Source organism: Nicotiana tomentosiformis, chromosome 7 (genome assembly GCF_000390325.3).
Source record: "Nicotiana tomentosiformis chromosome 7, ASM39032v3, whole genome shotgun sequence".
Classification (NCBI taxonomy): domain Eukaryota; kingdom Viridiplantae; phylum Streptophyta; class Magnoliopsida; order Solanales; family Solanaceae; genus Nicotiana; species Nicotiana tomentosiformis.
Genome location: NC_090818.1, coordinates 105,830,979 through 105,903,067, shown reverse-complemented (window position 1 = coordinate 105,903,067; position 72,089 = coordinate 105,830,979). Strand labels below are relative to the sequence as shown.

General features: G+C 37.6%; 4 protein-coding genes and 1 long non-coding RNA gene across 12 annotated transcripts; 3 read left to right on the top strand and 2 right to left on the bottom strand.

The window, feature by feature from the left end:
- Positions 1-873: 873 nt before the first annotated feature.
- On the top strand, positions 874-6,565 carry LOC104113168 (uncharacterized). The gene is made up of 5 exons (XM_009623273.4): positions 874-1,335; positions 3,134-3,312; positions 3,759-4,119; positions 4,449-4,566; positions 5,930-6,565. The coding sequence occupies exons 1-4, from the start codon at positions 874-876 to the stop codon at positions 4,527-4,529; spliced, it is 1,083 nt and encodes a 360-aa protein (XP_009621568.2). The 3' UTR covers positions 4,530-4,566; positions 5,930-6,565.
- A 10,990-nt stretch (positions 6,566-17,555) lies between these two features.
- On the top strand, positions 17,556-19,174 carry LOC104113167 (lectin-like protein At3g16530). Its single transcript, XM_009623271.4, has one exon. It carries the CDS (start codon positions 17,911-17,913, stop codon positions 19,000-19,002), a length of 1,092 nt encoding a protein of 363 aa, XP_009621566.1. The 5' UTR covers positions 17,556-17,910; the 3' UTR covers positions 19,003-19,174.
- A 7,277-nt stretch (positions 19,175-26,451) lies between these two features.
- LOC138896146 (uncharacterized) lies at positions 26,452-26,838 on the bottom strand. Its single transcript, XM_070180930.1, has one exon. The coding sequence runs from the start codon at positions 26,836-26,838 to the stop codon at positions 26,452-26,454; it is 387 nt and encodes a 128-aa protein (XP_070037031.1).
- Positions 26,839-47,778: 20,940 nt separating this feature from the next.
- Positions 47,779-56,492, bottom strand: LOC108948047 (uncharacterized). 8 transcript variants are annotated; one of them, XM_070181802.1, is made up of 6 exons: positions 51,975-52,942; positions 51,797-51,944; positions 50,949-51,057; positions 50,532-50,744; positions 49,697-50,017; positions 47,779-48,016 (listed from the first exon to the last, which is right to left on the bottom strand). In XM_070181802.1, exons 4-6 carry the CDS (start codon positions 50,727-50,729, stop codon positions 47,933-47,935), a joined length of 603 nt encoding a protein of 200 aa, XP_070037903.1. In that variant the 5' UTR covers positions 50,730-50,744; positions 50,949-51,057; positions 51,797-51,944; positions 51,975-52,942; the 3' UTR covers positions 47,779-47,932. The 8 variants fall into 8 exon arrangements, 5 of the variants coding, with proteins under 5 accessions (XP_070037903.1, XP_070037904.1, XP_070037907.1 ...); XM_070181803.1 differs by having other exon boundaries at positions 51,797-51,914; XM_070181806.1 differs by lacking the exons at positions 50,949-51,057; positions 51,797-51,944; positions 51,975-52,942 and adding exons at positions 52,958-53,141; positions 56,156-56,492 and having other exon boundaries at positions 50,532-50,590.
- On the top strand, positions 50,605-53,952 carry LOC138896553 (uncharacterized). The gene is made up of 2 exons (XR_011409906.1): positions 50,605-50,724; positions 53,755-53,952. It is a non-coding gene; the product is annotated as an uncharacterized lncRNA (long non-coding RNA).
- Positions 56,493-72,089: the final 15,597 nt, after the last annotated feature.

Here is a 72,089-nt window from a genome sequence, read left to right as displayed (position 1 = left end):
TATTTTGATTATAGGTAAAAATGTTAAATGCGAAAAAACTAATTAAAATTTCACGATAGATCTAAAAAAATGTATAAATAATGAGATAGATATAATATGAGGACATTTATACTTTGAATTAATTAAAAAATGAAGTAAGTAGATAATACACGAAAATATTAATGGTTAATTTAGAAAATAAAAAACTAGAATAATAGAAAAAGCTACCAAGAATAAGATATATATCTGTATCTATATATATATAGAGAGAGAGAGCCAAGTAACAAACCAAAGAAAGTCATATATTATAATATAATAATACAAAATAGTGAATAATATCATAAAGAAAAATAAGAATAAAATATTACTTGATTATGATTTGCTTCCTTTAATTTCATATAGATTTTTTTATTAGATATATTATGTTGAAAATAAAAAAGGAGGTTGAATTTTTATTTTTCAAAGCAATGTGATCAATGCTTAAATAAATGATTAGTATTTGCGCATCGCATGAGTTTTAATACAGTTATATTTTAATACAGTATTCTTTAGGGTTTTTTGTGAGATGAAGGAAGTATTTAATTGACAGTTCGGGCAGGCCATACCCATTGATAGACCAACTATTTGTGGTAGAATTATATCAGTAGTCGATTTTATATGTACCGTTTAAAATATATTCAGCTATTTAGAATGTGGCCAGATTTAAAAATTTTGAATTCGATCCTCCTCCTTTTTCTTTAGGCCTTCGAGTTTGAAGACTTGAATTGCTAGAGATTAACTTGAGACCTTCGTTTAAATAACGGTCCTAAAAGCGGCTATTTGTGCACTTCCCCCCTAATTTAAGAACAAAATGGGCCAGACTAGCCCCTTAACGTGCAAAGAAGAAAACTGGATATGTCATCATATAACCACCACAAGAAGTATCAGACGTTTTTTTTTTTGAAGAAGAAGATGAAGCAAGCTATTCTCTCATGGAGTCATCCCCCTCTATTTCTTCCCAAATTATCATCAACCTCCACTTTCCCCAAACCCCAGAAAACCATATCATTAAGGGTATATGCAACTGTAGAGTCATCACCTAAAGAGAATCTACTAACTTCTAAAGAAAGAAGGCAAATGAGGAACGAGAGAAGAGAGAGCAAAACAGGTTATAATTGGAAAGAAGAAGTAGAAGAAAGGCTAATTAAGAAACCCAAGAAGCAATATAAGTCTTGGACTGAAGAGCTTAATCTTGATAACCTTGCTAAATTGGGTCCTCAATGGTGGGTTGTTAGAGTCTCAAGAGTTGCTGGTCATGAAACTGCTGAACGAATGGCCCGCGCTCTTGCTAGGAACTTCCCAAATATTGATTTCCAGGTAGATAATGATTAGTGCTTTCTTGTTTGTTTTGATGGTGAAGTTCATAATTTGGTGGTTTTGGTCATTACTTTTGTTCTATCTGTGTGTTGTGTATATGCAATGATAAGTGTGAAATTTAGAGAACCTTGTTTAAAAACTACTGATTAGAAAAGTAGCATATGAATAATTTGGACTCAGATAGAGTGGAACTGTTATAGACAAATCATATAGTGGACTCCAACTTTATTTTGGATTAAAGCGTTGATTGATTGTGTATGCTTATTGGAAGCTTTGGCATTTCTTCTCAAAACCCACACTAAGGATTTGTGCTTTAGATTTTCAGTTAAAAAGTAGGCTGCATGTTACCATTATTAATGGATTTGCTAACACGTTCAAGGTAAAGAGTCTAATTAAAGAGAGGATGCATCTGCACCCTATGATCGTTCTGTATAGTCTTTATCTTGTATGATTATAGTAGTATTTTCATCATATAAAAAAAAAAAGAGATTAAAGTAGAGTATTTGATGGAGTAATAGGCTTGTTAAGCAACAAATTATTGATGTTGGTTAATTGATCAAATGATTCTTGCTGAAGTTTCTTAATTTATCCTGGTCTAATATCTTAAAAATTGCAAGACAGGTTCTTTTTTCACCCGAATTGCAACACTCCTGAAGTTAGAAAATGATCTAAGTGGATCCCTCTGTCTTAAAGGTCTAGTTGATGTCAAAATTCAAGGTGAAAATCTTAAAGGTCTAGCTGCCTATCTAGTTTCCAACAATTAATAGGGACCATTAGACTATAGTTTCCCGGAAACAGCCTCTCTACCCCTCCGGGGTAGGGGTAAGGTCTGCGTACACTCTACCCTCCCCATACTCCACTAGTGGGATTATTACTGGGCTGTTGTTATTGTTGTTGTTGTTGTTGTTGTTGCATTAGACTATAGTTTGTACATAATTTAGCTCCAACAAGCACAATTGGCTCAATTCAGTCGTGAAATACATTCCCTTCATTAACAGGAACATAAAGAACGTGAAAAGTTGTCCAAGCATTAAGAATTATGGAGGTTCATGAAATTAGGATGTTATAGGTTTCTGCAAGAATGCGTTTAAGTATAACTAGAGAAAAATATAGTTGAGGAAAAGAAAGTAACAAGGCAACTGAACTGTGTGCCTTTGTAGTATTCATTTTTTCTTCGGATAATGGTGGTGCCCGGGTCAGCTTGTACGCATCTCGGTTAATCCACCAATACCTACTACTTTCCACCAACACAGATAACTCTATCCACCAAGGCTTGGACAGATGAGAAGAATCATCTTACCAATTTTTTTGCCTTTATAAAAGTATTCATTTTTTATCAAAAGGTGAGGGCTTGAGAGAAGCTTGCTTGTGAAGCCTTTATAGCAATATTCATAATTCTAAAGCTTGCATAATTTCCTGTTTACATGGAACTACAAAGAATTTTTCTCGTGTATCAGAATGTAAGCTATGGACCTGTAGATAACCATATCATAAAGAATAAACATGTGTCTATCAGCTTTTCTATTGCTGTAGAAATTTTCCTCTAAAGAAAACTAGCCCCAACTTTCATCTCAGTTTCCACCACTGATTTTCTTTGTTTGAAATCATAGTTCTTTTATTGTGGGTCAGTTTGCTTGAAATCAGAGTTGATTCTGCTCCAACCAATGAGCTTCCCTATAAGTTGATTTTCAGGGAAGCTCGAGGTTGGATTACCTCGAACTGGAAGGGGATAAAGTGTTTTTACTGATGAAGGAATTTATTTTTCAATATGTTTTGACTAACTGTAAAATTTCTGCAGGTATACATTCCATCTGTACAGGTCAAAAGGAAATTAAAGAACGGATCACTTTCAGTTAAACCGAAACCTCTTTTTCCGGGGTGTGTGTTTTTGAGGTGTGTACTGAACAGAGAAATACATGATTTCATTCGAGAATGTGATGGAATTGGAGGCTTTGTTGGATCCAAGGTTGGAAATACGTAAGCATTCATTGTTGTCCCTATCACAATTTACAAGTTTACAAAAATTACTTGGTCAAGAAAGAGGACCTGTCTTCGATTTGTTTGATATATTGGTGCAATTTTCTTTGGCAACATGGAACTGTCTTTTTTACAAATAAGGAACCACAGTGTATGCGTCTGACCCAATTAGCCCTATGTTAATGGAAATTTACATGAATGAGTGGAAAATATCCTAAGTAACTTGGCCTATGATCAGAATTTTTTTCTTAAAAATCACCCCTAATCTAATTTTGTATAGCTTGTAAACTAGTTGGCTGCCTTTGGTTGACATCTACATTTTGGCCTCCCTTTATATGACTTTTATGTTAACGTGTGCCTACGTACCTATTTCATTATTTAAAGGGCTAACTTACAAAGTATCGTAGGTCATTTTCTCAGTACCTTAATGTTTAAAACATTTGCAGAAAACGGCAGATCAATAAACCCAGACCTGTAGATGAGGATGACTTGGAAGCCATATTCAAACAAGCGAAGGAAGAACAAGAGAAAGCTGATCAAGCTTTTGAAGAAGAGGAACAAGGAGAAGTAGGTTTAGATTTCAAGCTGACAAAAGACTCTAGTAAAGCTCCCGCTGACGGCAAATTTGTGCCTAAAAAACAAGGAAGGAAATCCAAAAAAACTTCAGACCTGCTTGCAGTTGCAGGTGATGACTTAAGAGGCTCGGATGATAAGTCTTTAGTGCCAGGGTCAACTGTTCAAGTTGTCTCTGGAGCCTTTGCAGGATTTTCAGGGATCCTTAAGAAGGTTGATAGTAATGCAAGATTGGTATGTACTTTTCCTTCCAATTGAAACTTATGAGCATATCCTTATGTTATTTTGGGGTGAGGGGAGAGCGGGGAATGGAAATCATTGTTATAAAAATCCTGGAGCTCAGCGCACAAAAAAAGAGAGAATTGAGTTATTCACACAATGTCTTCACTCTTCCCTAACACCACACTCCCCCCAACTTCCTCGGGCCTCTTCCACCGTGATAATGCAAAAAGATAAAAGATCTGATAGAAAAAGTTCCCCAAATTGGTTATGTCCTGTACAAGTTGAAAACTTATTGGGGAAAAAAAAAGTTCTTGAGATTGAATGTGGTGTTCTTCTTGTAGGCAACTGTTGGATTTTTGCTGTTTGGCAAGGAGACTCTAGCTGATATAGATGTCAAAGAAATTGTAGCAGAGGTTGGCTGACCTGTTTAGGCTGCTTATACTTATTTTGTCTGAGATGGTAAGTCTTGTACTGATTGCTCATTATTCAAAATATATTGGTATCCTGACCCAAAGATTCACAGTAGATAGCAGATGCATCTACTCACTGAAACAAATATGATGTCTTACTAAAGATATTACCAGGACAATGCTGTACCAGGGAATACCAAACTAGGCTTAAATAAGTAGTTGATTATCCAAGTGGTCGCGTATTTTCTTCTTTTTTAACTCTTCTCCAAACATCTTTTTGGCCCATGCTTATCTATTTTTTTCTGTCTGAGCATGGAAGAGGATTATGTTATATGTGATTTAATACGTCATACGGGATAAACAAGGGTGATTGTTCAAAGATACACTCTTCCAAGCGACTGAAATATCATGAAATCTTGTTAAAATTGGATCAATTAAATCACATCATTTCATACCGTTCAATTATGTCACATCACTTCATACACATGCCATGTTCTATCTTATCTCAGAAAATTTTGTATATATAGACAATGAAACCATGCACTAGGTAAAGAAAGTTCTTTAAGCTGCTTATTTGCAAGAGAGGGTTACATGCTTCTAAATAGAAACTAACCTCCAACTCCATTGAGGTTTGAGAGGAAGGATCCTGTGAGGAGTAAGAATGATGTATAAACTAGGATGCAATGAAAATGAGTTACTAGTATAGGGTGTTGTTTCTTGGAATTTTGGACTACTTCTCCAGGAAATCTGCTCTGTCGTTTTGGCTTGAACTATTTATTTCCAAGGGCTAATTCTTTGAGTAAGAAAGACAGAAATGTGTAGCTGTTTATCATCGGCTTCATATATTAATCATCTTTGAGGATCAGTGGTACAACGTTGCATATATTTGGATAATCTGTTCAATTGCTTTTCTGGGCCTGAAAGCAGTGGCGGAGCCACTCATTGGCAAGGGGAGTCAATTGATACCCCTTCGTCGGAAAATTACACTGTGTAAATATGTTAAATTCTTAATTTTATGTGTATATACTATACGTTGACTCCTCTTGATTTCTTTGTGTGCTTATTTATATTTTGACTCCTCTTAATTAAAATCCTGGCTCCACCGCTGCCTGAAAGAACTGACTATAACTTCGATTAATTGAACAAGAATGTATAACATGCATTATCTGAATAGTGGTAGCGTCAAAGTAATAAGTATAATAGTCCTCAGATTTTGTTCTAGAGCTCTCTTAACTTTCAAAGATGTCTCCTTATTGCCATGCAACATTATACAAAGAAATATATATCTCTTTCAACTCCAGTTTCCTCTATTACTTTTCTTTTGTCCAGTGCATTTTACTTTTCTTCTATCACATATATTATGTTGTTTCAAGATGAATTCTACTGCTTACTACGTTTGAATCTGACTTCAGGGGCGAATAAACTTCTATTGTATGATGAATCGACTGTATGCAATTGGATGTTAAGAGCAAAGGTCTGCAAGGGATTTCAGCTGAGGCAAAGGTCAGATTAAGCTGGTCTGCCTAGGGAATTCCAGATAACTTTGGTATCGAACTGCTGCAAGTTTGACTTGGATGTAACTAAATTGAGATGCTAATTAATCTCTCTAACGGTAAAATTTTTATGAACGTGTTGTTGCTGTGCAGCCTGCAGAATGAATATTAGGGTGCAGATCAAATATCTGTATGAAGCTATTGGAAGTTAACGCATGAGCGTGTCAAAAGAATACGAGGAAAAGAGAAAATGAGAATTCTTCTTTGCAGCTTCTTAGAAATAGGAGCCGTCTTGTAATATTTTTCCTTGTGGATGAATAAACCTTGTCTTTTCAATGGAAAATTCTGGGTATCCCAAGCGTCTCTTTCATCAAAGGAGTTGTATTATTATTGTGTTTATTATTTTGCTGTCAATGATGCAAACATTAACCCAAAATTGTTTAGATTTAAGATGCAGAAGATCTTTGTTAAGTTTAGACGTGTTTGTTCAGACGCGTCTGAAGCTTGTTATTTTGTTATGATATTAAATGCTAGTTATGAGAATTTGATCTGAAATACGGGATTACCGTGTAAGTTTTATATAACTTTTGCTATCTTACCTAAATACTAAGGTTTTTGGTGTGATTCTCTTAAATATCAATTGGTATCAGAGCTATCTACAATTATGATCCTAATTGGAATGCATGTTTGGATCTCACAATTGAAGCATGGGGCTTAATGCAACTGACATCTATTGCTAGCTTTTAATGTGTATGGTTATTCTAAGCTCTAAGGTTCACATCAGAATCGCCAAAATTGTAGGTCAATTATTAATTGTCTGAAAAAAGATGGTTCACTTATATATTTTAAAGATGTTTTTGGTAACGATTGATCTTTATTTCATTTAATTTATGTTCAAGTTGTATTACAGTCGATTCTTGTTTAACTATGTTGTAATTAAGATCACAGGAACACATCAAATTTGACAATGAGGGATTTTAAAAAAAAATAAGTAAAATCAAAATGAAAGACAATACTATATTTACAAGGACGAGCTTTTTAACGGAGAAAACTTAATTAGCCCAACAGTTTGTATATTGATCGGAAAGAAGCAACTTACGAAGGTACACATTCTTATTTGCTAAGAAAAAGTGAAGTCCAGAAGATAAAAATAAATATTGGACTTTAAATCAGAAAATAGTCTTTCACCTAAGTGTTTAGGTCAAATTATACGCATTGGATTTATCATGGTTAGTAAAAAAGAGAATGTGATTTCATTAACTACGAATAAATAGACAATAGTACCAATGTATATAAAAGTACATTATTTAATATTTGTTGACACTGAATGTGATTAAAACTTTCCTCATTAAATAGAAGGAAATCTGATTCAAATTTGCAAAAAGTAAAAAACATTTATCTCGAAGATAGTGTAATTGCCATGTTGGTGGGGTTGTGTTATATAATTTAAGAAAAGAATAAGGAAAGCAAAAGAAAGGATAAGAAGTGGCACCACTCTTTTGCTTGTATCATTTTAGGCCACAGTCTTGATATTTTAAGTAGAACAAAGGGGCACTGCATCTGCTGGTCCACTCTTTCTTTAAATACGAATAACAGGCCGCTACGTTTTGTCCATATCATGAATAATCTAAAAGTTCACGGAAAAGCTTTTGCTTTTCTACATTTTTTTCCTTTTTCATCCACTAATCTATTTATCTTTTTATTATTCTATTTTGCTTTAAGCAGATATATTTGTCGAGCAATTAGTGCTTATTACTCTGTTAAGGAACAAGAGAAGGATTATCAAGTCTAATCAGAGAAGATGGCTGATATGTTCAATGCCTTTAATATCTCACAAAGTTCCAAGCTTTATAGCCTAATCTTAGGACGAATCCCATCTGATGAGCAAACCAGAATATCAATTGGTTGGGATAATTTTTTTAATAATATTAGTACTTTAGATCTATTAATGTTTACTATTAGGAGTCTTTTAGTTTTCTCAAAGGCTTTTAGACCATGTAATTTCGAATGGGAGCTTGAGAATGGTAGTATGTACGCAGACTTTACATCTACCTTAAAAAAGTTTAAAAGCTATTTCCGCTAGACCCTCGGCTCATGAAAGATAAAAATATAAAAAGGATAAAAGATCAGGAAAGATAAAAAGAAAGGAGTAACAATAAGCTGCAACACCAACAAAGCATTCAGAAAAACGAAGCGAAAGAAACAATATGTACTAACAGGAATCTAAGAATAAGAAATACAAGACTAACAGTAAGTAGTGCACTAAACCTAGCTACTAGTATGAACAAGAAAAACACTCGGCTACTTAACATTCTACCCTATTTCTCGACCTCCACATCTTCCTATCAAAGGTCATGTCCTTGGTAAGCTGGAGCATCACCATGTCTTGCCTAATGATCACCTCTCCCTAATGCTTCTTCGGTCTACCTCTACCTCTCCTGCAAGACCAACCTTTCACACCGCCTTACTGAGATATTTGTGTTTCTCCTCTTCACATGTCCGAACCAACTAAATCTCATTTTTCGCATCTTGTCCTTCACGAGGGTCACGCTCACCGTAAAAACTAATATTACAATATTGGATTAAGGCGAGTTCAAGTACATAGAGCGACAATGATAGTGGAGATCCATACACGTTGTTTTATATTTGTTTGTTGTATTGCCGAGAGAAAAAAAGGAAAAAAGAAATAGAATGTAGTAGAACTTTAATTAGGAGTAGTTGGTCCTAATCATTTTAATAAAGAAGCAAGAGAAAGAGACAAGTAACTGGGTGCTAAGTCAAGCTCGTGGATTAACCACCGCTAGCCTAAAAGTAGGTTAATTAGCCCATTTGGCACATAGATTATATTCCTCTTCCCATCCCCATTTTTGTTTACTTTGTAATGGTAAATTATACAAAAGTTTTTTGGCTGCTATGAAATCATTTGTGCAAAACTAGCTGTATATTTTACTTACATGATGAAGAGCTCACCTTGTATTAAGATTGTAGAAAATACATAACACCTACTATAACTTTCATGTGAATAAAGTAGTTTTCTAAGAAGATCTTGGAAGTATACATTATTCTTTTGATATGGATCATGTAAACTCTTAGTTTTTTTTAAGTTTTTGGATTATTTCATCAGTGGTATAAGAAAAGCCTTTATCATGCAATTCGTTTATATATAGTCAAAGAGTATTTTGGTCCAACTATCTCACTATTCCGAGAAGTTTGGTGCGTAACGCAATACGCAGTGGTAATAATATGGTTTTCACAGAGCTCAAAAAGTTAAATGAGTTAGTTTTGTTCAAAGAATGGGTGCAAATCTTACGCTGAAAATAATGCTACCTCTAGTAACTTATAGGGACCTAATATTTCAATTCGAGAAAGAAATTAGATTCATTACATTAATAGACTTTTAATTAATATAGAAAGCTCTAGCAATCCTACTACAATTGTCGGATTCAGCCGTCTGCTACTTGACTTTAAATTCCTGTAGTTGGACGAATAGGCGTAATCATCAAGTTCTATCCAAATAACTTGTATTCAAGTTCTATACACGGACTACATAATCACCGAAAATTATACTTTCATCCTTAATTAGAGGTTTCGATTTCGAGCATTAAAAATTAAAAAAAATCTTAGTAAAGAGTGTTTTCCCTTATAATGAGCTTTATTTAACATGAATTCGAATTGATTGAAGCCTCAATGTAAGAAAACCAGCATAATTCTTTTCCTAGTTTGCTATAAAAAGTTACATGTATGTTAGTTTAATATGATGATTCAAACATTTCATATATTGTCAGTGAACGAAACTTAAAACTTCATAATATTTTAAGTACTATGCAATGACTAAAAGATATTTATACAATCATACAATTTATAAGGTAATTATAAATAAATTTTTATAAAATATATTAATTCATAACCTAGTAGAAATAGTAATTAGCATGTTATCACATATAAAAAGTACATATAGCAGAAAGATCTATCCGTGTATATAACTCAATTCCAAGATAATTTTTTTTAAAAAAAACATTGTGACAAGTAATTCACATTCTTTTTGGTGATTTGTTAATCCATAACTTATACTCCATTAGCTATGCTCGTATGTGTGTGTCCAATGTCCATATATATGACCTCTAATATTGTTAAACAAGAAGTCAAGAACCTCAAAGAGTTGAAACAGGACGAGTTTTACTTTGGTTCACAATAATTTACAAATGATTGAGAATTTGGCCATATTGAAGAAGTTACGATTTTTTTTTTTACAACGATATATCCAGATTAGTTTGTGATCATCCCATCGAGCTATTAAAATTTTTGGCATGACTTCTCCATTTTAATTAAGGTGGCCATGCAATGCCAACAGTAGACATTAACACGTCCTTGGATTAATCGACAAGGAGGAGAGTGACGTTACGTCATGGATCATGTGAACCTAGTTAATGTTAGATTGAAATCATTTAATGCCAATGGAAGTTATTAGAAGACAACAAAAGGAATTTGTTTTAGATGCTTTCTGGACAGGAGAAATTCACACAATATATGGAGAATGGAACAACCAGAACTTACAAAATTGAAGTAAATACTACTCCGTATTAATATCACTCCAGTGAAAACGAAGTAACGCGAATTTTTCCGATAGTCAGTCTATTTTCATCAGCCGGTCGGTGGGGTGAGAAGTTTGAAATATGCTTGGTGTTTCTTCCATCAATCATCCGGATCTACGCTTCGAGAATCATCCATTACGAAAACACCAATTACACTCACTACCAAAGCGTTGTCGCGCCTCTACTAATTTCGGCATGACAATATTTTAGTCTTTATGAGAGTATCCCCTAGCCAAATCCAATTTCAAGAGTCAACCAAGCCTTTAAAACTAGTGAAAATAATCGTTTGACTGCGTTACGTCTTACACTTTACTTCAGCAATTGTCCGGTTTCTTTGTCCACCAAAATGAGGAGCGTAGCAGATGGAATTCTTCCACTCAGAGATTCTGGGTTCAATCTTGGGAATGAAGAGCCGCTTAGAGATTCTGGATTCAATCTCGGGAATGAATAATCTTTCCATAGGAAGCGCTTTAATCTCTTTAAAAAATACGTTTGACGCAAATCCAAATTAGTTTAACTAATAAATTTTGGAGCATTAGATTCTTAATTAACAGTAGGGGGTATGGTTTCGAAATTGACTTTTGTTTGCATGTTCATGTTCAACTCCTAACTTTATGTTAGCAGATCTACAGGTCTCTAAACCGAAAATATATATACGTATGAATGCGGTAGAGATACAGTGAATTTGACTACACTTGTTGTCGGTAACTTGCATCACCAATTAGGAAAGAGGGAGGGAGGAGGGGACCCACAATCACAAGGGCTTGGTTTCTTATTTCTATTTTAGACCAATGCCACGAGGACCCAAAGACCTCCAGTTTTTAAGTTATTGTCCCATAAAGAATTTGGCCCTTTTAACGTGTTATTATATGCACCAAAAAAGAACAGTTCGCAGCGATGTATCCAATTTTCAAGGACCAATATCACGTTACATGATCTTACTTGTCGTTAAATATTGTTGCCAAACCTTTGGTACTGTTGCAGATCTAAAATTTAAGTTTTATGAGTTTTATTTCTAAAGTATTGTTGTCAGCGATGGAACTAGAGTATCGGAAACGTGTTTTTCAAACCCAACAATTTTGGTTCAAACTCTATATTTGTCTTTGAAAAATTATTGAATATGTTCAAATTATTAATTTAGAACTCAGTAACTTAAAATGATTAGTATATATACCGTACCCATAAATTTGAAATTCTGGTTCCGCCTATGATTATTGCCAACACCCTCCTATTTGTTACAATTTCTATATTTATTTTACATAAATTTATGCTTTACATCAAAATTATTGAGTTCAGATGAACCGCCCATATACGCCCCCGGGTACGTCTACCGTTTCATCCTCTCATCCATTGCAATGCATGTTTTATATATCCTAAAAATACTTTCTTCATGTCAATAATATTAGTCTTTTAAAATTGTTACAAACTCTTTAAGAAAGACTCTAACAGTCCTTAGTTATAAGAGTATTTGTCTAACTTTCTCTTTATCTATTTTTTAATCGTCTCACTTAATTAACATACTCTGCTAATTGAAAGTAACTTTTAAAACGTCAAAATTTTTAAACAGGTTCAGTTTATCATAACAGTTACTAATATCTAGAACGGAATGGAGTGTTTTAAATCTTATAATTACAGAATTTTAATGTATACTAGATTTGCTAGTAAATTCTTTGATGTGGACAAGAAAGATGTGCTCTTATTTAACATGCGCATTATATTAATGGTAACGGTACCATATTTCCTTAAATATTATTGTTTGAGGGATCAATTAGAGGATTTTAAATATCGTAATTCGTAAGATACTTTTAACTGCTGCAAAAATAGTTTGGTGCATTATTGCAAGAGAATTGATAGGGTGGTTGAGTTATCACATCAAAATAACTATGTTGTCTTTAATTCAATGGTAGGTCAATAAGTAATATCACATGACGAACTCCTATTTACACAGAATCTACTTATTATCGTACGTATAAAAGTAAAGAATTATGGTACAATTAATGTTGTCAATCTGCTACTACTTGAGAAGTAAAATACATAAAATTTCAATATGAATGTTTAGTAAGCTAATAAACATGGAAATTGTAACATTTAATCCCCGACAATGTCCTAATTTGGCAGTTCACCGCCCGGGCCGGCTCTAACGCCGTTCCAAGCAAGGCTTTTGGCGGGTGAAATTCAAAAATAGTCAAATTTATAAGTGGTAATTGAAAAAAAGTCACAGTTTTAAACGTAATCGAAATTTAGCCATTTTTTATGTAAAGATAAATTTTTTACATGTGAGCTTCCAGCATAATATACTGGACTTTCAGCATAATATACTATAGTTCCAGCGTAATATACTGGAGTTCCAGCATAATATGCTGGAAATTCATACACATGTGTCCACTCTAGGGCTGTGTATAATTTGGTAAATACTGAATTACCATACCGAAACCGAAATTTTTAGTATTTGGTATTTGATATTTTGGTAGTTGGTATGGTATTTGGTTTACATTTTTAAAAAAAATTGGTATTAGGTATGGTAAAAAATACCGAAGTATCGATACCGTACTGAAATATATATTGGATTAATTTTAAATATCTAGTCATCCTTGCAGCCCGCAGTTACCAGAGAGCTTAAGGAGAATGTTTCTAGTTCCATGTTTTTTAGTTAAAGCATTTGCGCCACCTATTTTTGTCTATGTGGTTAATGAATGTTACCCGGATAATTTCTGTAAACAACACTTATGAAAAACTTATTTTGGTCATATTTGAGAAGCTTACTAGTGTCTGGTATATTACGGAGATGCAAGTTAGAGCTTTAGACCATACATACTTACATGTTGATGAAGTTTGTAAACATTATTCTAATCTTATGCTCTTGTTTATAGAAGTCTCATATATGATGTGTAGTGTTGTTGCATTCATAAGATTGATTTTGCTAGCTAATTATAATTTTAATTTTACTTGCTAGTTAAAGTGTTATTCTCCCCTAAATATAACATCCAAAAGCTGTTTTAGAACAGAATAAGCCGAAACCGAAAGGCAAAAAACCGAACCATACCGAATTTAATTAGGTACGGTATTGGTATAGCATTTTATGATACCGAATACCGAAAATACCGAACCGAAATATCTAAATATTGTACCGTACCGACCGACGAACACCCCTACTCCAATCTCCAGTATATTATGCTGGAACTTTCCGTGTGCTGGAGTTCCAGCATAATATACTGGAACTTCATACACATGTGCACTAATCTCATGTATATTATGCTGAAATTTTTCGTGTTGCAGCAAAATAGTGACTATTTTTCAATGACTTTACAAACGTTGGCTATTTTTCAATTACCAATCCGAAAATTAGCTAGCCCGTGTTATTTTCACGCTTTTGCCTTATGCCCCCAAATTTCAGGGCCCCAATTGTTTAGAAATAATAGGTTTATACGTATTTAAAACAAATAATATTTAGTACTTTTCATATAGAAGTAGAGTTTTTATATAACAATTGTCTCAAATAAAAAATGTTTTTAAGATTATAATTGATAAAATCTTACCTTAGATTAATAACGTCTCAAGATAGATTAAATGAGTTGGCTATATTATCAATTAAAAAGAAATTATTAGAGGAAATCGATTATAAAAAAAATATTAATAACTTTAAATCTTGAAAAGATAGAAAAAAAAGGGTTTAAATATATATATATAATTTTTTTTTATTAATTTAGGCCTCACGTCAAACTTTTTCTTTGGGTTTGTTTGAGTCGCCCTGTCTACAGCATGTAGAATATTTTAAATATAAGTAGGTTCTTCTTATATTGTTTGTGCAGTTTTATTCCTGAACAACTTCTTTAATTCCCTAATGACAAGAAGAAAACCACAAAAATCACCTTAGCCAAAGCGAAGGTTCGTTAAGTGTTTTCAGTCAGTCGTCCCTTTCAAAGCAGAGGTCCATTTTGCTTAGCTGTCTCTCTGACCACCACCTTCTACATTTTTTTTGTATGAAATAATATTCGGATCCAACTTATACACACCCTAATTATTTTATAGGGTATTATTTATCTTTTTACCCGTATAAATAACGGATAATTCTGTCCAATCAAAATTTAGGTAGATTGAAAGAAGTCACTAACCACCACCCTCTACGTATACATATAGGATTTAACTTATATAAACATGGTCAAATTTTTACACTTTCGACATTTTTTCCGTTTCAATTTATAAATGTGTCATGTCATTAACATAAGCGAAATGTAGTTATATGTTTTATTTTAAAGTCATTAATATTCCCTCACTTTTAATGGCGGTTGTTTATATTTATCTTTTAGATAATTTGATAATGAAATTAATTATTTTTTACCATCAATATATATGAGTTAACCTCATAGCTGCATTATATATTGTCCAAAGGTAATCTAGTTGTATGTATATACAAATTAGACCGTTGTGTATAGATCAAGGAGAAGACAAGGCATGCGCACATTATTTATTGGTATTATATTTTGGATCAGAAAAGAAAAGGTTACTAAAGTAGGCACTGTGCACAACACACACCCCGTCACCCCCCCTGTCGGATAATATACTTTGGCTAACAAAACGAAACGAATCTCTTGCCTTTTTAGCAACCCAAAAACCTTTTTTTTATGATTATAAAAACTTTAACTCATTAATGAACACTTCTGAAGTAATAAAAAATTAAAGAACCACCAACGAGAGTTACGACGAGATAAATAAGATTCTTCTATTTTTATTTAAAAATTTTGAATTCGAGCTTAAAAATAAAAAAAGTGGAGTATTTTCTTTTTAACGGGCTTTGTACGATACAAATTTGAATTAGTCTGACTCCAATATAAATAGATATTAGAAGCGTGGTGAAAAAAGAAAGAGCCGAGAAAAGAAAGGAAAAACATTAATTAATGTGTAGAACTTGTGAATTCATCGTATTGCAGTGCCAGCTGGGTTTCTAATTTTATGGCTGTAAAGTACTGTGGGTCTTTTGAGCAATCGTATACTTTCACAGTAATAATCACTATTACCCTGTACTTTATACTTCTGTAGTTTCTACTACCTACATATTTGTGTTTTGTATGAAAAAGTGAAACGAAGTTTTGCTTTTGCACTAGTTAACTCGATCTTCATCTCTCTACAATCATTGTAACATTTTAAAAACCATCATGCTTAGGGAAAAAATTCGATATAGACACAATAGACGCATAATGCGTTGTTCAAAAGCTACTAATATTACAATGCTTCACTTAAATTCATTAGTGGATTGTGGGACATCTTAATTTCCAGGAGCTAAACTGCACAAATCATAAGCCCAAAAAAAAGTGGTTAAAAAATGTGACTTATTTTTTACATTGATTTTACATATTATCTTTTGGACTTTCACAATATGCATGACTACTATTACAATAACAATTCTTGGAGATAGTTTGAGTACAACAGTAGTGAGTATGTGAATTTATGTGTACCTTGATTATTCTATCAAACACCTATTACTAATTTCTGTCAAAACATATATAAGATTATTCTATCCACAAAATCTTATACAAATAAAAATCAAAATAAATCATTTAACATATTTATTTCAACTTGAATTTCAACTCTAGACTTCTAGGGTTTCAGCACATCATTGGCCAAAATCGTCATTAAAAAGGGTACCCTATATTTGTGCCACATTTAACCTATACCCTATTTTAAAAAATTATTTGATTTGGTAGTCAGCTGACAAAAAATTCGTAATAATATGACAATTATACCCCTACAAAAGATATAAAATCTGCATCACGTATTAATCGCGTGATCTGCAACCTCATTCGTGAAAAATTTCACATTGAAGCTAAAACTTCATGCTAATGCATGCTGAAATTATTTATCCTGCAGTCTACAGTTTTGTCATGAGTTTTATTCGGAACTTAAGTCTAAACATGTTGAAATTTTTTAGTTCATTTGTTAAAATTTCAGACTAAACATGCTTAAGTTTTTGTCCCGCAGTATGTATTTTTCTAATGAGTTTTTGCTAATGCATGCTGAAGTTATTTAGCTCATTTGCTAAAACTTCATACCAAAACATGCTGAAGTTTTATCCTGCCGTCTACAGTTTTGTCAAGAATTTTATCCGAAATTTCAGTCTAAACAAGCTGAAGTTTTTTAGTTCATTTGCTAAAACTTCAGACTAAATTACACCTACTTAAGTTTTTGTCCTGCAATATGTATTTTTCTAATGAGTTTTTGCTAATGCAAGGTGAATCATTTGCTAAAACATCATACCAAAACATGCTGAAGTTTTGTCATGAGTTTTATCCGAAACTTCAGTCTAAACAAGCTAAAGTTTTTTAGTTCATCTGCTAAATCTTCACACTAAACATGCTTTAATTTTTGTCTTGCAGTATGTAATTTTCTAATGAGTTTTTGCTAATGCATGCTGAAGTATTTAGTTCATTTGCTAAAATTTCATACCAAAATATGAAAAAATTTTGTCCTGCAGTCTATAGTTTTGTCAATAATAGTCTTTTATTAAAGAAGGGCAAAATCGTCTTTTTAAAACGCTTTTAACAAAATAATGGGTACGGATGCAAATAAAAAAAAGAAAACGGGTACAAGTTAAAAATGGGCAACCAAATAGGGTGCCCATGTAATTTTTACATTAAAAAGAGAGGGTGAATAAATAAACTATTCTCTCTGTCTCAATTTATGTGATATATATTTTCAGTCCGTCAAAAAAGAATGATGGATTTATTATTTTAGCTTTACTAACATAATTATTAGCCATATAAATGTATATAACTTACTTTAGACCATAAGTTACAAAATAATTTTTTTCTTTAGTAAATTTCGTGTTCAATCAAATTATGTATAGGATGAAGAGAGTATAATCTACACCAATAGGACTAAACATGATAATATGAGAAAATAGGAGGACATTATCATAAAGATAAAAGAATCTCATTTTATATTCCCTCAGTCAGCAACCACTGAAGGGAAAGTGAATCAGAACTCAGAAGAGTTGGCACAAAACAAGTAAAACTTTGCATTTAATTTTCACAACCTCCAAGTCCAACCTACCACTCCCCCCATATCACCACCACCATCCTCTTACCCATTTCCCCAAGCATTCTCCTTCTTCTTTCTCAGCACTCAACTCAAACCCTAGAAAATTCCACTATAAGATACTAATAAATACCCTCAAAATTATACTTATATATCAGCTTTCTTGATATTTCTCTATATGGGTTCATCTAAAAAGAAACCTTGGTAAATCCAGCACAAAAAGGGAAAAAAAACAAAGTTACAGCTTCTCTTGCTCAAATTAAGCCAAGTTCAAGAATGAGTACTTTATCAACTTTCAGGTACATTATAGTGTTCTTTTACTTGTGTTTTTACTTCAGAATCAGCCTATCTGAGGAACAAAAGTACTTGTCATTTGATTTTGAGAATTTTGGTAAAGATTCAAACTTTGGGTCAGAACTTGCACTTTATGGTGATGCTAAGGTTGTTAATGGTGGTATACAAATGAGTGGTTCAATGGGTTTTAGTTCTGGAAGAATCTTGAACAAAAAATCCATTAAGCTAGTGGAGAAAAATCCAAGAAAAATGATGTCTTTTTCAATGCATTTTGTGTTTTCCTTATCAAGAGAAAATGGGGACGGCTTTGTTTTTGTAATGGTACCAATTGGATATCCATTTAATATGTTTGATGGTGGCTCATTTGGGCTATTGGGTGTTAGAAAAATGAAGTTTCTTGCTGTGGAATTTGATACATTCTTGGATAAGAAATATGGTGATTTGAATGGAAATCATGTTGGTGTTGATTTAAGGAGCTTTGTATCTGTCAAAGTGAGCAATGTTAGCTCTGTTAAGTTGGAGCTGAATAGTGGTGAAAAGTTACAATCTTGGATTGATTATGAAGCCAGTTCAAAGAGATTAGAAGTGAGGTTAAACAAAGTCGGTGACATTAGGCCACTTAATCCATTGGTTTCTTGCCCTATTGACTTGTCAAGAATTTGGAAAGAGGAAGAATTGTTTGTGGGGTTGAGTTCTTCAAGTGGAAATTCCACTCAAAAATGCAATATCTACTCATTGGGATTTAAGACGATGACTGCACCAAAATGGATGCATTCTGAGCCATTGGATCCACAAGCATTTGAAGGTGAAAAAAAAGAGTTGAAAGTACATAGCAAAAGTGATTGTGCTTTGAGAATTCTTGGTGCTTTGCTTTTTGGTACTGGATGTGGAGCATTAGGGGCATTCATTGTGGTAATTGTTTGGACTATTTTAGGGAGTAGGAGGCCAGTGGCACCAGAAGATCCAGCAGTGGAACAACATAATGATAGTAAGGAATTTGATGAGTACAAAAAGTTCAAAGTAGTTGTAGATAAAGCCATCAAAGATGGTAAGAGTAAGAATTTAGGTACTTGACTTATTTGGGAGTTTAATTTGGTTGGTTAAATTGTCTGTAATTAAGCTTTGTGCTCTTGTTCTTGTTTTGTTATGTAGCTGTAGTTTAATGATCAACTATCCAAGTGTAATTCTGCTAACTATTGCTCAATGGTATGGTCATTAATATACAGCTTCAGATTGGTAGACAGAAGTGTTAGTAGTTCATAAATGTTTCAAGGTTTTTATTGATTTTTGTGTCATCTAGTTTCTCTCTTTGAGACTGTTATGTGAAATGGCTATATCAGGATCTTTTAACTCTTTTTATTTGTCATTCTTCAATAGCACTCCCACCGTAGCAATTCCCTCTTTTCACACACAATTATTTACACAATCAAGTCATTTGAAAGATTACTTCGGGTAATTTCCTATAATGAATTTTAGTTGGAGAGTGAAAACAAATAATTTAGTAATTTGTTATAACCAGTATTATCTCCGTTAAGTTTACGTGAACCTTTTTCCTTTTTGGTCCGTTCCAAAAAGAATGATCCCTTTCTAAATTTAGAAATAATTTTGCTTAAACTTACAATTTTACCCTTTGGACAAGAGTGAGTTGCTTTAGTGGTGAGCACCCTCCACTTCCAACCAAGAGGTTGTGAGTTCGAGTCACCCCAAAAGCAAGGTGAGAGTTCTTGGAGGGAGGAAGCCGAGGGTCTATCGGAAACAGCTTCTACCCCAGGGTAGGGGTAAGGTCTGCGTACACACTATTCTCCCCAGACCTCACTAGTGAGATTATATTGGGTTGTTGTTGTTACAATGCTACGCTTAATTAAAAGCTTTTATAACCACGCAAATACTCTGAGCCCCTTTTTGAATTGTTTAGGACCATAAATTTCAAAAGTCTTTATTTTTTTTTAAATTCCGTGTCCAGTCAAACAGATTCATATAAATTGGAGGAACGGAGGGAGTAATATTATACTGATTCTTTACTGTATCATTGTGTATAACTTAATATCTATCTTGTTAATGCGGTAGAACTTCATAGAATAGCTAATATCCTTGCCAATATAAATTGCTCTATTACTGTTACAGTCATCAAATGCCGCTTTTAAAAACCTAATGCAGAGAAAGTACATGGAAAAGAGACTAGCATCTTATGAATATATGCTAAGTATGCAGGAAAGTTCTTGAAAGACAACTATAAGTGAAAGTGGTTTTTTTTTTATGTATGATTATATTTGGAAAAAAAAAAAGAAAAAAAATAACCAGATTTACCACTGGTAATTGAAAAACTCACATTTTCAAAAGTAATTAAAATTTAGTCATTTTTTCTTTAAAAGATAAAATCTGAATAAAAATATCCTTAAAAATTCGAAAAAATTCCAGCATAATATACTGGAGTTCGAATTTTTTCCGTATAAGATTCCAACATAATGTGCTGGAATTTCATAATATGTTGGAGTTCCAACATAATATGCTAGAAGTTTATACGCATGAACTTCATAATCATGCTGGAACGTTTGTGTTTCAGCTGGGATATTTTCGTTCAGATTTTATCTCCGCATAAAATAGTGACTATATTTCAATGACTTTGCAAACGCTGTCTATTTTTTGATTACCAGTCCGAAAACTAGCTAGCCCATGCTATTTTCACATATATTTGGGTCTGCACTTCTTGGTGTTCTTGAAATTAAATAGGGAAAGTTTAATAATAAGCCGGTCGGTTAGTTCTTCGATTAAATATTCATTGTAGGTTGAATTAACTTATGCAAAAGGCCAAATACATCGATTGACCTTGTAGTTGTTTGCACTTTTCGCTTAGACATTTTATTTTAACTCTGTTCCATTTGAATATTTTAAGACACAAAATTCGTAATCACCCAAACACAAAATGTGCGTGTAATTCACACACCACAATAACGAATAAGACGAGGACATGTGGATTTAACTTAATCAAATTAATTTTTTTTTAAAACGAGTCGTCTTCCCCAACGATTCCTCCTCGCCGGAAAAATCAATTTCCGGCCATCGCTTTTCCACTCTTTCTTCTTCTCCTCCGGAAATTTACTTTTTTTCATCTTTTCCTTCGTTCTTCCTTTTTAAGTTAAAACTACTGAGAGTTTTGGAACCAAAATGACTGGAGAAAAGATTTCTGGCGAAGAAAATCAGCTATTTGTGCAAATCAGTTGTTGTAAGAGCAGAGCAGAAGCAGAAAAAGAAAGTGCATAATAGCCCCTTTTTACAGAGATAAAGGAGTGCTGCTCAGATGGTTCAATATTTTCCTTTTATTGTTCTTCTTTTCTCAAAGCATTGTTGGTTTTAATATTGGAGAAATCATGGACATGGCAGAGAGGAGCGATCATCCTTTATTGAAAATTCTTGAGGCTCAGATATGGGTAAAATGGGGAAAAGAGAAGACGATAATGCCATGGCCGATGCCGCCAATACATAAGAGGAACCAAAAATACATTCTTCTTAAAGACCAATCAATCAAAAACAACCTTTGAGCATTCAAAAATTTTCTTGTTAATTTGCTGCAATTGGAACAAATTTCTGGGTGTTAGTTTATTTATCTAGTTCACCAAACAAGTTAAGCACATACTCGACATTGCCTCGCCGGAATAGATTGGTGCCGACAAAATTCACCTGCGACCCATTTGGTCTCACTGCAAAGCTTTCAGATCTGAAGGGTTTTTGAAAGATCTAAAATTTAAAAGAAATTTTCACCGAAATTTTTTTTTGCCAAAAATATTCATTTTTCTGCCAGAAGTATGAAAGGTTTGTTTTTCAGATTATTTTCACGCGCTTGAAAAATGTGAGACACATTTACTTTGCCATATCAGTATATTGTGTCTGAATGACCCAGTAAAAATGTTTAAATGGAATATACTTAAGATGAAATGTCTAAATAAAAAGTGTGAACAATTTTAAAGGGTTTGTTAAAAAGTTGCATGGGCTTATTTTCCAAGGAGAAAGAGCTATGTAGAAAGCTACTAATCAAATCAATGTGGGGATGAAATTATGTTAAAGTCTGTTGATGTAAAAAAATAACTAAAGAAAGAATTATGATTTAAAAATTTCCTTTATTACGTCTGTTTTCTTCAACTTCTGATATTTGTTTATTTTTTTTTCTATTTTCTTACCTGGTACTCGCATTTAGGTCCGAAAAATCCGATTCGCGCCGCGGGGAAGCTCCTACCAAGATTTTCATTCATTTCTAGGATCAAAATTCGAGACCTCTAGTTAAGGGTAGAGGAATCCTATTTATCCCATCACAATTTTTGTTGGTAATATTTCTTTAATTAGACAATAACAAAAGCCTAGTGCATATAATTGTATCTTCTAAAACAAGTGGTCATTTTGCCTTCCCTTGCTCAGTTTGAGAAGGAAATGAGGGGAAAAAAGAAAATAAAAGAGGGGAAATCATTTCCCTCCTGCATTGACAAATTTATTTTCCTGCAAACAAATGAATAAAGTTTTTTCTTTCACTTTTCCACTTCTATCTTGCGCAGAAAATCATAAATTAGACTAGCATGGGCCGAGGAAAGAGAGAAGGGGAATCAAGCACATTTAACGAGTCATTTGAGGAAAGTTAGAGGATTCTAAAGAATAATTAACAACTTCAATTTGAAAAATAAAATAAAATTAGCAGTTAGATGTTTGCCATGTGGGCTTATCACTATTTGGTATGTGTTATGAATCCGTCTTAGTATATCTTTATATCAACTTCCTTTCAACACTAAGACTTTTCTAAATTTCTAAATATATACATGAAGGTAGTCTCTATATGGTCAAGAAAATAAATAGAGGAAAGGACACATTAGAGAGGTATTCGAGATAAGTACAGTACTTGAAAAGAATTTGAACGCTTTCTATAACTTATCTTTCACAAACATTACTAATTTATGTCGAACCAAATATCGGTGCGCCAAAACCTATCATTGACAATATTTTTAGTTTTATGAGAAACTCTACCTGCAATTGATATTTAATCATTTCTCTCACGGCCCTTCGCCTTTTCATCATTTTGCATACGCATGAAATTCATAATAGACATCAACACTTATAAATATGATTTCATTTATTATTTTCTTCAACTAAGAGAGATAAATAGTTCTCTTCATTTAAACATAAGAGGCCATAAAATGCTAGAGTAGAACAGAAGAACAAAATCTTTTAACTGTAGAAGTACAACCGAGATAAAAGAATAAAAGATAACGCTAAAACGCGTCAGAGAATAAAAGAACGAATTAAATTCATTTGAAAACATTATCTTACTGGATTAATTGAAAATATGTACGTGATATAAAGTGGTTAGCTTAGTTGAGCCTAACTTATCAACAATAGATTGATGACGTTTAGCCACTATTTAGAGTTTTATTTACTCTTAAGCCACTGTTTAAAATATATTTAATATTCAGCCAGTAGTTTAATAAATTTTTATCCGAACGTACGAAAATACCCCTATGCTAGACTTATAATAAGTCAAGCTTCACTCCATAAACCTTCGTTCGTCAACTTACGCTCAGTTCGTCAACCTGCTTTCTTCTCCTATTTCAAACTGGAGAGTTCAACTTTCTCCTCCTATTTCACCATAAAATCATAGAAGATTATCCATAAATACAGTAAGTCCTAATCAAATTTTTAGCTTTTAATTAATTGTGTGTACAAACTTTCAGATATCTCTATATGCTTTTGTATGTTTGGGTGGATTTTCCCAAAACATTATGTTTTCATTTTTTTGTAATAATATGTATTCGAAATTTATTTTTGGTATTAGTATCTGTTAATTTGACGATAGAACTTAAAAACTTCATTATGTAATATTAATTTCAGAGTGTGTCCTGAATTAGCACCTTCAATTGATAAAGTTTAGGAGTGTTGTATAAATATTAAGTTCAAAGTGTGTCCTGAATTAACAGCTTCTATTGATAAATTTTAGGACATGGTGTCCTTAACTTCATGAGTGTTGTGTAAATATTAAGGACAAAATGTCCTGAATTTGCACATTCTATTGATAAACTTTAGAATATCATGTCCTTAACTTCATTTGTGCTATGTAAATATTAAGGATAAAGTATCATGAATCTGCACCTTCTATTGATAAACTTTAGGACATCTTGTCCTTAACTTCATGTGTGCAGTATAAATATTAAGGACAAAGTGTCCTGAATTTCCTCTTTACTTGACTTGCAGGATGGATATAATATGTACAATTGTTGCTTTCAATGGAAAATGGACCCCACACTATAATTATCTGGATCATCAAACAAAGCTTGTTCTTATACCCGAGGCAATTCACAAAATACTCTCAAAATCGCCTAAGACCAAGTGAGAAATGAGGGAAATAAAGCTAAGTACCGTAATAAAAATCTCTTGCATCAGTCGAAGATGTCGCATTTGCGACATCTTGTTCGCAAATGCGAAGGTTGCAAATGCAACAAAACTATCACAAATGCGAAGGTTGGCCATCTCTGCCATGGTCGCAAATGCGACCAAAAACTTCGCAAATTCGAAGAGGGACAGTTCGCAAAAGCGGCAGAATCTTCGCAATTGCAAAATCCTCAATGCCTTCCCAATTTCGCAAATGCGAATGGTTCCTCGCAAATGTGAGCTCACAAATACGAGCTCACAAATACGAACAAAACTTCGCATTTGCGAGACCTGCAGCACCATCCCGAAAAACGAGAAAAATTGAAGTCCTTCCACCCCTCCGAACGCGTCTGAAACTTACCCGAGCCCTTGGGGCTCCACACCAAACATCCACACAAGTTTAAAAATATCATACGAACTTGCTCGCGTGATCGAAATACTAAAATAACAACTAGAATCACGAATCAGACTCCAAAACACATGGATTAAATTATGAAACTCAAAAACTTCTAAAAAGTCTACTCTAAACCAAACTTAAAGAACTTGGAAAACCTTCAATGCGCCAACTTTTAATATTAAGCGCTGAAACGCTCCCAGGTCATCCGAAAGCCGATCCAAACACACACCCAAGTCCAAAAATCATCATACGAACCTATTGGGACCGTTAAATCTCAGTTCTGAGGTCGTTTACTCAAAATTTTGACTCTAAGTCAAACTTAACCATTATAGGCTACTGTTAAGGAACTAAGTGTTCCGATTTCAACCCGAACCCTTCCAAACTATAACTAACCATCCCCACAAGTCATAAAACAGTAGCATCTTATACGGGGAGTTTTAATTAGGGGAACAAGGATCTAGAAAGCAAAACGACTGGTCGGGTCGTTACATTCTCCTCCTTTTAAACAAACGTTCATTCTCGAACGGGTCTAAAATCATACATGGAGTGCTGAATAAGTGTGGATATCTGTGCCTCATGTCCTCCCCGGCCTCCCAAATCTCTTTCTCGACTGGTTGACCTCTCCACTGGACCTTCACCGTAGCAATCTTCTTGGACCTCAACTGGCGAACCTGCCTGTCAATAATAGCAACTGGCCCCTCTTCATAACCCAAACTATCATCTAGCTGAACCGTGCTGTAATATTGCACGTGCGACATGTCGGCATGATACCTCCGGAGCATAGACACATGGAATACTGGATGAACTCCCGATAGACTGGGAGGCAAAGCAAGCTCATAAGTAACATCCCCAACTCGCCGCAACACCTCAAATGGGCCAATAAACCTTGAGCTCAACTTGCCCTTCTTCCCGAACCTCATGATCCCCTTCATTAGTGAAACTTTCAAGAGAACCTTCTCACCCACCATAAATGATAGATCACACACCTTTTGATCCATGTAACTCTTCTGTCTGGACTATGCTGTGCGAAGTCACTCCTGAATCAACTTTACCTTTTCCCAGGTATCCCTCACCAAATCAGTACCATATAACTTAGCCTCGCCGGTCTCAAACCATCCGATGGGCGAACGACATTGCCAACCATATAAAGCCTCAAATGGAGCCATCTCGATGCTGGACTAATAATAGCTATTGTAAGCAAACTTGTCCAAGGGCAAGAATCTATCCCACTGACCTTCGAAGTCAATGACACATGCTCTGAGCATATCTTCCAGAATCTGAACTGTCCGCTCTGACTGCCCATCGGTCTGCGGATGAAATGCTGTGCTGAGCTCTACCCGGGTACCCAACTCACTCTGTACTGCCCTCCAGAAATGTGAAGTAAACTGAGGGCCTCTATCTGATATGATGGAAACGGGCATACCATGCAACCAAACAATCTCCTGAATGTAAATCTAGGCCAATCGCTCTGAAGAGTAAGTAGTCACCACCGGAATAAAATGTGCCGACTTGGTCAACCTGTCAACAATGACCCAAAAGGCATCAGACTTCCTCAACGTCCGCGGCAACCTAACAATGAAGTCCATAGTGATGCGCTCCCACTTCCATTCTGGTATAACCATCTGCTGAAGGAGGCCACCTGGCCTCTGGTGCTCATACTTGACCTACTGGCAGTTTAGACATCTCACCACATACTCAACTATGTCCTTCTTCAACCGCTGCTACCAATAATGTTGCCTCAGGTTGCGATACATCTTCGTAGCCCCCGGATGAATAGAATACTGAGAACTGTGCGTCTCCTCTAGAATCTTCTCTCTCAAGCCATCAACATTAGGAACACATAAATGACCTTGGATCCGCATAACACCATTCTCACCGATAGTAACCTCCTTGGCACCACCTTGTAATACCGTCTCTCTGAGAACCAACAAGTGCAGATCATCGTACTGACGAGCCTTGATCCGCTCAAGTAATGAATACCAAGCCACTACGCACGCAAGAACTCGACTGGGCTCAGAAATATCCAACCTCACAAGTTTGTTAGCTAAGGACTGAATGTCCAAAGCCAATGGCCTTTCATCTGCTAAAATAAATGCCAAACTACCCATACTCTCAGCCTTTCTTCTTAAGCCATCTATAACCACATTTGCCTTGCCCGGATGATAGAAGATGGTAATATCATAATCCTTTAGTAACTCAAGCCAGCTGTGCTGCCTCAAATTAAGATCCCTCTATTTGAACAAATACTGCAAGCTGCGATGATCGGTGTAAACCTCACAAGACACTCCATAAAGATAATGCCTCCATATCTTGAGAGCATGAACTATCGCAGCCAACTCCAAATAATGTACAGGGTAATTCTTCTCGTGGGGCTTCAACTGACATGAAGCATATACAATAACTCTCCCCTCATGCATCAATACACAACCCAGGCCAACGCGTGAAGTGTCGCAATGCATAATATACATCCCCGAACCAAAAGGCAACACTAATACCAGTGATGTAGTCAAAGTTGTCTTGAGCTTCTGAAAGCTTGCCTCGCAATCATCGAACCATCGTAACGGAGCGCCCTTCTAGGTCAATCTAGTCATAGGTGCTACAATAGATGAGAAACCCTCTACAAACTGGTGATAATAACCTCCTAACCCTAGGAAAACTTGATCTCGGTCGTTGTGGTAGGACGAGGCCAACTCTAGACTGCCTCGATCTTCCTGTGATCTACGTTAATACCCTTGCCTGATACAACATTCCCCAAGAATGCCACAGAACCTAACCAGAACTCACACTTGGAGAACTTAGCATATAGCTTCCATCCCCGCAAGGTATGAAGCATAACTCTCAAATGCTGCTCGTGCTCCCTCATACTATGTGAGTAGATCAATATGTCGTCAATGAAGGCTATGACAAAATAATCAAGATACGGCCTGAACACTTGGTTCATCAAATCCATAAACACTGCCTGGGCATTAGTCAAGCCGAATGACATGACCAATAACTCATAGTGACCATATCTAGTCCAGAAGGTTGTCTTCGGAACATCCGAAGCACGAATCTTCAGCTGATGATACCCATATCTCAAGTCGATCTTAGAGAACACCCTGGCACCCTGTAACTGGTAAAAAAAATCATCAATACGCGGCAACGAGTACTATTTCTTAATGGTAACTTTGTTCAACTAACGGTAATCAATGCACATCCGCATAGTCCCATCCTTCTTCTTCACAAACAACACTGGTGCAACCCAAAGCGACACACTCGGTCAGACGAACCCCTTTGCTAGCAACTCCTCAAGCTGTTTCTTGAATTCTTTCAACTTCTTTGGAGCCATGCAGTACGGTGGAATAGAGATAGGCTGGGTACCTAGAGCCAAATCATTATAGAAATCGATATCACGATCTGGTTGCATGCTTGGTGGATCAAAAGGAAACACATCGGAGAACTCCCACACCACGGGCACTGAATCAATCGTCGGAGTCTCTGCAGCAGTATCCCGAACATAAGCTAGATAAGCCAAACAACCCTTCTCGACTAGATGCACTAACAAATGAACCTTTCCACTCCAGCCTATGCAACTCTGGTATCACCAAGGCAACAATCTTAGTATGGAAATCAAGGACGACATGATATGGAGACAACCAGTCCATGCCCAGGATGACCTCAAAGTCAGTCATGTCGAGCAACCAAAGATCCGCTCTAGTCTCATAACTGCAGAAAGTAATGATATAGGACTGAAAAATCTGATCCTCAACAACAGAATTTCTTACTGGCGTGGATACATATAAAGGAGTACCCAAGGAGTCGCGAAGAACACCCAAAAAATGAGCAAACAGAGATGAAACATATGAGTACGTAGTCGCTGGATCAAATATTACCGTAGCATCCCTACCGTAGACAGAAATAATACTTGTGATCACGGCATATGTGGCTACTGCATCTGGTCTGGATGGAAAGGCATAGTACCTAGATGGAGCACCACCTCACTTGCCTCCGCCTCTAGGATGGCCCCTACCCACCTGCCTTCTGCCTCTGGGTTGCCGGACGGTTGGTGCGGCAGCTGGTGCGGTAATCATGGACTAATAGTCTTGCTGCTCAACCTTGCCCTGAAGTTTGGGACAAAACCTCTTCACGTGGCCAAGATCCCCGCACTCAAAACAACCTTTCGGAACAGTGGATTGCTGACCTGAAGTCTGACCCTGATGGCCTGAATACCCACTGGAGGAACACTGAATAATTGGCGGGCGGTAAGTACTCTCTGGAATGGCACTTAAATAGGGTCGTGCTGGAGCACCCCGAGCAGGCGGTGGTGCTGACTGTATGGGCCTGCTGGGCTGACCCCTCATGAACTGACATCTGCCCCTAGGTGGGGTGCCGCTGAATCCTCCAAACTGCCGGGGCCGCTTGCCCCTCGGTGTAAACTTTCCACTGCGGTTGCAAATACGCTCGATCCTCCGAGCTATATCCACAACCTGAAGAAAGGAAGTCCCCATCTCTGCCTCACGGGTCATAAGTGCATAAATCTCAGGGTGCAGACCTGCAATGAACCTCCTCACCCTTTCTGCATCTATGGGGAGTATAATAGCTGCATGGTGAGACAAGTCAGTGAATCTTGCCTCATAGGCAGTGACAAACATGTGGCCCTGACGGAGTCGCTCAAACTGACCCCGAAGCTCCTCTCTCTCAGAAAGGTGGTATATACTTCTCCAAGAACATATGTGTGAACTGATCCCAAGTCAAGGGAGGTGAACCTGCTGGCCTGCTAAGAAGATAAGCCTACCACCATCTACAGGCCTTGCCCTCAAACTGAAAAGATTTGAAGTCCACCCCATTAGAATCTAATATCCCAATGTTCCGGAGCCTATCCTTGCACCGGTCAATGAAATCCTGGGGGTTCTATGACCGCTCACCCCCAAAGGTAGGGGGCAAAGACTAGTCTATCTGTCCAGCCACTTCTACTGATCATCGGTCATGACTGGTACAGCCTCTAGCATAACAGGCTGGGCTCCGCCCGTAGGTAGTGTACCTGGGGTCTAATAAACGGCTACGGCGTGCCCTGGAGCCTGAGCGGTAGGGGTCTGTGTTCCCCCTCTCGCCTGAGATATAGCAGGGCCCACTGGAAATAAATCAGCCTACATCATAGAGTCCATGAACCGTAGCATAATGCCCAAGACCTCCCGGAATCCCGATGCAGTCATGAAATCTACTGGGGCTGGCACAGCTACAAGCGCCTCATCTTGCTTCTCAACAACGGGATCCTCCACTGGATCCACAGGTGGCAAACCAGGAGCAACCCTAGGGTGCCCTCGTTCTTTGACTGGAGCTGGAGCCCTCCCCCGGCCTCTGCCTCGGCCTCTAGTAACGTGGGGAGTAGCACCTCGACCGCCTGATATATCCGCCGCACGCGTTCTCACCATCTGTGAGAGATCAATAGAAAGATACTTAGTATAATATCAACTGAGTGATAGGATATGAAGAAACAGAAGTTTCCTAACACCCTATAGCCTCTCGAAGATAAGCACGGACGTCTCTGCACTGATCCGCAAGACTCTACTAGGCCTGCTCATGACTAGTGAGACCTATATGAACCTAAAGGTTATAAAACAGTAGAAGTGCATATGGGGAGTATTAATTAGGGGAATGGGGATCTATAAATCAAAATGACCACTCGGGTCTCATTACACCAGAAACCAACAAGTTTTTCCGACACGGAAATAGGCATAACTCTCTCATACGAACTCGGAATTTGACGATTCTTATTGCTATTGTTCCATAATTATTATACGGATCTAATGATTCAATCCAATCACAAATCAAAGGTCGTTTAATCAATAGAGTACCCTTTATTTGTAAAGAAACGAAGTTGAAACATCAAATAAGAGTGCGACAAAACTCAAACACATCCGAAACACACCCGAGGCTCCCGGGACCCCATAAAATCACACCAACTAGTACCAAAATAAAACACGAGCCTACTCAAGGCCTCGAATCATGCAAACAACCTCAAAATCATGAATCGAAATCAATTCAAGCCTAATGAACTAATGGACCTTTAAACTTCTAAAACTCATGCCGAACCATACCAAATGAACCTGCAATGACCTCAAAATTTGCATGCAAGTCCCTAATAACACAACAAATCTATACTGACTCCCAGAATCATAATCCGGATTCGATATCAACAAAGTTAACTTTAGGTCAAACCTATTAACCTTCTAAACCTTTAATCTTTCAACTATTGCCAAAAAGCATCAAATCAACATACGGACCTCCAAGTCCATAATCGGACATACGCCTAAGTCCAAAATCATTATTCGGAGCTAACAAAATTGTCAAAACTCCGACTCGAGGTCGTTTAGTCAAAAGTCAAACCTTGATAAACTCTTCCAACTTAAAGCTTCCGAATTGAGAATTATTCTTCCAAACCAACTCTGATCTTCCCAAAAATCTAATCCGACTCCACATGCAAGTCATAATATATGAAGTGAGGCTATTCAAGGTCTCGAACCGCTGAACAATATGCTAAAGCTAAAAATGATCGATCAGGTCGTTACAAGTTAGTCCTGAACTTAAAGTTAGAAGCTAAAAAATTTCGGACACTTAGTCCTGAACTTAGATTTAGAAGGTTTGAAACTCTAAAATTCAGGACACTTAGTCCTAAATTTAAAATTAGAAGCTCAGAAATTCAGGATAATTAGTCCTTAATTTCTAAATAGAAGTAGAAAGTTCAAGACACAATGTAAGCAATTTAGAAATAGTAAATACATTTAGGGACTTATATTTTTTTGTGACCTTTCCTTTCCTCCTTGCCCAACCACCCAATGAATTTCTTCAATAATTTTTTATCATCTTTGGCTTAATGAAAAATATATTTACGACTATATTTTAATTTTATCCAGCCCGTGTACTCAGTAGTGTTCTCATTGTGCGCCATCAATGTTCTTTTTCTTTTTTACTTGTACAAAAATGGAGATTGCAATTGCCAACTAAGCTTCTAATTCTTTTTCCCTTTACCAAGATCTTCTTCAATATTTCCTTCAATATCCATAGACAAACCTTCACCAATTCTTCCTTGTGTAGTCGGAGGAGTAGGAGTAAGAATAGCAAATGATAGACCATCAAAACTAGTACTATCTCTCTTCCTTTTTCTAGTATAATGGTTAATGACTGCATTTTTGTTTTGCATTGTAAGCAAAACTACATATACATTAGTTTTGCTGCAAGACCTCAATTCCAGAATATATTGTCCTATGAAGAATTTAAAAGTAAGAACATATTTTTTGAAATATCCTGAAAATTAGAAGTATGAATCTAAAATGCAGGACACAATTTTCTGAAATGTCCTTAAGTTCTAGAATCTGACTTCAAGAAAAGAACTTAATACTTGTGTTGTCCACCCTGTCTTTTTCTATTTCTTTAAGAGATAATGGTGCTGAGATATTGCTTATGCCAGTTCCATCTGTTGTATTTTCTTTATCTTGAAGTTGTGCTCCATGTTCTTTGCTTGCAACTTCACAAGATTCTGCAACATTTATAAGAGCAAACACAATTAGTACTTGTTATAATTTTTGATTAAAACTAACATGTATAAGATCAATAAAACTCCATCTAACCTTTTGCAACTGTCCATATCAAGCTAGTTTAATCATTACAAACATCATTATTTTGACTAACATCATTTTGACTTCCAAAATCGACTCTAAGAGAGAGAGGTGTAGATTTATCATATGTTCCTTCTATACTTTTGCAAACAATCTCACTTATGCTTGTTCCTTGGGTATTTTCTATGTCCTGAGATTTCCCTCCATTTTTCTCTTCTGAAATTTCCTCATCATGATGTTTCACTCCATCTTCCTTTATTTTATTTTGCTATGCAAGCAAATTACATATACATTAGTTTGGTTGCAAGACCTCAATTCCAAGGCACATTGTCCTATGAAGAAACTGTAACAACTTGACTTGTCGTTTTAAGAATTAACGCCCAGTTCAGTGACTTAAGGTCGCGAGTAGCTTCGCAATATATATTATGACCCGCGGGTGTGTTTGAGTTTGATTTACTGAAGATTCAGAATTAAATTAAAAGAACAATCCTTTTTTAGAAGCTTAAATGGAAAGAGTTGACTGGAGAGTTGACTTTTGAGCAAACGACTCCGGAATAGAATTTTGATGATGTCAATAGCTCCGTATGGTGATTATGGACGTAGGAGCATATCCGAAAAATTATTTGGAGGTATGTAGAGAAATTTGGCTTGAACTGGTGAAAGTTGATTTTTTGGGAAGTTTGACTGGGGGGTTGACTTTTTGATATCGCGGTCGGAATTCGATTCTGGAAATTTGAATAGCTTCGTTATATCATTTATGACTTGTGTGCAAAATTTAAAGTCATTCTGGATTGATTTGATAGGTCCCGACGTTGTTTATGGAAACTTGAAATTTCAAAATTCATTAAACTTGAATTGGGGTATGATTCATGGTTTTAATGTTGTTTGATGTTATTCGCGGTTTCGACTAAGTCCATAATATGTTTTGAGACTTGTTGGTGTGTTCGGACGGGGTCCCGAGTGGCTCGGGTGAGTTTCGGGGTGGTTTCGAACCATTTCTAGGCCATTTATAGCTTCTGGTTTTTGGCTACAGCAGTGTACTATGCGATCACGTGGAATTGGCCACGATCGCGAAGCACAAAATGGGGGAAAATGGCCAGTGAAGCGCGATCGCGGAGGGCCTTTCGCGATCGCGTAGAGGACATTTTCTTCTGCACTGACCCGAATTTGAAAGCTTATATCTCTCAATCTATAAGGAATTTAGAGATAATCCAAAAATAAAAGTTGTAGCCCTTTGTGTTAAGTTTTTAAAAAATTAAACCAACTGTTATTTGGAGTTGTGTACCAAAGGTTATGATTGATATGCTATAGGCTGTCCGGGAAGCGTTTGGAAATCGCGAAGAAGAAATTTGTGTTGCACATGACTGACTTTGGAAGCTTATATATTCATATATAGAAGTAACTGAGAGATGACCAAAACATGAAAGTTGTAGCACTTGGTGTTTAGTTTTCAGAAAGTTAAACCATTCATTGTTTGGAGTTCTGTACGAAAAGCTATGACCATTATACTAGAGGTTGTCCGTAAGAAGTTGGACAAGGATGTTGGGGAATTTGTTCTTCGCGATCGCGGGAGAATGGCCGCGATCGCATAGAGTAAAAAAGGGCTGGAAAAATTTTATTCTATGCGATCGCATAGAGGAAATGATTGAGCAGCAGATTTAAGTTCTGAAAATAGGACTTCCATCTTTGACGATTTAGAGCTCGGGGAGGCGATTTTCGGGAGATTTTCAAGAAAAATATCGAGATAAGAGTTCTTAACTCAATTTTGATTAAATTACCCGAATCTATTGTTGTTTTTATCATTAAATTAGTATTTTGGGTTGAAAATGATAGAAATTTTATAGACTTTAAATTGAAGATTTGGAGGTCGGTTCGTTATCGAAATTTGATAAAATTAGTATGGTTGAACTCGTATCGGAATGGGTATTCGGATTTCGTAAAAATTTCATCGGGTTCCGATAAGTGGGCCCCGCGTTGACTTTTGTTGACTTTTTAGAATAATTTTTTAAGTCGACGTTTTATTATCCGGAATTATTTCTGATGAATGTTATGAAGTTATACAATTGATTTGGATAGATTTGAGCGGTCCGGAGGTCAATTCAAGCAAGAAGACGATTTTGGAATATCGGCATAAGTTCAAAAAGGTAAGTGTCTTGCTTAACCTCGAGTGGGGGAATTACCCCTTAGGCATCGAGTCTTATGTGCCATTTGTGAAATGTGAAAATCCGTGTACGCGAGGTGACGTGTACGTACTCGCGCTTGTATGTGCAAAATATATTAAGTTCAAATCTTAGGCATATTGTGTCTTAAATTGGATATTTGTTGGCAGTTATTTGATCATCTGTTGCCATGCCTCAATTCGTATTTATTGAACTTATTTTCTTTTATATGACGATTTGATGTGAATGTTACCTGTATATTTATGTGAATTCCGTGAGTTTGATGGTTTGATATTCTTGGAATTTAATTTCATTATGAATTTTTTCTATGCAAATAATTAATTAAGCAAATTTAAGAAGACATATTTATATAATTATCTAAATTTTGATTAATGAAGGCTTTGCTTTATGCTGAATAATTTCTATCTCTGTTGATTATTTTTGTGGTGTTATATACATTGTGTGGAGCCTTCGGCTATTTGTTGTGAAATTAATTGATTTGGTTGTATCTTTAGAATTTGGTTGTGGCCATTAGGCAAATTGTGATATAAATTGATTTTGTTATGTTGCCGTGATAATTTTTCATATAAATTGTTGTATTGTGTGAGTTGTTATTTTGATGATATAAGGGTGACATTCCACTGTTGATATTATGTGGGTATAAGGGTGACATTTCACTGTTGTTGTGTTTGTTGGAATATTGTCTGGGCGGAGCGATAAGGGTGGCTATAGGAGAGATAAGGGTGGCAATAGGAGCGATAAGGGTGGCTATTGATATTGTCAGGGCGGAGGGATAATGGTTGCTATTATAGGAGTTATAAGGGTGGCTATAGGAGAGATAAGGGTGGCTATTGTCAGGGACGATATGTGATGATGTGGAGTGGTTGCATTTGTGATGTTATATGATGTTGTGATTTTTCTTGTATTTATTTTTATACCTTGTGCAATTTGTCTTGTTGTTGGTAAATTAATAATAGTTTAATTTATGTTGAAATTGGGAGCCTGTGGCTATTGCCAGGCGAATTATAAAAAGAAATGTGGGCACGAGGTGCCGTGAATATATAATGATGATATTGGCATGTGAGTTGTCCGTGCAGTTGAGATATAAAACGTGGGCACAAAGTGCCGGGGAAAATATGATAGTTTTATTATTGGCACATGAACTGTCCGTGCAGATGTGATATGAAAAATGGGCACGAGGTGCCGGGAAAAATATGATGATTTAATTATGGGCACGAAGTACCGTGGAAATATGAAAATGGACTGAGACTCGTGTTTACGAAAAACATGAAAATGGGCTGAGACCCGTATTTTTGTGATTATGAAATGAGGTATCACATGGTGACTTTTTAATTGAAAGAATTATATTCAAAATATTTATTTGGAAGGATTTTTATTCAAAAAGAATTATATGAAAGAATTGTATTTGAAAGATATTTATTTGAGGAAAATTATATTTGAAGAGATTTATTGAAAGAATTTTATATTCGATAAGGCCATATTGAGCAGATTGCTTTGGTGTTGGCACAAGGTCTCTTCTGCACGGATGCTGTGGTGTTGATGATGTTATGGCACGAGGCCTTTGCCGTGCGGTTATGATGATATTGTTATTGTTATGGCATGAGGTCTTTATTGTGCATCGTGTTGATATGTATCTATCTCCATGGAGTTATCCTCTCATGTTTCTATCTTGATAGCGGATACACAGATTGTGATAAATTGACTGATATTGAGTGATTCTATCTCACTATTGACTGTCTCTTTTCAAAATTATGATTCCGGAGAAGACATAGCTTCCTTAAAAGCTTGAGGCTCATTTTCCAACAAGAATACCAGAAAACCTTGTCCAAAGGAAGTAGTTGTCCTTTGATGTTTGCTATTTGAATTCTCCTCATTAGGAGTAATTTTTTCTTTGTTTCTTCCCTAGGTATTTTATATCCTTCACTAGACGACTCATATTCTATTTTATAAGGTGTGTGTGTGCGTGTTTAAATTTTTTAGCATTGTCTGATTCTATCACCGAATTGATACGAATATTGAAATTTTATGATTTGTAAATCAGGAACTGATATGCTTTACTATTAGTAGCATATCCTAATTAAACACAATCAACAGTTTTCAGTAGTATCTTTACCCTTTTGGGTTAAATTACTTGTAGCTTAGCCAACGACTCCCACACTTTGAAGTAATTTAAGTTGAGATTTCTTCCTTTAAATTCTTCATATGGAATTGATTCTATTTTACTATGAGGCGCTCGATTGGGTATTCGACTAGTCGTAAAAATAACTTTTCCCCACAACCAGAATTTATTAGCAATGATTCATCATCTCTTTTAATATTCGATTCTTTCGTTCCGTAATTCCCTTAGATTGTGGCATATATGAGGCAGTTGTTTGATGAATAAGATCATATTTTAATTATATTTGTTCAAGAGAAGATTCATATTCGCCACCCTTACCACTTCTTATCATTTTGATCTTCTTGTTAAGTAAGGTAACCTTTTCCTATATACATCTTATTTTTTCTTATTACAATCTTATCAGAAAAAAATACACATATAAACCAATTCTTAAAAAGAAGTGCAGTAATTGTTGCAAATTTCAGAAATATAATCTTCGGAGATATCTTTCCAAATTCTTCACTTTTGGTAGTTGTAGAGTTTCCTATGAATATAATTCTTCGGTTCTAGCGGAAGCATAAGAAGCAATCTATTGGCAAAGACCTGGTGAATGTCTCTAGAACCAATCCACTATTCCTTGGGATATCTGTCACGCTCTAAAACTAAGGAGCGCGACTGGCGTTCAACTGAGTGAACCCGGCTGAGAAAGCCTATTAGATTTCCTTCTACCCAACTCATTCATGAATAAAGAGAATATATGTTTTCATTAATTACAAAATAAAGCGGTCATGCCTGAAATTACCAATTTCTTGCCATAAGTTTCATCATTTTTAAAGTCTCAAATGGACAAGTAATACAACCACATCATAGCATAGTTTAACTTTTCCAACACCAATACACAAACCACACTATGTCTACGGAGCCTCTATAGATAAAGAAGAGTACAATGATACTGCCGGCAACAAGGCCCCGGCTATACCTCAAACAGGATACACAAAGTACTAAAGATACATGACCCCGGGATGAAATGGGACTCACCGATTCTGCTAAGAAGATGATGATGTACCACTAACTGTGATCAACAATGTCTTCTATGTAACCACTTGCATCCATTTAAAGATGCAGCACCCCCGGCAAAAGGGACGTTAGTACCGTCGAATAGTACTAGTATGTAAAGCTAAAATACCATCTCAATAGAATGGACAATAATACAAGGGGGAAACAGTCATGAGTTCAATAAAAGCTTCAAAACAATACTAAAACATCAATTAAGGATCACATAAGTTCTCAAGTCATTTTTCATCTTATTAGGTTGGGTAATCTTTAGTTCCATATGCCACAATCCACAATACCACCATGTTCTTACACGGAGTTCGATCTCGACCCGATCGACTAGGTCATCTCATTTGAGACATCAACCATATCCACAATTTCAATTATCTTTTCCAGCACAGTTACCACCATGTGTGCGGCATGGCGTCCGATCACGGCCTGATCGGCTAGGCCATCTCACTTGAGACATCAACCATAACCACAATTTCAATTATCTTACATCATAATTCTTTCATATTCTTTCGATTCATTGGCACTAGTAATCAAGATGACAAAATCATTCTTGGTGCTTGGCCGTATTTCATAATTCCAGTCCCCTTTTCCACATTTAAATATCATTATCGCAATCATTATCAACAACAATAAGGCTTCCCGTTCAAGACATTAATTTCACATAACACAATAATTTGGGAATCTTAGGCACATAGAGGCTTTTCATACAATTTGGCATAACAACCTTTATTTCGATCTTGACATAAAGTCTTAACATTTCTAACACATATTCCACATTTTGAACGTATCCTCAAATGGCAAGATGACATGATAAATATTTAGAATAAATATTGAACATATATCCTTTGACACAACCACATTAGGAATAGCCAATTCAATAATGATCAAGGTCTTAATTCAATTACATGAACACCGTGGAATTCGATTCTAAGAAGAAAGGGGTTTAGTCATACATACCTCAATCGAGCTTCCTTAAACTCTAAAATGTTTCAGAATTCTTAGCAACTTCAATCTATTGTAGAAATATAACAAATTGAACCAAAATTAGGAAGATGCTCATGGTTCTAGCTCATTTGAGTATTTTATCAAACACTAGGTGTGCATTAAGGTTCTAAGGTCCTTTTATGGAGGATTCCATCAACCCACAACCCTATCTTTACCATTTTTAGCTCAACAATCTTCCTAGACCATTTGATAACACATGCATGTAAAATAAACAACTCTCATGCCCAAATATTATCTTGCTAATTACCCATTTCTAGACAAAATTTGAAATTGAGGGTTAGGGGTGTAGAATCTTACCTCTAGGATGAAGACCTAGTGAGTTTTCATTCTTAATCTTCCAAAACTTGAGCAAGAATTGAAGAACAATTATTGAAGAACACCTTCTTACTCTAGGACACTCTCTCTCAATCTAAAAATATCAGATTTTTGGCCAAAATGACTTAACCCCTCTCTATACCCGGCCTAATAAAATGCCAAAGAAACAATGCAAACAAAACAAAAGTGATGTAATTGAAAGGTATCGACAAGAATCACAACCGAGGTACCGCCTCGTACTCTCATTTCACAAAATCAAATCACAATCTTTCCTTATATCACCGCGGGAGCCTTGCATTTAGTTTTAAAAAAATCATTTTCCCCAAATAGCTACCCGCGATTTAGCCCACCTTATCACACCGCGTGGCTTCAAGTAGTTTCCCTACTAGCAACCCGCGTATCAAGCCCACCTTATCTCACCACATACGTTTCAGCCCCAAATCCTTATACCACCGCATGCGTATCAATATCACAACATATCATGAATCGCACCTCAAGTTCCCAATACCACAACTTGCCAAAGAGGTCAATAATAATAGTGTTTCCACAATAAATACCCCATGGCTCAATCGCAATATGTACAAGAGTCTCAACAATAGCAACCGAAAGTGATAAACTCAACAAGAATGGTATTTCAACAAATTTACAACTTTGCCTTAATGTGAATCACGACCTCTATAACTTCAACACCAAATTCAACAATAAGATATTCCAAGAAATAACAACTTCAAGTAAAGGAACTCAACGGTTAAACAATGAATAAGGAAATTGAGAGAAATAATTACTTCAACTAAGCGATAAGACAAGTATTAATAATGTCAAGTAAAGCATGCGAAGACAGACTAATGATGATGAATATAACCTGTTATGGCAACTCAATTAAAGGCATGGAAAGAATCTTCATAGCTAAAACCGGTCAATTACAATATTTAGCATGTGTACACACTAGTCACATTGCGTACACGATTTCCACATATCACGATTAACACAAAAAAATGCCAATCCTAAGGGGTAATCCCCCCTCCCCCACAAAGTTAGACAAGACACCTCAAAACACGCTAACTCAATCCACTAGTAAGACTTTCTCGCGATTATCCAACTCCGAACGGCTCGAATCTATCCAAAATAACTTCATACCATAAATACAAACTATAGGAAGCTATTCCGAACTATAAAGTTGAAATATTTAAAGAGAAACAAAAAGTCAAACGCAAAACGTCAACCCCGGGCTTGCATCTCGGAACCCGACCAAACTTACAAACTTCGAACACCCATTCGATAACGAGTTCAACCATACAAAAATTACTCAAATTAGACTTCGAATCGCCTTTCAAATCCCCAAAATTTGGTCTAAGAAGTTTCACAATTTGCCCCTAAATTTTCCAACTCAAATTACTAATTAAATGACAAAAATAACGATGGATTCATGTATAATATCCAAATCCAAGTTAGAATCACTTACTCTGATGATTTCCTTAAAACTCCATCGAAACATCGCCATAAACCGAGATCTCTAGATCAAAAGATGGAGAATGGGATTAAACCCTCCAACACTCCCTTTTCTGACTAGCCATTCTCGCTTTTGCAAGACCTTAGCCGCATCTGCAGAATTTCCATCGCAGGTGCGACCCTCACTAAAGCCCCTAAAATCTCGCACCTGCAGACCCCTAAGCGCATCTTGCGATTTTGTGGAAGGCCAGCCGCTTTTGCGCGTCCGCTTCTGAGCATTACTGACCGCACCTGCAGTCCCAGCTGAGCATAACCATTTTCGCTTATACGGCTCGAGGGCCGCTTCTGCGACCCAAAGTGCGCAGGTGCGATTTCACCAGACTCAACAGTGGTTCAGCAATCAACCAAGTCCCAAAATGGTTACGGATTCAATCCGAATCACACCCGGGGCCCCCAGGACCCCGTTTGAATATACCAACAAGTTCCAGAACACATAACAGACCTACTCGAGGCCTAAAATCACATCAAACAACATTGGAATCGGGATCCGTCCCCGATATTAATAAAGACAACTCCCGATCAAACTTCTTAACCTTCCAAACTTTCAACTTTCTAACTTTAGCTAATTCAAGCCGAAAGGAACTGCGGACTTCCAAATCAATATCCGGATACGCTCCTAAGTCTAAAATCACAATACGGAGCTATTGGAACAATCAAAACTCCACTATGGAGTTGTCTACACAAAAGTTAAACTACGGTCAACTCTTTAAACTTAAGCCTCCAACCTCCAACTTAGGGACTAAGTGTCCCATTTCACTCCGAAACTCACCCAAAATCAAAACAAAACACCCTTATATGTCATACAACCACGATATAACATAGAGAAGGAAATAAATAGGGGAACGAGGCTAAAATACTCAAATGACTAGCCGGGTCGTTACATCCTCCCCCTTTTAAAACAAATGTCCGTCCTCGAACGAGTATAGAGACATAACTGAAGTGGTGAAAAGATGAGGATAATGGCTACGCATATCGTGCTCATTGTCTCAAGTCGCCTCCTCGACTAGTTGATCCCTCTACTAAAACTTCACTGACACAATGCTCTTTGACCTTAATTTTCGGACCTGCCTGTCCAAAATGGTCACTAGCTCCTCAACATAAGACAAATCCTTGTCCAATTGGACTGAGCTGAAATCTAACACATGAGACGTATCACTGTGATACTTCTGGAGCATAGAAACATGGAATACCGGATGAACTGCAGCTAGACTAGATGGCAATGTAAGATTGTAAGCCATATCACCAATCCTCTCAAGAATCTCAAAAGGTCCGATATACCTAGGGCTCGACTTGCCCTTCTTACCGAACCTCATAACACCCTTCATAGATGAAATCCGGAGCAAGACCCGCTCTCCATCCATGTATACAATATCGCGAATCTTCCAATCCGCATAACTTTTCTATCTTGATTGGGTTGTATGAAGTCGATACTGAATCAACTTAACCTTTTCCAAAACATCCTGAACCAGGTCAATACCCAATAGACTTGCCTCACCCAGCTCAAACCAACCCACTGGAGACCGACACTGTCTCCCGTATAAGGCCTCATACGGAGTCATCTAAATACTTGATTGGTAGCTTATGTTCTAGGCAAACTCCGCAAATGGCAAGAACTGATCCCAAGAACCCCCAAACTCCATAACAAAGGCACAAAGCATATTCTCCAGTATCTGAATAGTATGCTCGGACTGTTTGTCCATCTAAGAGTGGAATGTTGTACTCAAATCAATATGTGTGCCTAACTCACACAGTACAACCTTCCAGAATCGCGATGTAAATGTATAACCCGGTCAGAGATGGTGGATACCGTCACGCCATAAAGTCGGACAATCTCGCAAATGTAGACCTGAGCCAGCTGTTCTGAAGAATAAGTAGTCACCACTAGAATGAAATGAGCCGACTTTTTCAACCTATCCACGATTACCCATACTTAGCGGCACCCGGATGAATGGAGTACCGCAAATTGTAGGCCTATTGAAGAGTCAACTCATGCAAACCATCCATATTAGGCACACATAACCGGCCCTGCATCTGCGACACACCGTCATCCCCAATAGTAACCTCCTTGGCATAGCCGTGTTGAATAGTGTCCTTGAGGACAAGCAAATAGGGGTCATCATATCGACGCTCTCTGATACGATCATATAGAGAAGACTGAGAAAGCATGCAATCCAGAACTCGACTCGGCTCCGAAATATTCAATCTAACAAATTGGTTGGACAAGGCCTAAACATCAAATGATAATGGCCTCTCCGCTGCCGGTAGATATGCTAAACTACACAAGCTTTCCGCGTTTTGACTCAAGGCATCGGCCACCACATTGTCCTTCCCGAGATGATATAGAATGGTGATATCATAGTCCTTAAGAAGCTCTAACCACCTCCGCTGCCGCAAGTTAAGATCCTTCTGTTTGAACAGATGATGTAGACTACAGTGGTTAGTATAGACTTCACAAGGGACACCATACAAATAGTGCCGCCAAATCCTCAAGGCATGAACAATAGCTGCTAATTCTAGGTCGTGGACATGATAATTCTTCTCATGCATCTTCAGCTGTCTAGACGCATAGGCAATCACCCTACCGTCTTGCATAAACACCATGCCGAGTTTAGCACGTGACGTATCACAATACATAGTGTAATACCCTGAACCAGTAAGCAACACCAACACTAGGGTTGTAGTCAAAGCAGTCTTGAGCTTTTGAAAACTCTCCTCACACTCCTCGGTCCATCTGAACGGAGCACTATTCTGGGTCAATCTGGTCATAGGTGTAGCAATAGACGAGGAACCCTCTACCAAACAATGGTAATACCCCGCCAAGCCAAGAAAACTCCGCATCTCAGTAGTTGAAGATGGTCTAGGCCAACTCTGCACTGCTTTAATCTTCTTCAGATCCACCTTGATTCGCTCACTCGAAACCACATGACCCAAAAATACCACTGAATCAAGCCAAAATTCACACTTTGAAAACTTTGCATACAACATCTTTTCCGTCAAGGTCTGGAGCACGATCCTCATGTGCTGCTCATGATCTTCCCGGCTCCGGATGTACACCAAGATATCATCAATAAACACAATAATGAATGAATCAAGATAGGGCTGCAATACATTGTTCATCAAGTGCATGAATGCTGTAGGGGCGTTGGTCAGTCCAAATGATATCACAAGGAATGCGTAGTGACCATACAGAGTCCTGAAAGTAGTCTTCAGAATATCTGGATTCTGAATCTTTAGCTGGTGATAACCTGACCGCAAATCAATCTTGGAGAACACTCTAGCAACCTATAGCTGATCAAATAGGTCATCAATGCATGGAAATGGATACGTGTTCTTCACTGCAACCTTATTCAACTGCCAATCATTAATACACATGTGCATAGAACCATCCTTCTTCTTTACAAACAAGACCGGAGTACTCTAAGGTGACATACTGGGTTGAATGAAACCCTTATCCAGCAACTCTTGCAACTGCTCATTTAACTCCTTCAACTCCACTAGGGCCATATGATATGGTGGAATATAAACAGGCTGAGTGCCCGTCAATAAGTCAATACCAAAATCGATATCCCTATCGGGCGGCATACCCGAAAGATCCGCCGAGAATACATTTGGATAGTCTCTCACTACCAAAACTCACTCAATGGTAGGAGTATCAATAATGACATCTCTCACAAAGGCTAGATATGTATCACACCCCTTCCCAACCATCTGATGTGCCTTAAGGAAAGACACCATCATGCTAGGAACATAATCTAAAGTACCCCTCCACTCCAACTACGATAAACCTGGCATAGCCAATGTTACCGTCTTGGCATGACAATCAAGAATAACATAATAGGGCGACAACTAGTCCATGCCAAAAATAACATCAAAGTCTACCATACTGAGCAACAATAGATCAACTTTGGTCTCAAAACCACTAATAACAACTAAACATGATCGATACACACGGTCAACAATAATTGAATCTTCCATAGGCGTGGACACATAAATAGGAGAATTAAAAGAATCACGAGATATACCCAAATACAGAGCAATGTAAGATGATACATATGAATAAGTGGAGCCTAGATCAAATAAGACCGATGCATCTCTATGAAAAATCAGAACAGTACTTGTGATAACTGCGTCTGATGTAACCGCCTCCATCCTACTCGGAAGAGCATAACATCTGGCCTGACCTCCTCCTCTAGGACGACCTCTACCCGCCTGGCCTCCACCCCTAGTTGGCTGTGCAGGTGGAGCGGCAACTGGTGCGGTTACCACAACCTAAGAAGTCTGGGGACCCTGTGGAATACGTGGAGCCTGAATAGTCTGTGGAGGTGCACCCCTCCTGAGTCTAGGGCAGTCCCTCACCATATGACGAGTATCGCCATCATCAAAACAAGCTCTCAGAGGGCGTGGCTTCTGAAATTGGCTCGGGCCTGGTCGGCTGGACTGATCGCTAAAAGCACCCCGTGCAGGAGGTGCACTAGACAGTGGCAGTGCATAATGGGCAACCTGAGACCTGGGAGTAGCTGAAATACCACTGGAAGCTGGAAGTGCTGAATGAATTAGACGGCTCACATAGCCTCTACCATGACGGGCTGCAATTAGTGCACGGGCACCACTATAAGCATTAGAATCTCGAGGCCTCTTGGCCTCCCTGTCCTCCCTCTCCCGGCCTCGCATACCCTCCAATCTCCGTGCGATATTTACCACCTACTGATATGGGGTACATTATCCAACTCTCGAGCCATGTTAAATCTAATACGATAGTTGAGCCCCTCGATAAATCGACAGACCCGCTCTCTGATTGTGGAAACTAAGGCAGGTGCATGCCCTGGAAAACTCATTGAACCTGACAACATACTCTGACACGGTCATAGCACCCTGGCGCAACTGCTCAAACTATACGTGCCATTTGAAAGATCTGGGAACAAACTCTCTCAAGAGCATCTCTAAAAATTGAGTCTAGGTGAGTGAAGCTGCCTCGGCGGGGGTACCTTCCTCATAAGACTGCCACCACAGGTATGCTGGTCCCAATAACTAAAAAGTAGTGAAAGCAACCCTGCTCATCTCCACTATACCCATGGTACAGAGAATATAATGGCACTTCTCCATAAAGCCCTGCGCGTCCTCTGTATCTAGGCCGTTGAAAGTAGGAGGATGGTACTTCTTGTACCTCTCGAGCCTGAGGTGCTCCTTCTCAGATGCTGCTTCCCTAACCTCGGGCTGAACTGGGACAATCAGATGCACTGGTATAACCTCTAGGACCCGGTCAATATGGATCCGCTGCTCTAGGGTACAGGCCGTGGGAGTCTGTGCTCCTCCTCTAGCCTAAGGTGTGACCGGTGCAAGTAGAATCAACCCCGCCTAAGCTAGAGTACTAAACATGCTCAAGAACTGGGCGAGAGTCTCCTGAAGTGTAGGGGTAGCAACAGGCTCCTCAAGTGCCTGCCCCCCAACTGGAGCTACTGGTGGCTCCTCAGTCACAGCTCGAGCAGGTGCTCTAGCTGCACTACGTGCCCCTTCTCAGCCTCTGCCTTAGCCCCGGACTCTCGTGGCTCTAGCAGGGGGCGCCGGGTGTCTGATTGTCAGATCTAGCAGTGCGTGTCCTCATCATCTATAAGAGAATAGAAAGACAAAGTTTCAGAATTCGAAGTCAACAAATTCGCATGATAAGGAATCAAAGAAGTGATGTTTTTCCTAATAGTTCCATAGCCTCTCGAAGATAAGTACAGACGTCTCTATACCGATCCGCGAGACTCTACTAAACCTACTTGTGACTCGTAATACTTGTGAACCTAGAGCTCTGATACCAACTTGTCACGACCCCAAATTTCTCTTTGTAGGATGTCGTGATGCACCTAGTCTCTAAGACTAAGTAAGCCTAACATACATGCAAAATTTAACTGAGAAAATGATAAAAACTTTCAAATTACTCAAAAACTATCATAAAAAGGACTCCGCAACTAAACAAAACAAAACTTCCAAAATCCGGTGATACTAAGTGACAAGCTCTACAAGAGTATAATGAACATATCTATACAACAATATCCATAAAAAAAAAAGAAAATGAAATAGAACTAGATAGAGGGTGACTCCGAGGCCTGCGGACGCCGACAGGTATATCTTGAAGTCTCCAAATCCGAGCTCGACTCACTGGTGCCTAGGCTGGTAAGAGGTACCTGGATATGCACAAAATGATGTGCAAAAGTATAGCATGAGTATACCATAACGGTACCCAGTAAGTATCAAGCCTAACCTCGGTGGAGTAGTGACGAGGTTAGGTCAAGATCCTACTGGAATAAATAAGAAAACTGAACAGGTATATATGACAGTAAGATAATGAAAAACAATGAAAATGATCCAATAAAGAAATATAACTAGAACAGCTACACTGAACTAAGGCAATTAAGACATCACGGAAGAAAATAAAGAATAAAATGCCAAAGAAACAATGCAAACAAAACATAAGTGATGTAATTGAAAGGTATCAACGAGAATCACTATCGATGTACCGCCTCGTAGTCTCATTTCACAAATCAAATCACAATCTTTCCTTATATCACCGCGGGAGCCTTGCATATAGTTTTGCAAAAAATCATTTTTCCGAAATAGCTACCCGCGTTTTAGCCCACCTTATCATATTGCGTGGCTTCAAGTAGTTCTCCTACTAGCAACACGCATATCAAGCCCACCTTATCTCACCGCATGTGTTTCAATCCCAAATCCTTATACCACCGTATGTGTATCAATATCACAACATATCACGAATCGCACCTCAAGTGCCCAATACCACAACTTGCCAAAGAAGTCAATAATAATAGTGTTTCCACAATAAATAGCCCACGGATCACTACAAAAAAATAGGTAAATTGGGAAGGTTAAAATTGCAGTTTGCGGAGGTTAGAAACCTCAGCTATTTGCTGTCACTGCGGTTGAGCAGACCCCTGTAGTAAGCAGCGCCACTATTAATTTGCGGCAGATAAATGCGGGGATTTTCCGAACCGTCGTGACAGCAAATAGCGGAGGTTTCTAACCTCCGCAAACTATAATTTTAACCTCTGTAATTTCATGCGCGAAAATAGATTTTAATTTTTAAAATTTAATTTTTTTTGAGTGTAGGGGTTGTAAACCCCCACAATTTCTTATGTACACCATCAGAATCTTTTCAATTTCTTTTTGGGGGTTTTAACCTCATCTATTTTTAAATATATTATATAATTAATTTTTATCATCAATATGCCATACGTTTTCCCTAATATCAATTGAGATATTTATGCTTAAACCAAAATATTAAAATTAAGAAACATCAATATTTCATTAACAGTGAAAAATATTGTGACAGAGTAGTATCATATGCCATCAAGCTAAATTAGAACATAGTTAATCATCTATATTAGTCAGCTATTACATTGTCCTAATACATCCATTTCAATTAAAATGAATCTCAATGGTTGTCACTGAGATTACTAGCGCCAGAAGATCTTCTTGCATCCGTCGGTGAAACGGGTCCACTAGCTGCATCACTTGGCTGCAACAAAAAGTAAAAAAAAAATAAAACTATTAAAACTGACCAAATATTTAATATGGGGGGATCCACATGAACCTCACTCTCCACTCCCCTAAACTCAACTATCAATTTAAAGACCTTGCAGCAAAGTACACAACTTAAAAATCATCGAAATATTTACAAATTAAAACTGACCACAATTTAAAGCTAATACTTATGCATCTTGTAGTTGTGTCTGCTGCTACAGGAGGGACAATTCACTATACATGACTCATCCTAAACCTCAAAATCAAAGAGAATACAAATTTTATACAAGGAATAAAGAACTCTAACTGTTGTCTCATCTAAAAAGCTCAACATCACATCAACATCACTTTTATGGATACTGTGAGCAAAGTCATCTGCATCATTGCATAGAGGGCATTGTTGACTGATGTTCATACCCTAAGTTACCAGTCTAACGTATCCAGTAGTTCTCACATATTTGGAGGTATGTGAATCCCTAGATCACTTGCTGATTAGCAAAGCGATAAAGGAAATTTATTCATATATTTGGAATCAGGATAACAATGTTGGATTTTGCTGACCTATGAAAGTATAGTACATTTTTTGTTATCTTTTTGCTAGTTAGTAGTCCTCCCCATTAGATGAATTAATCAGATTTTTTTAATAGATACTCTGGTGTTAGTCACTTCCAACCAATCCAGAGATACGCAGACAGAAGCAACTCATAATGCCCATACAGACAGATCGCTTCCTACTCCAAAAACTTTCGATGATTTACCAAGTGTAATTGTGACATAAACAATGTGCAGTACCTGAACTTTGATATGTCAGAATACAAAAAATAAGAAGAAAAAGAAAAGGAAGTGACTCGTGTCTTCACAATAAGTGAATACTTTGGTTTGAGGAGTTACAGTTCATCAAAATAACATCATTTCTATCTATTTTGAGTTGGCAATGACTTAATTCATGCATAACTATACAACAGAATTGTCACTGTAATTAGAACTCAGCTACTCAATGCACAATGAGTTATAAACAGCCATGCTCAAAGAATGTAGCAAAAACAGAAACATATGCATTTAGATATAACATACTAAAATATGCAATAAAGCATATTATCAATTCATAAGCTGTAGGTAAACATATCTGACAGCTCAACCCGAGACACTTTCAACCGAACTAGTCTATTTTTACTTAGATCAATAGGTACATCTCAATTTGTTGCATTTGGTGTTTGTCAGAAACATTAGTGAGGCTGCTAACATAATATAACATTTGGGAACCAGGGATGGTAGCTTTTCAATACACTAGGCCTTAAGAAAGCAGCAGTCTTAATTAGACATCTTCAATGCAAGTTTACGGCTTGAATCAGTAGAGCACTTAAGACCTTCAAAATACAAATATTGATGATATTATGCTCAAATTCCTATCATATTTTCTTGAAAAATAGCTAGAAAGTTTTAGTCGGAGACGGTGAATACATGCTAGATATATAGGGTTCTAGGTAGAGTAAATACTCAAAAATAGGAGGGAGTATAAGAACTTCTACCAAGATCAAAAGTAAAGATATTTGATGTGATCAATATCACTCCCAAAACTCCATAGTCGTACCAGTTATCATAGTGACACTCATCACTTCACAAATAAAAAATAAAATTGCACAATACACCAAAAATAAAAAAAGTTAGCATTTACCATTGTAGGATGAGAAGCAAAGATCCCAGCAAATTGTTCTGGTATTGACTCTTCCTTCATTATCATGTATGCTTTGAGAGTAATCATCAATTGATTGTACTTCTCTTGGCATCCAGAAGAACATCCAACATTATTACTCACAATTCTAATATTACCAAGACGAAGATTTGTCTCTATGAAAGTATTGCTTGGAGTAGCTCTTAATCCCAAACATCTCACCCTTCCAGGATGCTCTTTGCCTAGCATCTTACCAACAACATTATTTGGAGAAATTTCAGACTCATCCAATGTACTTTCACTCACTGCTAGCTCAATTTTTTCCTAAACACAGTACACATCAAAAAAATCAATTAACTGGAAATAACAATTGCCTGTAATGTAACTATCTTTTATCTATTAAAGTTCATGGAAATTATTTGTATTTATAACAATCATGAATGTAACTTACACATATTTCTTTTGCCTCCTCATTTACATATGATCCATCTTTTTCGTATGTGTAGCAAGATAAAGTATTGCTCGTCCAGACTTTCCCCTGTCTCAGCCATCTATGTATGAAAATAAAGATAAGTCAGAATATTTTAATTAAAGATAAAGAAATAGATACAATATCTAAAATTTAAATAGTAAAGTAAGGTAAATAATGTGACAACTTTCACCATTTCAGCTCTTCTTCTAGAATTAGGTTTGGAGCCACCGGTGTGTGGAACTGTTTGTTTCTTCCGATTTTCAGCATTTCTTTTACGCATGTTCTAACAATAAGATACATTTCAGTCAATTATATAAATGAATAATCATATTTTTATGCATTTCAATGTGACATTTTAGAAAATACCTGAGTTTCTTCTTTATAACGGTAGTTCACAATGGAAGTCCATTGATCCCGAGTAATACCTACCAGAACATTATCCATAATCTCATCTTTGATTTTAAGTAGGTCTTTAAACTCATACCACAACTTCTGCCTACTTGCAACCCACTTCTTTACAATAGAGCGATAAACATATTCTCGTGCAACTTCCTCAATGGTCATAAAACAGAAATGAGACTTCGAAAATAAATTTTGGTTAATTTATCTTTTATATACAAATATAAAAACAAAAGATAAAATAGAGATATAGTTATAAAGATATAGAGCTTATCCCTTTACAATGTTATTAAAGCAGTCGTTAAAGTATGACTTAGGCATATCCGACCATTTATTAAAGCCGATTGAAAATATGGTACAGTCAGTTGCTAAAAGGCCACATACGCCTGCAAGAAGGCCTTGTGCTTTGCCAATCGGATCCAAGCAATCGAACTCCACCACAACACGTTCTCCCTGAGGTAAACTTAATACTTCTCTAGTCTTCAATTTGAGCCTTTTGATATCTCCATGTGAATATTCAATAAATAAAAAATAAAAGCAAAAAGTGAAGGTAAGAGATATGGTATAGAGAGGTATGAATAATTTATTATATTGAAAGGTACTATTATTGTGAAATTAAGAACAACTTGACCATATTAAAAGATACTATTACTGTGTTTGTTGTTAGTTAATCAAATGAATTCTTAAAATTTTAAAACTGTTTGAACAAACAGTTTGTGGGGACTTAACAGAAAAAGCTTTCAAATACTAATTCTTCCTAGAAAAAGTCTACATTTTCAAACAACTATACAAGAAGGCACATTCTATACTAACATGTTAACAACTAATGATCTTTCTCTTTTATCCATTTCATCACATAATTCTTGTGTCTATTCAAAAATCCTACTATTAATTCTAGCATCAATAATCTTGCTCTCATACAACAAAACATGAGAGAAAGAAAATACCAGATTGTTGGGAGAACACAAATACGAGTTTTTTCTTAGCGTTACTGTTCTAACAAAAGAAGAGCAACTAGTGAAGAAAAAAGAGACTTCTTAGATGGACCAGCTATGTAACTTTCAATTTTTTGGATTGCTATGCTTCCAATTCTAAAATAAAATTTCATCTTTCTGTGTATCTAATCTAAGTAAAGCAAAAATATTCCAAATGCACACCACCAATCTCTCAAAGTCAAAAAAGATGTAGCAGATTAAGAAGAAGGAATTAAGACGAAGAAGGATAATGATTACCTATTCCATCGACAGTCCAATGATGTGAAGACTCACGTTTAGCACACTAATTGGATGTTGCTTGTGCTAGTGTGGGATTAATTAGAGGTTGAAATGAAGGAGTTGTCTGTCCAGTGGCCTGAAACTAAGGAGTTGTCTGTCCCGTGGCCTGAAATGAAGGAGTTGTCTGTCTCTAGACCTGAAATGAAGGAGTTGGCAGTGTTGTGGCCTGAAATGAAGCGGTTTGGTGTCTTGTGGCTTGAAATGAAGGAGTTGGTAGTGATGTCGCCTGAAATGAAGTAGTCGGCTGAATGCAAGGAATTGTCTGCCCCATGGCCTGAAATGAAAGAGCTTGCTGTCTTGAACTTGTCTTTATCATTGAGCAAAGAATATATAATATTATCAAACACATTCTTTTCGATGTGCATGACATCTAAATTGTGGCGCAACGAGTTGAACTCCCAATATGGAAGATTCTTTAATATATTTTTTTTCCTCCATTGTTGTGCTGCACCTTGCCCAATATTTCTTTGTCTAGATCTTTTTCTTCTCTCATTCAACTCAGCCGATTTTCCAAATATAACATCAATATCTTTTACTTGTTGCAAAATATCAGATCCGGATAACTTTTTCGGTGGGTTTCTTTCCTCCACATTTCCATCAAAGCGATGTCTCATCAGTCTAAATTTATGATTTCTTGCTAAAATTCTACGATGATCAATAAAGCACCACTTTCTACTATGGCAAAGCCGACAAGGTTTTGCATCAAAATTACAAGTGGGACATACTAAACCAGTATGTGACTTCCAACCAGATAAGATATCGAGTTCAGGAAAGTCACTAATTGTTCACATAAGAGCAGCTCACAATCTAAATATCTCTTTCTTTGATGAATCAAAAGTTTCGACACCTTCACTCTACAACTCATTCAACTCTTTAATAAGGGGTTGTAGGTAAACATTTATATTATTTCCCACCGTACGTGGACCAGGAATGATCATTGAGAGAATAAAATTGGGTTGTTTCATACACAACCAAGGAGGAAGGTTGTATGGAACTAAAATGACTGGCCAAATACTATAATTAGTACTCATCGTGCTAAAAGGATTGAAGCCATCACTAGCTAGGCTAAGCCGAACATTCCGAGGATCAAAGGCAAATTCAGAAAAAGTTATATCAAACCTCTTCCATGCCTCACCATCTCTAGGATACCTCATAATTCCATCTTTGTTACTATCCTCAGCTAGCCATCTCATATATTTTGCTATTTTAGAGTACATGAACAATCTTTGCAACCTTGGTTTTAATGAAAAGTAACGCAAAATCTTTGCAGGCTTCTTAGTTTTCTTCTTGATTTTCTTCTTACCTGTAGAAGACACAAGATCTTCATTTATCTTCTTGTTAGGCTTCCATCTAGAAGTGTGACAATACTTACATGTTTCCTCATTAGAATCATTCCCCCAAAATAACATACAATCATTTTGACAAGCATCTATCTTGATATAATTAAGACAAAGCTTGCTGATAGTTTTCTTGGCCTCATAAAAAGAATGAGGAATCCGTGCAAATGTAAATGCATCCCTCAACAAATCTAGTATCATGGTCATTCCCTTGTCACTTAGCCCAGATAAACATTTTATGTGATACAATTTTAATAAAAATTCTAGTTTTGAGTACTTGGACCCTTCATACAATTCTTGACTTCCATCTCTAAGCAACTCGAAAAAGTCTTTATCATTTGAAGCAGACTCATTATTTAACCTTTCTTCACCACCCACTAGTTGTGATAGACCTACATCAACCCCATCGTGTCTTAGGCTCCCAAATGCTTCATTGATTAATAATTCTACTGAATTTTCAGGAGGTAATGTATCTTGTATAACCACATTATTTATAGAATTAGGCAGTATATTTCTTTCACCATGAATACTCCAAGTGACATAATTTTGAGGGAATGGTTTGCAAATCAAATGATCAAGCGCTACCTCTCTAGTCTGCCACTTTGCGAATCAATATTTAGGACAAGGACACTTTATTCTATCTCCAACAACAACATTAGCAAATGCAAAATCTAAAAACTGATTTAAACCAAATAAATATTCCGTGGTGTTCCTTGGATTTCTAATCCAAGATTTATCCATAGAAAAGTATTAACTTTCAAGTGCGGCTGATGAACCTTTCAAAATATAAAGAGAAAATATAAGTTATCTATTATTAGAATACAGAATATTAACTATGAAGCAATAAATACATACAACAAAAGCCATCTATAATCATAAATACTACCAAACTTGAAAATCCCATAAGAAAGAATGCATTTGCATAGTCATAGTCATAGATATGATACATATATATATATATATATATATATATATATATATATATATATATATATATATATATTTTCCACTTGTATTAACTACTAGCCAGTTCTAGCTATCAGGGAAGGCAACGGAATCAAAGAAAATCCATTAGCTTTACCCAAAGTAAAAACACCTTTACCTTTACAAATTATATTATACGCTTAGCATTCATCTTTTTTTTTTAAAAGAAAGAACTTTCATTCTATACAAATAGCAGTAAACTCCCCAAGACAATGACAAGGCTATGCATTGAACAAATGTCCAATCTTACTCTCAGAAAAACACTAAGATATTCTCAAGCATTAGCATGCACCTACAACATGCTCAGAGAGTTCTAATCTTAACTGAAAATACCAAGTCAACTCCTTTTCAATCATAGTCTAGGTTTCAGGTACACACTGCACTTCATTCAAAAAGCGAAAATCAGCTCCATTGCAAAGAAGTTCATACAACTAGGTGGACATGGCACTTAAAGGATATAATGGAGCTTCAACAATCAAATTTTGTTAGTATATACAAAATTTACTCCTATGCCACAGGTTATTGTAGCTATCCCTATCCCCTATGACACAGGTGAAACCAGAAAAATTTTCTTCAGAAGCTAGAGGTTTATTTAGAATAGTTTCACAGAAATCAGAGATGACCTACCCATGTATATCATGTATTATGAGTGGGTGAATAATTTACTATTACTTCACTGAAACACCGGCAAGCCAACAGTTCCCATACCCAATGTCAGAATAGTGCAAAACCAAATACTGTATCCAAATACTAGATATATCTTATTACCAATAAAAATACTACTACTAGCAGTATTTCACTAGATCTTGTGCCATTCCTCTTAATGATTGTATGAACTAGTACTACATTACAGAATAGAAAGATTGCAATTATGGCACATATGTGGAGCTATAGGAAAGAAATAAAATCAGAAATCAATTGCCAATATGTAATCTCCAGTGGAAAACACAAGGATCCACACACTTCATTCCATTTCCTCAGAATTTACATCCCAATCCAATCATTAACAGAGAAAAATCACTCAAATATAACAGATCTTCACAAACTATACAAATCAACTGCTTCAAAAATCCAAAAATTCTCTGTTATGAATGTGGTATTTTATCCATTTTATCCCATGATTGCTTAAAATGCTATGGACTATTAGACTTGTGTCCACTGAAGATTTGTTTTACTTCTGTACCTTGTAGTTAATTAGAACTTTCTGCTTAATTTATGCTCAGAATTTTCTTTAAAATAATTTAATTATGTGTTGTGCTGTTTCATTATCATCATCCTCAATATACTAAGATTCTTCTCAACAATCAGAGGTGTGATACGGTATTTAGTATGCTGCAAGACACCATTCTGACACAACATACAGTCACCGCCGACCTTACATGCCATTGTCTAATATTATTTTTGTAATAAACATAATCAGCTTAAATTATATAAAGAATGAATTTGCAGTAGGCTAATGTCAACATTAAAGTACTATTAAGGATAAAGGAGAGGAATCTTTGTTCATTGAAGATGATGTCTAAGTAAGAACATTGTTCTTTAAAAGATGAATACTTCTTTAAATGAAGAAATTTATATGAAAAGTGTTTCTTCTTTCATCCATTCTCTTTGAATCTTTCAAAATACTAGCACCACATTTCAGAAAAATAACTTGAAAGAGCCTAGTAAGAGGTCAACAACTTATGAATAACCTAGTGCAACAACCATTTATGTAGATAATGTCACATACATACAGAAGAAAAGCTCTCGAACTAAAGGCTCACATATGCTTCATTGAACCAGGGGTCGATTCGACCATTAAACCCAAAAGCACAAAGAAAGCAAGGAAAAAGCACACAAAAATTCATATAGATCGACCATTTAATACACACAAAAATTCAAAATTTACAGAAAATCCATGAGGGGAAATAAGGAAAGAAAGAAAAATCTTAAAGTTGTGACATCAAATCTTGAAAATTATGTGTACATATTATAACATATGAATCTAGAAACTTACCAGAAAGAACTGGTTGGACACTGTTCAAAAGTATAGAAAAATGCTAATAGAGGAGATAAGTGATCCACTTCTTCAGCTAAACCTTCACTTTCAGTGAATAACAGCGGTGGGAGTATTTTGTTGATTAATGAAGAAGAAGAAGAAGAAGAAGAAAAAGAAGAAAAAGAAGAAGAAGCGAAGAACTTGATTAATGAAGAAGAAGCGGTGGGAGTATTTTGTTGTTGTTGAGGCGGAAGTTTCTAGGGCAAAAAAGATTGAGAAAAAATTGGAGGGAGTATGAAATAAATTACCCGCTATTATTTTAGGGTTGCTTATGTTTTAGACCCCCGTAAATTGTATAATTTTGTGGGGCTAATATATTGCCGCAAAATTATGCAAATTGCGGAGGTTACTTTTATCCTCCGCAAATAAACCTCCGCAATTTACCCATTTTTTGTAGTGGATCAACTACAATATGTACAAGAGTCTTAACAATAGCCACTGAAAATGATTAACTCAATAAGAATGGTATTTCAACAAATTTACAACTTTGCTTCAATATAAATCACGACCTCTATAACTTCAACACCAAATTCAATAATAAGATATTCCAAGAAATAACAACTTCAAGTAAAGGAACTCAACGGTTAAACAATGAATAAGAAAATTGAGAGAAATAATAACTTCAACTAAACATGTAAAGACAATTAGCAAATAAGAGATAAGATAAGTATTAATGATTTCAAGTAAAGCATGCGAAGATAGACTAATAATGATGAATATAACCTGTTATGGAAACTCAATTAAAGGCATGGAAAGAATCTTCATAGGCCGTGTACGCACTCGTCACCTTGCGTACATAGCTTCCATATATTAAAATTAACCAAAATAATACCAATCCTAAGGGGTAATTCTCCCACACAAATTTAGGCAAGACACTTGCCTCAAAACACGCTAACTCAATCCACTATTAAGACTTTTCCGTGATTATCCAACTCCGAACAACTCGAATCTAGCCAAAATAATTTCATACTATAAATACAAACTATAGGAAGCTATTTCGAACTATAAAGTTAAAATCTTTAAAGAGAAACAAAAAGTCAATTCAAAAGGTTAGCCTCAGGCCCGCGTCTCGGAACCCAACTAAACTTGCGAAATCCGAATACCCATTCAATAACGAGTCCAACCATACAAAAATTACTCAAATCCGATTTCGAATTACCTTTCAAATCCCCAAAATTTGGTCTAAGAAGTTTCACAATTTTTTCCCAAAGTTTCCAACTCAAATCACTAATTAAATAAAAACAATAATGACAGATTCATCTATAATAGACAAATCCCAGTTAGAATCACTTACCCCAATAATTTCCTTGAAAATCTCTCGAACTATCTCCAAAACCCGAGCTCTCTAGGTCAAAAGAAGGAGAATGGGATTAAACCCTCGAACACTCTCTTTTCTGCCAATCGATTCTCGCTTCTATGAGACCTTAGCCGCATATGTGGCTTCGCACCTGCGGAACTTCCATCGCAGGTGCGGCCCTCACTAAGGCCCCTAAAATCTTGCACCTACGGACCCTTAAGCGCATCTGTGCTTGCGCTTCTGCGGAAGGCCAGTCGCTCCTGCGCATTCGCTTCTGAGCATTCGCTTCTGCGCATCACTGACCGCACATGTGGTCCCAGCTGGGCAGACCCATTTTCGCTTATACGGCTTGAGGGACGCTTCTGCGGTGCTGCACCTGCGACCCAAATTGCGCAGGTGCGATTGCACTAGACTCAACAATGGTTCAGCAATCAACCAAGTCCCAAAATGATTCCGGATTCAATCTGAATCACACCTGGGACCCCCTTACCCGGTATGAATATACCAACAAGTTTCAAAACATATAACATACCTACTCGAGACCTAAAATCACATCAAACAATATCAGATCTACGAATCGGAATCCAATTCAAAACTATTGAAACTATGAACATCCGACTTCCAAAACTTATGTAGATTTATACCAAAACAACTCTGATTAACCTCAAATTTTGCACACAAGTCATATATGACATGACATACCTATTCAAACTTCCAGAATTGTGATCCGACCCCTATATCAATAAAGTCAACTCCCAGTCAAACTTCTCAATCCTCCAAACCTTTAACTTTCTAACTTTTGCCAATTAAAGCCGAAACGACCTACGGACCTCCAAATCAATATTCGAACACGCTCTTAAGTCAAAAATCACCATACAGAGCTATTGGAACAATCAAAACTCTACTTTGGAGTCGTCTACATAAAAGTCAAACTACAGTCAAATCTTTCAACTTAAGCCTCCAACTTAGGGATACATGTCCTATTACTCTGAAACTCACCCGAAACCAAAAATAATACTCCGGTAAGTCACATAACCATGATATAACATAGTGGAGGCAATAAATAGGGAAACGAGGCTAAAATACTCAAATGACTGGCCGGGTCATTCCAGTTGTCCACACTGTCTTCTTCTATTTCTTTAAGAGCTGATGGAGTTGAGATATCGTATGTTCCACCAGCATATTTGAAAATGATATCACTTATGCTTGTTTCCTGCGTTGTATTTTGTTTATCTTGAGACTACACTTCATGTTCTTTTCTTGCAGCTTCACAAGGTTCTGTAACATTTACAAGAGCAAACACAATTAATACTTGTTACTAATATTGTACTGAAACTAACATGTATCAGATCAACAAAATTTTATCTAACCTTGATTAACATCATTTTGATTTCCAGGTTTGGCTTTAATGGAGAGAGTTGTAGATATATCATATATTCCTTCTACACATTTGCATACAAACTCACTTATACTTGTTCCCAAGGGATTTTTTATATCCTGAGATTGCACTCCAGATTTGCAAATAATTTTAGTTACACTTTTCTCTTTTAAATTTTTCTGATCTTGACATTCCACTCCATCTTGACATTCCACTCCATCACAGGATTCTACAATATCTGTAATTGCAAAACAATTAATATTTGTTACACTATTGAATTTAAATTTACAATGACAACAATATTAAAAACTCTATCTAACCTTTCCCAATTCTGATGCCCATATCAGTTTCATTATTGAGATGCACGTATGTATAAAAGCTTTCATAATGATCTTCATTATCGTCATATTGATCATCAACTGTATCTTTACTAATTAATGGAACACTAGGTTCTCTCTCTTTGTTCCTTTCATGTGGTTCCTCAAGAAGCTTCAATAAAGTATCAACCTTCGGCTCTAGATTTATCTTTAAAGCCCGTGAGATAGTATTTAAAATTAAAATTAGTAATATTAGCTGCTTATAAGTTTAGGACAGTTAGTCCTGAACTTAAAGTTAGATGATAAAAATTAGAGGACAGTTAGTCCTGAATTTTAAGGTAGAAGCTCAAAAATTCAGGACATGTAGTCCTGAATTTAAAATTAGAAGCTCAAAATTCAGGACAGTCACTCCACAATTCCTAATTAGCAGCTTAGAAATTTAGGACACTTAGTCCAGAATTCAGAATTAGCAGTAAAAAGTTCTTGATACAATGTAACAAAAAGTAACAAGTTATATTCATGTTACCTTGATGTCCTTTAGAATCTTTTTTTCTTCTGATGAAATTATTTTTTGATGAATTCTAATACATTCTGCCTGCAAATCCTTTTTCAACTTTGCCGATAAATTCTGAATCAAAAACCATAAAACAAAAAAAGTCTCTTAAGTAAAAATATGCAAATAAAAAACTAATCGTATTCAAAGACAGAAAACTTAAATTAACAATTTCATTGAGCAAGCTTTCATCAAATTGTGTCGAAGGCATTGAACTTTCATCTCGAGATAATTGTGCAAGCACACTTGTGTGCTCTACAACTTCTTCAGAATAAACAAGTGGTACCATCTCGAGTATCTCAAACACCTATTTTATAAAACAATAAAGTATGTATTTAGAAAAAAAAACCACAAACAAAAAGATAGCCATTATTCCTATTAACTTATTTTTTCGTTATGGAAGTAGTTTTTACATAAGCTCTCATAATGCGGAGATTTCATATCTGAATAACATAACATCCTTGAGAACCCGTATTCTTTGAATTTGACAAAGTTGTTTTCCTAGAAAGCTGGAAATACTTCCATAATCCAAACACAGTAGGCGAAAGGGAAGCCAAGCATAGTATAAGTATTATTATATTTCTCTTTCTCTTTCTCATTGTCTGAAGTGTTTTGATTGAACATAAAGCAACTTTTCGATGAGTTGAGTAAGTTTTGTAAATAAAAAGAGCACCAATAGAAATAAGAGCAGAGTTGATCATTATCAATGATTTTCATTACCCGCTCAGACACATTTTTAGTCTTGTGCTTACCCATCAACACAGACTCAGAATAAATTATTGTCAACTTCACTGCGTCGTCGTCGCTGCCTACAAATGATGCAGTTGTACCAGTTGGGTGACTAGTAATAAAATGTCACAAATTCCTTAATTCGATTATTTCCTTACCAGTGAAGTAAACTTTAGAAAGCCTATTCTCTCTTTCATTCAAAAAGATGATGTAACGACCCGTTTGGTAGTTTTGCTTTCTAGAACCCTGTTCCCCTAAATAAGACTCTCTAGATATTATTTTACTGCTTTATGACTTGCAGGGATGGTTAGTTTGGGTTTGGAAGGGTTCGGGTTGAAATTGGAACATTTAGTTCCTTATTATTGGCTTAAAAGGGTTAAGTTTGACTTGGGTCAACATTAGTAAATGACCTCGGAACTGGGATTTGACGGTCCCAATAGGTTTGTATGATAATTTTGGACTTGGACGTATGTCCGGATTGGGTTTTGGATGATTCGGGAGCATTTCGACACTTAATAGTGAAAGTTGGCACATTGAAGGATTTTCAAGTTCTTTAAATTTGGTTTGGAGTAGGCTTTGGTGTTATCGAGGTACGTTGGTGATTTGAAGACGTGAACGCAAAATTTGGCATCATTCCGAGTTGATTGGATAGGAATCGGACGCGCAAACGTGTTTCTAGAAGTTTTCCAGTTTTACAATTCGATTCATGCATTTTGGAATTCGATTGATGAGGTACCGGGGCTCCTGGGTGTGGATCAGATTGGAAATCGGACTCGAATTTGGGCTTGGGGGACTGCTGGTGCACCAGTTCTGGTGTGCCAGCACATGCGATATTTTTGCCGCAGGTGCGAGATCACAGGTGCGAGCTTCCAACCACAGAAGCGGCTTTAGGCATGGGGTCTATGGCCCGAATAAGCGAAAGAATTTCTGCAGAAGCGGCCTCGCTTCTACAGAGACTGGGCCGCAGGTGCGAGAAGGGTCGTCCAGGCCTGGGCCGCAGGTGCGAGAGGTGAGCCGTAGAAGCGGGCTCGCAGGTGCGGTGCCATTTCCGTAGGTAGGCCCAAAGCTATGCTGGGTGTTTTCTGCAGAAGCGGACCTTTGTCCATAGAAGCGGCGTCGCAGGTACGGCCCAAGGTTCGCAAAAGCAGAATTGCTGGAGGCAGTGAGGTCTTTTTATGTCGGGACTTAGGCAATTTTAGCTCATTTCTTACATCCCTTAGGCGATTTTGGAGCTCTTTGAAGAGGGGTTTTTACCTAGCACTTTGAGGTAAGTAATTTCTATATGAGATGAGTTTAATACATGTATTTTGGGTAGATTCTTAGCATATAAAGTGTAGAAATTGTGGATTTAGTTAAAAAATTTAGGTTTTGATAAAAATGAGATTTAACCCCGAAAATGGTTATGGAATTGGGTGAAAATTATATATTTGAATTCTTGAGGTTATGGCTAACAATTATCTTCGAAATATTTTAGAATCCGGGCACGTGGGCCCAGGGGTAAATTTTAAGAATTTTCCAATTTGGGTTGGGTAATTACTCTAATAGCTAAATTATTAACTATTGAGCGTATATTGATTATTTTATATAAAATTTCACTAGCTTCGGATTGTTCGGCACCAAGTTGGGTCCTTAGAGTGAATTTGTGGCCGAAACGTTAGCTTTGAGACGAGGTAAGTCTCTTGCCTAACCTTGTAAGAGGGAATTTACCCCATAGGTGATTTAAATTGCTAATTGATTCTAATTGTGTGGGATACGTACGCACGAGGTGACGAGAGTTCGTGCGTAGTTACTAATTATGCTTAAGTTTGGGTAGTTTAGGATCCAAATCATGAAATATTTGTAATGTTTGCACCTTACTTGTTAGTTAAAGTGCCTAAATTATAATGAAACTTAGTAAAGGATTTGTAGAGACCGAATTTCACTCACTTGTGTTTTGGCGGGTTACTTAACCGTTAACAAAAATTGTGTTTCTTTGTATATTAGCCTTATAATAGCTTTTAAATCGGATGTTCATAATGTATCCTCTCTTCTTGTAGAGGGGCCGAACCCCCCAGCAGTATAATAGATGCATATATGGTTCGTGCCGCTCAACCCTCGGTAGTGTACACATTATTCTGGATCGGGCTATACGACCTCGGCATAAATCGTGTGTGATAATGCTTGAAGCTTGAACATACTTGATATTATTTTTCATGAAGCTACATATTATAATTTTTTTATTTGTTCGATATTTATTTGGAATTAGTATGTGCTGATAGAAGACTATTGGACTTTACTAATTATTAAGGAATTATCTAATCACTGTTGTTATTGTGTTAATATTATTATTCACATACTCTATGTCCATTTAGCATTTCTGTATTTTATTGTTATTCCACAGTAAGTGTCGATGTCGACCCCTCGTCACTACTTCTTTGAGGTTAGACTGGGTACTTACTTGATACATGTTGTTTATGTACTTACGCTACACTTCTACAGTAATCGTGCAGGATCCGAGGTAGGTGCATCTGGCAGTCATACCGGCGCGCACCCCCGATACCCCGAGGCCTAGTGGTGAGCTGCTCTTCTGATCCCGTTTGGCAGCACCCGGAATCTCTCTTTTGTGTTACTTTCTGTCTACTCTATTTCAGATATTAGTTTAGTATTTGTTTTTTGTATATTCTACTAGTAGCTCATACATTTGTGACACCAGGTCTTGGAATTATGCTAGTAGACATTTGATGGCTTTTGATTAGTTATCTCACCACACTTGTTCTCATATTTGTTTACACCTTATTTTATTAAATTTATCACCTGTTACTTACTTTTCGTTAGGCGCCATCACGGCCTATAGGTAAAATTGGATCGTGACAACATGGTATCAGAACACTAGGTTCACGTAGGTCTCACAAGTTTTGAGCAGGCCTAATAAAGTCTTGCAGATCGGTGCAGAAATATCCATACTTATCTTTGAGAGGCTATAGGGTGTTAGGAAACTACTCTTTCTTCATCTCCTATCGTGCAGATGATGTTGTGCTAAGTATCTTTCTCTTATTCTCTCACTGATAGGGAGGACGCGCGCGCTAGATGTACCCGATCATGGTGGGGCTTCACCCCCTATTGCTAGAGGCCGAGGGAGGGCTCCAGCTCATGGTAGAGAATGAGGATGTCCCATAGTTGCCCTAGTTGTGCCACCAGTGGATCCAGTAGAGGATCCTATTATTGAGGAGCAGGGCGAGGTGCCTGCAGCAGAGCCGACCCCAACAGATTTCATGTCCGCGCCGCGATTCCAGGAGGTCATGGGCCGTATGCTGCAGTTCATGGATTCTATGACTCAGGCTGGTTTATTTCCGGTGGACCCAGCCACATATTAGGCGGGAAGGGGAGCACAAACCCCTACCGCTCAAGCTCCAAGACATGCAACTGTCGTATATTAGACCCCGAGCGCGCTACCCGTTGGCGGAGCTCAGCCAGTTATAATAGCCATACCTGAGCCCAGACCAGTTGCGGCTGGCGAGTCGTAGAAGCTATTGGACAGATGGACCAAGCTACATCCTCCTGTATTTAGAGGTGAGCGACATGAGGACCCCCAGGACTTTATTGATCGGTGCAGGGACAGACTGCACAACATGAGGATATTGGAGTCCCATGGGGTTGACTTTACCACCTTTCAGCTGGAGGGCAGGGACCGTAGATGGTGGAAGTCTTATCTTCTCGGCAGACCAGCAAGTTCTCCTCCCATGACTTGGGACCAGTTTGCATGCCTCTTCCTGGAAAGATACATTCCACCCCCTTAGAGGGAAGAGTTATGATTTCAGTTCGAGTAGCTCCAGCAGGGCCATATGTCAGTGACCGACTATGAGGCGAGATTCTCTGAGTTGTCTCGCCATGCACTTATGATACGTCCTACTGATGCAGAGAGAGTGTGGAGGTTTGTTAAAGGTTTGCACTCTAGTATTCAATCCACTATTGCCCAAGAGGTTGGGATGGGGACTTCGTACGAGCTAGTTGTGGAGATAGCTCGGAGGATCGAGGGTGTTCGTTAGCGGAGCCGAGAGCAGGAGACGAGGGATAAGCGGGTTCAATATTCTGAAGGGTTTAGTGGTGCCCCGGTTGAGGGCATAGGTCAGTTTGTGAGTAGTCAGTCTAGCAGGCCCACATATTCAGCACCGCTGCCTCCTCGAGGTGTTCCAGTGCAGCCCTATTTCAGCGCCATGCCAGAGATCTCCTACCGCCCACCAGCTATTCAGGGTTCCTCCAGTGGGTCTTCAGGACATCAGGGTCAGACTTCAGGTCAGCGGTCTACCATGCCGGGAGGTTGTTTCGAGTGCGGGGATCTCTGTCATGTGAGGAGGTTCTTCCCTAGGCTTCGTGGCAAAGCAGTGCAGCAAGGTCAGCAACCTATGATTACAGCACCAGCTGCCACACTAGTCATCCGGCCACCCAGAGATGGAGGGCAGGTGGGTAGGGGCCGTCCTAGAGGTGTGGCCAGCCAGGTGGTGCTCCAGTCAGGTTCTATGCCTTTCCAGCCAGACCAAATGCAGTAGCCTCAGATGCCGTAATCACATGTATTATTTCTGTTTGCAGTAGGGATGCTTCGGTACTATTTGATCTATATATTCATATGTTTCATCTCTGTTTGCTCATTTCCTGGGTGTTCCTCACGATTCCTTGGGTACTCCTGTTTATGTGTCCACTCCAATGGGCGATTCTGTTTTTGTGGATCGGGTATATCGATCATGTATCGTGACTTTCTGTGGTTATGAGACTAGAGCGGATCTTCTATTACTTGATATGACCGACTTTGATGTCATATTGGGGATGGATTGGTTGTCCCCATATCACACCATCCTTGATTGCCATGCCAAGACTATTACATTGACGATGCTAGAGCTTCCTAGATTGGAGTGGAAGGGTTCATCTGTCAGTGCATCTAGTTGAGTTATCTCATTTTTAAGGCTCGACACATGGTTGAGAAGGGTTGTTTGGCCTATCTGGCTTATGTTCGGGATACTACCACAGAGACTCCAGCGATTGATTCTATGCCCGTGGTCTGGGAGTTCTCCGATGTATTTTCTTCTGATCATTCAGGCATGCCACCAGATCGTGATATCAATTTCTGTACTGATTTGGCTCCAGGTACCCAGCCTATCTCTATTCCACCGTACCGCATGGCTCCGAAAGAGTTGAAAGAACAGCTTGAGGAGTTGCTAACAAAGGGGTTTGTGACTTTGATGTCATATTGGGGATGGATTGGTTGTCCCCATATCACGCCATCCTTGATTGCCATGCCAAGAATATTACCTTGGTGATGCCAGAGCTTCTTAGATTGGAGTGGAAGGGTTCGTCTGTCAGTGCATCTAGTTGAGTTATCTCATTTTTAAGGCTCGACACATGGTTGAGAAGGGTTGTTTGGCCTATCTGGCTTATGTTCGGGATACTACCACAGAGACTCCAGCGATTGATTCTGTGCCCGTGGTCTGGGAGTTCTCTGATGTATTTTCTTCTGATCTTTCAAGCATGCCACCAGATCGTGATATCAATTTCTGTATTGATTTGGCTCCAGGTACCAACCTATCTCTATTCCACTGTATCGCATGGCTCCGAAAGAGTTGAAAGAATAGATTGAGGAGTTGCTAACAAAGGGGTTTGTCAGACTGGGTGTGTCCCCTTGGGGTGCACCAGTGTTATTCGTGAAGAAGAAAGATGGGTCTATGTGGATGTGCATTGATTACCGCCAGCTGAACAAAGTTGCCATTAAGAACAAGTACCCATTGCCGCGTATTGATGATTTGTTTGACCAGTTGCAAGGTGCTAGGGTGTTCTCTATGATTGAATTGAGATCGGGGTACCATCAGTTGAAGATTCGTGATTTGGATGTTCCGAAGATGGCTTTCTGGACTAGATATGGCCACTATGAGTTTCTAGTGATGTCCTTCGGTTTGACTAACGCACCGACGATGTTTATCGATTTGATAAACCGGGTGTTCAGGTCGTATATTGACTCATTTGTTATTGTCTTCATTAATGACATTTTGATCGATTCGCGTAGCATGTAGGAGTACGAGCAACATTTGAGAGTGGTGCTTCAGACATTGTGGGAACAAAAGCTATATGCTACATTCTCCAAGTGTGAGTTTTGGTTAGATTCTGTAGCATTCTTGGGGCATGTTGTATGAGGTGAGGGTATTAAGGTAGATCCCAAGAAGATCGAGGTAGTTCAGAGTTTGCCTTGTCCTACCACGACGACCAAGATCAGGAGCTTCTTGGGATTAGCAGGTTATTATCGTCGGTTTGTGGAGGGCTTCTCATCTATTGCGGCACCTTTGACTAGATTGACCCAGAAGGGTGCTCTATTCCGATGGTCGGATGATTGCAAGGCGAGCTTTCAAAATCTCAAGACCGCCTTGACTTCAACACCGGTGTTAGTATTGCCTTTCGGTTCAGGGATGTATACTGTGTATTGCGACGGTTCAGGCATTGGCCTAGGTTGTTTATTGATACAGGATGTGCGAGTTATTGCATATGCTTCACGTCAGCTGAAGCCCCATGAGAAGAATTACATTGTACATGATTTGGAGTTGGCCGCGATAGTTCATGCTCTTAAGACCTAGAGGCCTTATATTTATGGGGTATCCTGTGAGGTATACATCGATCATCGCAACTTGCATCATTTGTTCAAGTAGAGAGATCTTAATTTGATGCAGCACAAGTGGCTTGAGTTACTGAAAGATTATGATATTACCGTCCTTTATCATCTGGGCAAGGCGAATATGGTTACGGATGCCTTGAGCAGAAAGGCGGAGAGTATGGGTAGTTTGGCATCCATTTTAGTAGAGGAGAGGCCACTAGATTTTGACATTTAGTCCTTGGCTAACAGACTTGTGAGGTTGGATATTTCAGAGCCCAGCCGAGTTCTTGCATACGTCGTCGCTTAGTCTTCACTATTGGAGCAGATCAAGGCTCGCCAGTATGACGATCCGCACTTATTGGTTCTTAGAGAGACAATACTACAGGGTGGTGCCAAGGAGGTTACTATCGGCGAAGATGGTGTTCTGCAACTCCAGGGTCACCTATGTGTCCCTAATGTCGATGGGTTGAGGGAGAATATTCTAGAAGAGGCACACATTTTTCGGTATTCTATTCATCCAGGTGCTACAAAGATGTATTGCGACCTGAGGCAACATTATTGGTGGTAGCAGATGAAGAAGGACATAGTTGAGTATGTAGCGAGGTGCCTAAATTTCCAGCAGGTTAAGTATGAGCATCAGATGCCAGGTGGCCTACTCCAGCAGATGGTTATACTTGAATCGAAATGGGAGCGCATCACTATGGACTTCGTAGTTGGGTTGCCTTGGACCTTGAGGAAGTTTGATATAGTTTGGGTCATTGTTGACAGGTTGACCAGGTCAGTACACTTCATTCCGGTTGTGAAAACGTATTTTTCAGAGAGATTGACCCAAATTTACATTCAAGAGATTGTTCGGTTGCATGGTGTGCCTATTTCTATCATATCAGATAGAGGCCCTCAGTTTACTTCGCATTTGTGGAGGGTAGTATAGAGTGAGTTGGGGACCCGGGTAGAGCTCAACACAGCTTTTCATCCGCAGACCGACGGGCAGTCAGAGCAGACGGTTCAGATCTTAGAGGATATTCTTAGAGCATGTGTGATTGACTTATTCGGCATGTAGAGCAGATATCCACACTTATTCGGCACTCCAAGTACGATTCTAGACACGTTCGAGGACGAACGTTTGTTTAAGCGGTGGAGAATGTAACGACCCGATCGATCATTTTGCTTTCTAGAACCCTGTTCCCCTAATTAAGACTCCCCGTATGTGCTTTTACTGTTTTATGACTTGCAGGGATGGTTAGTTCGGGTTTGGAAGGGTTTGGGTTGAAATCGGAACACTTAGTTCCTTATTATTGGCTTAAAGGGTTAAGTTTGACTTGGGTAAAAATTTGTAGTAAATGACCTCGGAACTAGGATTTGATGGTCCCAATAGGTCCGTATGATGAATTTGGACTTGGGCGTATGTTCGTATCGGGTTTTGGATGACCCGGGAGTGTTTCAGCACTTAATAGTGAATGTTGGCACATTGAAGGTTTTTCAAGTTCTTTGAATTTGGTCTGGAGTAGGTTTTGGTGTTATAGAGATCCGTTTGGGAATCCGAGCCTGAAAATAGTTTCGTATGGAGATTTAGTACTTGCACGCAAAATTTGGCGTCATTCCGAGTTGATTTGATAGGAATCGGACGCGCGAAAGTGTTTCTAGAAGTTTTTGAGTTTTACAATTCGATTCATGCATTTTGGAATTCGATTCGTGCTTCTAGCTATTATTCTGGTGTTTCGAGTGCACGAGCGGGTCCATACTATGTTGTTGAATGTGTTAGTGTTGTTCGATGGGGTCCCGGGGGCCCCGGGTGTGGATCGTATTGGTGTGCCCGCACCTGCGCGATTTTGGCCGCATGTGTGAACTTCCAACCGCAGAAGCGGCTTTGGGCGACGGTTGTGTGGCCCACAGAAGCGGAGGAATTTTTGTAGAAGAAACATCGCTTATGCGATGACTGGGCCACAGCTGTGAGAAGGGCCATCCAGGCCTGGGCCGTAGGTGCGAGAGGCGAGCTGCAGAAGCGGGCTCGCAAGTGTGGTGCCAGTTCCGCAGGTGCGCCCAAAGATGGGCTGGGTGTTTTCCGCAAAAATAGACCTTTGTCCGCAGATGCGGCGTCGCAGGTGCGGCCCAAGGTCCGTAGAAGCGGAATCGCTGGAGGCAGTGAGGTCTTTTTATGTCGGGACTTAGGCAATTTTAGCTCATTTCTTACATCCCTTAGGCGATTTTGGAGCTCTTTGAAGAGGAGTTTTCACCTAGCACTTTGAGGTAAGTAATTTCTATATGAGATGAGTTTAATACATGTATTTTGGATAGATTCTTAGCATATAAAGTGTAGAAATTATGGGTTTAGTTGAAAACACTAGGTTTTGATAAAAATGAGATTTAACCCCAAAAATGGTTATGGAATTGGGTAAATATTATATATTTGAGTTCATGAGGTTATGAATAACAATTATCTTCAAAACTTTTCAGAATCCGGGCACTTGGGCCCGGGATTGAATTTTAAGAATCTTCCAATTTGAGTTAGGTAATTACTCTAAGAGCTAAGTTATTAAATTTTGAGCGAATATTGATTATTTTATATAACATTTGGCTAGCTTCGGATTGTTCGGCACAAAGTTGGGTCCTTAGAGTGAATTTGTGGCCGGAAAGTGAGCTTTGAGACGAGGTAAGTCTCTTGCCTAACCTTGTAAGAGGAAATTTACCCCATAGGTGATTTAAATTGCTATTTGATTCTAATTGTGGGAGCTATGTACGCACGAGATGGCGAGAGTCCGTGCGTAGCTACTAATTATGCTTAAGTCCGGGTAGTTTAGGATCCAAATCATGAAATACTTGTAATATTTGCACCTTACTTGTTAATTAAAGTGCCTAAATTATAATGAAACTTTGTAAAGGATTTGTAGAGACCGAATTTCACTCACTTGTGTTTTGGCGGGTTACTTGACCGTTATCAGAAATTATGTTTCTTTAGTATTAGCCTTATAATAACTTTTAAATAAGATGTTCATAATGTTTCCTCTCTTCTTGTGGAGAGGGCCGAACGCCTCGGCAGTATAATAGATGCATCTATGATTCGTGCCGCTCTACCCTCGATGCTGTACAAATTATTCTGGATCGGGCCGTATGACCTCGGCATAAATCTTGCGTGATAATGCTTGAAACCTGATCATAGTTGATATTATTTTTCATGAAGTGAGAGATTATAATTTATTTATTTGTTTGAAATTTATTTGGAATTAGTATGTGCTAAAAGAAGAGTCTTGGAATTTACTAATTATTAAAGAATTATTTAATCACTGTTATTATTGTGTTAGTATTATTATTCACATACGCCATGTCCATTTAGCATTTCTGTATTTTATTGTTAGCCCATAGTAAGTTTCGATGTCGACCCCTCATCACTACTTCTTCGAGGTTAGACTGGATACTTACTGGGTACATGTTGTTTATGTACTCACGCTACACTTCTGCATTAATCGTGCATGATATAAGGCAGGTGCATCTAGAAGTCATAGCGATGCGTACCCCCAATACCCCGAGGCCTAGTTGTGAGCTTCTCTTCTGAGCCCGTTCGGCAGCACCCGGAGTCTCTCTTTTACGTTACTTTCTGTCTACTCTATTTCAGACAATAGTTTAGTGTAACGACCCGGCCGGTCATTTTGAGAGTATTAGCCCCGATTCTTTATTTATTGCTCCCTCTATCTCATTTTGTTCTTACGTAACATGCCAGGGTGCTTGTTGTCGGGTTCGAGAGAGTTTTAGAGTGGAAATGGGACACATAGTCCCTAAATTGGAAGTTTAAGTCATAGGAGTCGATCGTAGTTTGATTTGTGTGAAGACAACTCCGGAATGGATTTTCATGGTTCCAATAGCTTCGTAGTGTGATTTTGGTCTTAAGAGTGTGTCCGGATGTTTATTTGGAGGTCCGTAGGTCATTTCGGCGTCAATTTGTGAAAGTTGGAAAGTTGGATTATGTTTGGAAAGTTTGACCGGGAGTGGACTTTTTGATATCGGGGTCGAATTTTGATTCTAGATGTTGGAGTAGGTCTGTAATGTCAACTATAACTTGTGCGCAAAATTTGAGGTCAATCAGACTTGATTTGATAGGTTTCGGCATCAGATGTAAAAATTAGAAGTTCTAAAGTTTATTAGGCTTGAATCGACACAAATCGTGGTTTTGCGTTATTTGATGTGATTTGAAGGCTTGACTAAGTTCATATGATGTTTTAGGACTTGTTGGTATATTCGTACGAGGTCCCGGGGCCCCCGGGTGTGATTTGGATTGAATCCGGAACATATTTTGGACTTGTAAAATGCTAAAGCTCCCAGTCTTGTGTGGTTTGTTAGATTGGATGTTTCCGAGCTGAGCCGAGTTTTGGCTTGTATGATTTCTCAGTCTTCTCTTTATGATCGTATCATAGAGCGTCAGTACGATGACCCCTATCTGCTTGTCCTTAAGGACACGGTTCAACACGGTGATGCCAAGGAAGTCGCTATTGGAGATGACTGTGTATTACGGATGTGGGGAAGGCTATGTGTGCCCAATGTAGATGGTTTGCATGAATTGATTCTCCAGGAGGCTCACAGTTGTCGGTACTCTATTCATCCAGGTGCCGTGAAGATGTATCAGGACTTGAGGCAGCACTATTGGTGGAGGCGGGTGAAGAAAGACATAGTGGAGTATGTAGCTCAGTGCCTAAATTGTCAGCAAGTGAAATATGAGCATCAGCGTCCAGGTGGATTGCTTCTGAAGCTAGAGATTCCGGAGTGGAAATGGGAGCGTATCACTATGAATTTCGTTGTTGGGCTCCCACGGACTCAGAGGAAGTTCGATGAAGTTTGGGTGATTGTGGATAGATTGACCAAGTCAACTCATTTCATTCTTGTGGTTACTACTTACTCTTTGGAGCAGCTGGCTCAGGTTTACATTCGCGAGATTGTTAGGCTTCATGGCGTGCCGGCATCTATCATCTCTGACCGGGGTGCGCAGTTTACATCGCGGTTCTGGAGAGCCGTACAACAT

Excerpts from the sequence above, each read along its gene's own strand:
- LOC104113168 (XM_009623273.4), top strand. The coding sequence starts at position 874 with ATGTCATCATATAACCACCACAAGAAGTATCAGACGTTTTTTTTTTTG. Across the intron at positions 1,336-3,133 it reads TCCCAAATATTGATTTCCAG|GTATACATTCCATCTGTACA; the intron begins GTAGATAATGAT and ends AAATTTCTGCAG. Across the intron at positions 3,313-3,758 it reads GGATCCAAGGTTGGAAATAC|AAAACGGCAGATCAATAAAC; the intron begins GTAAGCATTCAT and ends AAACATTTGCAG.
- LOC104113167 (XM_009623271.4), top strand. The coding sequence starts at position 17,911 with ATGAGTACTTTATCAACTTTCAGGTACATTATAGTGTTCTTTTACTTG.
- LOC138896146 (XM_070180930.1), bottom strand. The coding sequence starts at position 26,838 with ATGGGTAGTTTGGCATTTATTTTAGCAGATGAAAGGCCATTGGCTTTG.
- LOC108948047 (XM_070181802.1), bottom strand. The coding sequence starts at position 50,729 with ATGACCATTGAGGAAGTTGCACGAGAATATGTTTATCGCTCTATTGTA. Across the intron at positions 50,018-50,531 it reads GTTATAAAGAAGAAACTCAG|GAAAAAATTGAGCTAGCAGT; the intron begins GTATTTTCTAAA and ends TACTGTGTTTAG. Across the intron at positions 48,017-49,696 it reads TTGCTTCTCATCCTACAATG|CCAAGTGATGCAGCTAGTGG; the intron begins GTAAATGCTAAC and ends TTTTTGTTGCAG.